General features: G+C 53.0%; 3 protein-coding genes across 8 annotated transcripts in view; 1 reads left to right on the forward strand and 2 right to left on the reverse strand.

Moving 5' to 3' along the window:
* Positions 1–231: 231 nt before the first annotated feature.
* On the reverse strand, positions 232–28,559 carry NDEL1 (nudE neurodevelopment protein 1 like 1). 5 transcript variants are annotated; one of them, XM_055723313.1, is made up of 10 exons: positions 28,459–28,559; positions 19,195–19,292; positions 17,597–17,750; positions 16,175–16,323; positions 14,996–15,132; positions 12,729–12,902; positions 11,824–11,915; positions 9,319–9,470; positions 6,175–6,209; positions 232–1,043 (listed from the first exon to the last, which is right to left on the reverse strand). In XM_055723313.1, exons 2-10 carry the CDS (start codon positions 19,278–19,280, stop codon positions 1,036–1,038), a joined length of 987 nt encoding a protein of 328 aa, XP_055579288.1. In that variant the 5' UTR covers positions 19,281–19,292; positions 28,459–28,559; the 3' UTR covers positions 232–1,035. The 5 variants fall into 5 exon arrangements, with proteins under 5 accessions (XP_055579288.1, XP_055579276.1, XP_055579266.1 ...); XM_055723293.1 differs by lacking the exon at positions 28,459–28,559 and adding an exon at positions 28,002–28,190 and having other exon boundaries at positions 900–1,043; XM_055723301.1 differs by lacking the exon at positions 6,175–6,209.
* Positions 28,560–40,155: 11,596 nt separating this feature from the next.
* RNF222 (ring finger protein 222) lies at positions 40,156–40,821 on the forward strand. The gene has a single exon (XM_005444686.2). It carries the CDS (start codon positions 40,156–40,158, stop codon positions 40,819–40,821), a length of 666 nt encoding a protein of 221 aa, XP_005444743.1.
* Positions 40,822–65,908: 25,087 nt separating this feature from the next.
* The window catches only part of PIRT (phosphoinositide interacting regulator of transient receptor potential channels), an 8,640-nt gene continuing 4,404 nt past the window's right edge, over positions 65,909–70,144 (reverse strand). For both annotated transcript variants that reach the window (XM_027813305.2, XM_027813306.2), the window contains exon 3: positions 65,909–68,721. In XM_027813305.2, the coding sequence (XP_027669106.1) occupies positions 68,299–68,721 (423 nt within the window). In that variant the 3' untranslated portion in view covers positions 65,909–68,298. The remainder of the gene's footprint in view (positions 68,722–70,144) is intronic.

The following is a 70,144-nucleotide window of genomic DNA, read 5'->3' on the forward strand; positions in this document are numbered from 1 at the left end:
GTGAAGGTGGGGTACAAGGGGCTGGGAAGCCGCGCGGCACCGTCAGCGCCTACAGCAGCTGGGCACCCTTCTGCCCCGCGGCCGGGTGGGTGCGGGAGCACCAAGGGAGAACGCTGCAGCAGCGCTCGGCTCCGCCAGCTTGCGCTAAGGCATTTGATGTTGCAGCTGGTGGGTGCAGGGCCTGCGACGGGCACCCCCAGTGCACTGCCCCCCCCAGCACCCCCAGTGCACTGCCCCCCCCAGCACCCCCGGCTGCCTCTCAGCTGCAGCCCCGCAGCAGCCCGGCTGCCTCTGCCGCACAGGCAGGATCACCGGGGCCACCAGGGCCACCCACACAGGCAGGGCCACCAGGGCCACCCGCCCTCCCCTGCCCACTCCAACCCAAGGCAGGAGTCAGGCACACACCAGCAGCGACGGCCGTGCGCCTGCCCAGCAGTAATGCATTCAGCCGCAGTAACCGAGTCACATACCTGGACCCGATTCCCAGGTGCAAGTGTCCAAAGTGCCATCGCAGAGCCTCACCCAGGGCCTCCTTCAAGAAGTCTGAGCCTTACTGGGAGGGCAGCAGCAGGATGCTGGAGCGGGCAGGGAGAGGGGGAGCCTTTAAGAGGAGCGGCCAATGTTTGTGTCATGCCAAACCTAAGTTATGGAAAAGATAAAGCGAGGGGCCGAGGACTGCCTGGCCGAGGTCTGGCCATCCCCTGAAACAGAGCACTGCGTGTCTCAGCTTGTGCGGCACAGGGTGTGGGGCCAAGTCAGAGAACATCTGCTACAGCAACAGGAGAAAATAAACTGCATTAACAGGACATGAAGGGCCGTGAGCACAGGGTCTCCTCTGGCAGCACGGTGCAGGTCGTGTTCCAGCGGCGTGGGAACGGGAACAATTCTGGGAGCAGTTCTTCTCTTGGTGGGCCGAGAAAAGCATCCGCAAGTCCGAACACGACCTCCCGCGGGCTCATACGCTCAGGGGGAGCATGCCAGGCGCTGAGGATGGTCGAGAGGCTCCCAGTCCAGGAGGACCTTGATCAAAGCCGTTTACTGCCCTGAGAAGCAACAAGAGACAGTGATGAGCAGCTCCAGGAGACGGCACCGCTCACCTCTCCCCATCACCAGCAACTGGAAGACAGACCCCTCGCCTCCCTCACTGCACCCATCACCCTGACTGTAGGGCCGCTCGGTGGTGCAGGAGCAGAGCCAACACAGGACAGCATCAGGGCTCCCACCTCTGGCTGCGAGGACCGGTGCTCACACGCAGCCAGGGATACACAGGTGGGTGCCCAACCCATCACCCGGAGCAGGTACATCACCAGCCCGGCAGGACGAGCGGCTCCTGCACAGACCCTGGGCCTGCTGGGGCTACACGATGGGGTGGACACAGCTGAAGGCACCAGGCACAACAGCGCTGGAGGCTCGGTCCCCGTGGCCAGCCCCCTTCCCTCTGAATAGCCGCCCGTTTGCCCAGGAGCAGGACAGAGGGGCACAGGCAGCAGCACCCTCACGCAGGGCGCGCAGCAGGGCTGGGGCCGCCCCCACCCACGTCCCCAGGCCCGTCACAGCTGGCTACACAAGCTCTGCCCCGTCACGGGGATGGGCACACGCACGGCGACGGGCTCTGTGAGGGCAGGCAGGCACGTGTTAAAGCACAGCAGAGTCGCCTCTACACTACACTACTCCGGCTGGGGTGCAGGGGGGGCTCCGGATGCCTCCACACCCCCAGGGTCCATGGGTTCTCCCCTCCGCCAGGCTGCTGGGAGTAAGGCAGGCAAGGAGAACCTGGCTTCCTGGTGGGCTGAGAGAGGAGCACTTGGGTCTGCCAGCTTCTCCATCTCTACTGGGTTACGGCTTTGACAGATTTTCCGTAATTAGGCTCAACACACAGCGTCTGCCCAGGCTCACCATCTGCTGATCACCACCACCACAGCCCTGACAGCCAGAAGCAATTCTGTCCCCGTCTCAGGACGGCACGTCCACCCCCACTGTTGCCCCAGAGCAGCACCCTGCCCTCACGGTCAGGTTTGTAACACCACAGGTGGGGGGAGAACCCCCCCACCCCCGCAAGGCAGGCCAGCCCCTGCCCCGATGTCCACCCGCTGCCAAGAAGAGGCCCTGCCAGCACCTCACCGGCTCTGCCCGAATCACCAGCACCACAGAAGGTGCCATTCGGATCTCCTGGCAGAGCTACACGTGTGAGGAGGGACACCGCACGAGCCAGCCTTTGCTGCTCAGATCAGCAAGCTGCAGCGAGCAAAGGGAAGAACGAGAGGCGTGAGGGCTCTACAGATGAAGAAAAAGCCACCCTGCGAGCTGGTGGCTCTGGGGTCCCCGGCTGGACCTGGCGTATGCGCTCTGAGGCACGTCCCCCTCGCTGCCATCGCTGCCTAAGGGACCAGTGTGCCAGCCCCTCACACGTGGGTGGCTCACGACAGCACCCCCAGACAGAGCAGTGCTCTTTCCGTGCTCCCTTTCGCGTGGCACACGGCTCCTGTGCGGCTCGCGTTCACTGCTGACCTCGCACCTCCCGCATCAGGGATGCGGAAACCCCGCCAGCAAACCCAGGAGGCTGCTGTCGTTGCACCGGGCAGTTACAAAACCCTTCCAGAAGAGCAGATGAAGAACTAAAAATCTCAACGCTTGCTAGCGAGGACAGATTCCCATGGTGACACGGCTCACCGCTAGAGCCAGGCCGTCTCCTTTCTGTCTCTTGCTCTTAAACATCCACACCAGCACAGCCTGAAGCACACCCCAGCAGCAGGGCCAGAGCAGGGAGAAACCGCCTTTCCCACCTCCGCCCCATTAAGCTGGAAACTTCCAACTCCCATTTGAGTGTTGCTTCACTACATTTCAAAAGGCAAGTGCCTCCCTGGCTGCACGCAATAAATAGCTGCTGGAAGAGGCTTAGGGGCAGATGTATTTCACTATTTGCCTTTGGATGAAGGGGCATGAAGCCAACCTGATCCCGACATGAGTCTGCAAATTAGTTATCAGCTAGAAAGTGCCTCTGCCAAGTAGGACAGGGAGAGGAAAAAAAAAAAAACCAAACAAACACCAAAAAAACCACACACAACAAAACCCCCAACGCCAAACAGGATTAAAATGGAGTAGTTTGCTGGCTTTGGGAAGGGTTAGAGAAAAGTGACATTCAACATCAGCAGCCTGGAAGTGCTTGTGTTTGATGAGTCGCATTAAAGCCAAGCTTTATGGATTTGTCACGTTTCCTGCACTAAATTGAGAGCCACTCTTTGCGACTGACAGACACCACGGGATGGTGCCCAGTCCCTGCTGCATGCAGGATGCGGCCCGGCCAACGCCAGCACCCTGGGCAGGCTGGCCAGGTCTGCAGCTCGGCTGAACGAGCACCAGTCCCCATCCCGGCTGTGCTGCCTCCAGCGTGGCACGGTGGGACAGGCAGGCTGGGGACAACTGACCCCTTTCAGGCCCATAGCAAGCGCCAACGCTCCCCACGCAGCCTGTCCTTGCAACCCAGCGATCCCCCAAAGCACTGCACCACGCCAGGCAGAAGGGTCCACATCCCTGCAGAGCTCAAACCTTGAAGCATTATCCCCCTCTGCACCAAGCCAGCCGCCCTCCCCACCACCAGGCGCCTCCCCACCGCTGCCCGTCAGCCTCCCTGACACGACATTGCTGAATCAAAACCCAATGTGTGGCATCAGCACATGGCGCTACACCAGGGACAGGCCGAAGGAAGCAGTACAAACCTTCGAATATTGCCGTTTCTGGGGCACCAACTGCTCCCAAAGCAGGTTTCCAGCACCCAAGCTGTGCCTGTGGGGAGAACGCCTCCCTGCAGCTGTCACCATCCAACGGACCTGCCTCTGCAGGCAGTTTCTCCTTTTAAACGAAACAACACGTCTCTCTAACCCTCCTCAGCCCCTGCTCAGAGTCATGTTTAGCAGCTTGGGTGCCCTCTTCCATCTCCCAGAGGTGCACAAATGAGGCCAGAAGCTAAGAAACCATCAGATGCTCAGCACAGATGCCACATGGACATGACGGGACTATGCCCAAACTACCTGCGTCAAAAATAATCCAGCAATGCCTGAAACAAGAAGGGAGACCAAGCCCTATTATCACAGAGCCAGGGCAGCAAGAGGACAAGTGCTACAAGCACTGTGTTACAAATGTTAACCCGCACATGTGAAGTGCTCACAGCACTGTGATGCACAAGGGAGACATGAGAAGGCTTTCTGCTGAAGATGGAGAAAGATAGAAACCTCATTTAGAACCCTTTTGAGGTTTCCCCATTGTTTGCTGATTTAAAAAAATACAGCAGGGAGGCAGCTTCTCCCCAGATCAGCTCCCGCAGACAGTTACCTGCACCGTTCACTGCGTCCTGCCCTCGGTGCAGAAACAGAGATAAAGCAGGGGCTTTGGTTTGCTGAAAGCCAGTGCAGTAAGGGGGGCACAGGAAAAGGCTTCAACTAGTAGCAGCAATTGGGGGGCAAACTGAAAGCTGGCATTATGGCTGAGCTTACTGAGGTCTTACCCAGTCATGGATTTCTGTTGGTAACGTGAAAATGCACAAAAAAAAAAAAAGGGAAAAAAAGATCAGCATTACTGCAGTTAGAAACAGGGTTAAAGGAAAAGAAAATATGTTTAACACAGCAATGGTAAAAAGTAACAAATAAAGTGGACTGGATGACCCCTGCCTAACCTCTCGGAAGGGAGCTGGGAAGACAAGTCCTTGTGCTCAGTCCCCAGGGTCTCAGCCAGCACCGCATCGCTCCTGCCCTTGGCTGCTCTGCCCAGGCCAGGCCTGGCACGTGTGCGGGGCTGCTGCACAGAGCCGAGCTGCCCAGCAGCCTGGGGACCCGCCTGCAGCGATTAATCCCAGCCAGATCACTTCCCTCCTGCTTCTGCCTCGTTTCACTGACCCTCAGACCCAACCGAACGCGCTCTGTGGAGCCTGTGCTGTGCCCTTGCTCCAGGCTTCCTGAGAAACCACGCTCTGGTGCTTCAAATGGCACCGAAAGCACCGATCCCTGCTGGAAATGCTCCCTGCAGGGTTTCTGACGGATGTTTCCAATTGCCTGTCTCTGCACTGGCGTGGATTTTCTGCCCATTTCCAACCGCGCTCTCTGCCCTGATTGCTAAAGATAGGTTTTTACTCATTAAACTGTATTTCAAGCTGTATTTTGTACTTAGCACCTTATTGCTAAGACTCCCCCAACTTTACGTATCCAACAACAACTCAGCAGAAAATTTTCCTGTAGCCGAATAGCCCAGCTTGAGGAGTAAATGGATGTGGTCAAAGCATACTTGGCGACTGGCCCCGAAAGAAAACCAGATGAAGAGTGAGTTTCCAGGCAGGTGAGTGCTTTAAAACACACCACTTACCGCAAGCAGCAGTAACAGCACAAGGAGACAGATGAACACCCAGCACAGAGAAATAAGGAGCACAGGGACAAGGCTGCGGCAGATGAGGCTGGTAAAGGACCTGCGCTTTTTGACAGCGTGGGGAGCCCTTCCCACTGCCCTGAGAGGCAGATAAACAAGGACCCTTCGCCATCGCTGCCGGTGGTGCACTGAGCCCCTGTGTGGCCGGATCCCCTCCCACAGAGCCCGTGGCCCCGCTGCCTGCACAGCCTTGGCACGACGGTGCCACCCGGGTGCGCCGGGCAGGGGTGGTGACACCGAGCAGGAGCACTGCTGTCTCCCTGCGCTTCAGACCGTGCTGTCCACTCTCCCTGCTCGGCAATTCTGGCTGGCTCCCAGCACATCTGTGCCTTTGTTTGCTTTCCCATTAGCCAGAACCACGGCAACCGGAGCATCGGCAAACCGACAGCCAACAAAACATTGGAGGCAAAACACGACCGAAGGGCAAACTAACTTTCTAAGTTAACAGCAGCAGTACTTCATTCTGTATCTCTGATGTGACTGATCCAATCAGAAACATGCGTATCTTTGAAGAAATATTAATCGGATCAAGAAAGCAAGCAGCACACAATCTTACAGGTTGCAACAGGTTACAGCACTAGAGAAGTTTATCTAAAGTAAGGAGAAAGACAGAGATTATAGCCTCAGGCTTTGATCATGAGCTATTAGTTTGCAATACTAAGAGAACTACTACCTCATGCAGTTAGCATAACCACCAACTCTGCACCTCCAAGCACCAAGTTAAAACGCATGCAGCTTATCATTGCAAATGAATTCATTTACCCATGACCAAGGTGGGGAATATGACCTTTTCACGCCTAGTGGAGAAAAATTGAAACAGTTTATGCACACAATAAAAGACATTCCTGGGGATAACCCTGGGTGCAAGAACTGGGGCAAAGCAAAGGTGTTCCACAAAACCTCACCAGACCTCTCCTGTTCCACCACTGCATAATGAGACTGCTCTGCACGGGCAGGCAAGGGGTCCTACTTCAGCAACAACCAGCACTCCCATCACACTCCACTACTGAAAAAGCACGACCCAGATAAAAGCCTGAACATTGCAAAGCACATTACAGGACACGGGATTACTCACCTGCACCCAAGTTATCTACAGCTCCCTCTTCTTCCTGGGAAACTTTTTAATAAGGTGGACTAAGCAACCGAAAGACGACCCTGATCTCACAGCTTGATGTATTACAGTCAGGCTTGTGGATAACAGTGTCCTCCATGTAAATATACCTACATGCTTCACAGGACTGCTTGAAGTGTGCAAGCAGACACACTTCTCACCAAAAAAAAATTGGCTTGTTTAATAAAACAAAACCCAACAGACTCACAAAAATAACCGAACATTATTTTTTTTTTTTTTTTTTTTTTTACATTCAAGAACACAGGAAGGGGAGCAGGCAAGCAGTGAACAAGGAACAAACACCCCATGTTGGCTCACATGCTGCCTCAGCTCTGATGTTCAAGTGCCAGGCCTCCGCCGAGCCCATCAAGGTCAGAGCCATTTTGTTCCCCAACTGGATCAAAGTTATTAACCAATTAAGAACAATTAAAACAGAAAAACACAAGTATCTATCTGAGAACATCCTCAAGGTGCTGTTTTGCCCTGTCCTGGCTTCTGAACAGAAACAGCATGTTCCTGAAGGAACAAGTCTGCAGGAAATTAATCTTACACCAGACTCTTTGGAGTTTTTAAAAATTACGTAAGTCCTAACTGTTCTGATTTCCCAGCAAAGCCTCAGTGCAAGCCCCGCCGTCCTCCAGGCCTCCCCTACAGCAACACTCCCCTGTGCCAGCTGCTGCCTGTCACTGCCTGCAGCTGCCTGCTCAGCTCCACTCAGCAAGCAAAGAGCAGGTGTTTGATGGGAGACAGAGACTCATCAAACATTTTAACCAACAAAATGGTAGAGGAAGGGAAGTAAATGGAACTGTAACCATGTGGCCAAGTTACCTCTGTCCTAATCCCACCACAACACAACCAGCTGTTCTTTGGGCAGTGGCTGCAGATTAGATTGGATCCACGATCACACGTGGCTGTTTCAGGCTCCAGCAACAACTAGGGGCAGAGAGGAGAGTACGGGGGCTGGAGAGAGAGGAGGAGAAGGGAGAAGACAGGGCATGCCTTGACTCAGCCCCCCATGCCCAGCCACCACAATGCACTCTGGATCTGATGTCTGCCAGCAACCGGTGCGGCTGGGAGCTCGGCCACTGCTGGCAGCGTGCGGGCATGATGGGGCTGACCTCATTTAGGTTACAGCTCAGTTTAGCTTACACGTGCAGACACAATTACACAGGTTTTACACAGCAGCCGTGGAGACGTGCACACGTCACAGACACCTCCAGCATGCACAGACCCTGACAGGGGCAGTAACGCAGAGCGGGAGCTGTTGCAAGGGGAGAGGGATGGGCCACCAGCCCCGCTGTGAACAGCGTATGGGGGTGCAGAGGAGAAGGACAGGACAGCAGGGCTGTGGAGGGATCTCTAACAACTTGCAGATAAGCACATCAGTGATTTCCACCCCCTTTTCTAGCCCACTAACATCCTCCAACTCTGCTGTAGAAGTTATCCTTCAGGAGTCTGGGTTTCCAAGCCTTTTTCAGCTACAACCTGCTCCTAACTCCAGGCAGCCAGCCCAGATAATAGGCGTGATGACAATCTGGATAATTTGAATTGACCCCCACACAGCAATCAGCTTGTTCCTCACACTACAACTCAATATAGCCATGCTGCCTCCTGAGAACATGATATAATCTCTCCCTACCAACTACCCTGACAGCTTGCACCTGAAACGTAGCCTGTGCACTGCAAGCATGAGCACTGCTGCAGTGGTGCACAGACCCCAGCCAGCCCTGCAGCACAGAACAACCCAGAAGTCTGATTTGCACGTGACATTGACTTTGATAGTCTCTGAACTCTTCCTTTCCAAAAGCAGCAAACAGCAGTGGCTCTAAAAACTCTGAATGCCAGTTTCTAAGATGCAACTTGCCCTGCTACCCACATAGCAACACAATTTAGCTCAAACGAGGGTGATTGTAGGAAGCTCAGCTTGTCTGCTCTGTATATGGCACTCTTCAGGTCGGTAACAGCTCATTTAATTCTCTAAAATAAATTCTGGATTGAGGATGTGCTGAATATTGGCATCAAATTGCACTGGCTTGAGGTTTAGCATGGAAGGCTACTACCATGCAGGGAGCACGGAGGGGGTTTTGCCCAGTGACACCAAGCACAGCTCACAATACCGCAGTGCTAACACTGGAGGAGCGCTGTGGTTTTTGCCTCGCTTCTCAGGCTCCTCACACAAGCACGAGGCCCTGCGCTATGAGGAGCTGTGGGAGAACCCTCCTGCTCAAGCACTTCCCAGTACCCCAGAGGAAGCTCTGACCACAGGCAAGTCACAGGAGACACGTGGGCTAGTTTTTCCTGTGAAAGCAGTTTCTGGCTTCATGGATGACACACAGCACAGCCAGAGAGGCAGTTGCCCCCTCAATCACCAGAATTACGCTGTTAATGACGTTTAATTTCCCCCTGATAGAGGGGGAAGTAGAGCAAAGAGGGCACCAGCCTCCCAGCGAACGTTTGCTGCCTACACTCAGCTGTTCTCACCAAGGGAATCTCCAGATTTGCAGTTAATGTACTTCCCCATGAGCACACCAGTAACTATAGCAACTCCACCACTACTTACTTCAGAACAGGCACTGACATCCTACCAGCTAGGAGACAGTCACATTGGCTTTTCTCTTTGCTTTACAGAAATCAGTACTGTCACCTTCCCCATCCCCTCGAGACTTTGGCTCCGCAAATTATTTTTCCTATAGGACAAAAGCTGTCATAGGCTAAAGACAAGCCAAGAAAAACTTCTGCTCAAAGTACATGCTGAAATGCACGCCCCTTTTGGGGAAAAATATATCCTTACTTACCCTTTGTCGAAGAAAGAAGTATGCCCCGGATGAGGGTACTTTGTGCCATTGCTGTTCATCATGCTGCTGTTAACGTTCCCTGAAATATAGGATTTCCGTGATGCCTGGTCCTTTGCAAAATTTCTGCAAGCAGCTAATTTGGATTCTAAGGCCTGTGAAAGTGGGGAGGGGAAAAAAAAGCATTGTCAAAACATTAATACCATTAAGAGAAAGTATTTTGCTGCTTGAGTTCATGCTTTGTCATGACCCCAAGATCACCACGATCAGGACCCCAGTGTGATCACCTTTGGCAAAAACTGAACTAAAAGGGAACAAAGCTATAATTTTCTCTATTACCCAACCCCAAAGGGAACACACACAACAAGATGCTGACGCAGACTGCTAGGCATGACTCAGTTCCATTAGGGTTCAGATTTTTGAACATATCCACTTTCAGTTAATTACTTAAAATAAGGAAGCCAACTCCTAGCAGAAGTTACCAAAACTTCTTGCTTCAGCAGCTGCAGTAAGACTGGCATAAGCTAATTGGAAGACTAAGACAGAGCCTAAAGCAGAATCCTCAGGTTTTGGGAGGAACCGCATATTTGGGAAGTTGAATTTTTTCCTCAGGACAATGCCTTCTAGCATTTCTTTCTTAATCTTGGCCTACAAAAAAACCAAAACAGTTTCCTAAGCCCCACTGATACACTTCAGAACAAACAGCGCTACAGCCACAGCATCAGAAGGAGGAATCTAAGGCAGCAGCTAAGCCTGTCTCTGTGGCCTGCACCTCATCTCTACTACTTCCAACCAAGCCTGGTGAGATCTTTTTCCCCCTATACAAGGTGACAGTCTCCGGATCACCCACTGACTCCTTGCAGGCAGGAGAACAAAAGCCTGATTTCCCTCTTCAGAACATCACCTGCCCTTTCTGCTGCCTGTCACAAACTGAGGCTTAACTCGAATGTCCATCTGGTCTAGCAGAAAGTCCTCTTAACTCTTTGGTACATCCACCCTGTGCAAGGAGGCATTCAGACACGTGCAAATGCATGCACTGGAGACAAAAGCTCATCTCCCCAAACACGTGGTTTGGTCCTGTTCCACATAGAAAAATATTCCATTAATAAGGCACCGACACGCTACCCCACATAAGTGAACACTACACGGTCTTCTAGAAATCCATGTAAGCTTACTAGCAACTATATGGGGAGATAGAGATAATTACCAATCTCTTGGTCTCAAAGCACCTATCAGCTGGAAACAGCCAGCATGATCTGTGCCAAGCGACTCCCGTCTCAGCTGCGAGCAAGAAAGCAGAGGGGAAATTTCCTGCAGAGGAAAGGAGTCTAAGGCTTGGGATGAGGCATCCTATGAACAGCCAAACCCAAAGAAATCCTGAACATCCTATAATTGTTACTAAACAAATGCACAAGCTGGAATTTTGTATCAGTGGCAGAGTGTGTGTCTAAGAGCAGGCTGGGAAGGCAGCATGCTTATTTGGCATTTCCTGTCCTTGCAGAGTAATCACACAGGATTGTGATTAAGCTCCCTAAATCCCCTGCAGACTCTTACTCACAATGATCCCATTTTAAACACGTCACTCCATAACCCAGAGTCATCCTGCCGCCCTTTCAAACCAACTACGAGCTCACTGGCTCCAAATGCAAGCAACGAGGTAATTTTCAATTTCAAACTTTGCTAAAACAACTGTCTCTACTGCATCTATTGCTGTTCTCAGTGTTAGCCACAAGAGACGGAGGAAAGCCAGCACCGGAGGCTAGACACCAAGGCTAACCATGCTTCCACTCAAAACACGAACCACCGAGGCATGTCAACGAGCTTCTCCTAACTCAGGAGTCATGTCTTCGTTCAACTGGAAAGCCTGGCATCCTAACCAACACTGTAACAGATGTTTAAACCACTTCTTCCCTGCTTACAGCAGTAATCCCTTTAACAGCTCACGCATTTCACTTCCCCATCAACTACATATGGGAACACTGGGCTTTCTCCTGATTTATTTTCTCACTTTCTTATCAAAGGTTTCTAGACATTATTTATTTCCCATTTTCAGCATCTGTTGCAGATCTCCCCAGGCACATGAGGAGACACTGGCAGCGTGATCTCGGCTCCTTGCTCATGTGCAGCAGGCACCCAGAGTCTGAGGCTCTGCATCTTAGCCTCATTACAGAGGAAGCTGCAAGGCCCAGTTTAAAGTAAGGAAAAGTAGCTGTTGCTGTCTAACTCCATATACCAAAGTGCTTGAGAAACTTCTACTCCAAATATGAATTTTGACACCAAAAATCTGCATCAGAACCTTAGTAACACACTTTACAAATCAAGATAATTAAAAAACACAAAACAGATTATCACATACTAAACAGTGAACACGGGTGATTTGGGAAGTACAGCACGTATTCAGCATGGGCTAAGGCCTTGCTCTAATTGTGCGCAAGGACGAAAGCACAACGACAGCAGCACAGAGCTAGTAAGAACTAGCAGCACAGAGCTTCAGTTCAGAGCACTCACCCCCACTTTCCGTAATAGATCTCCCACAATGTTGAGTGCAGATATTCTAGCTGAAGGAGTAAGGGGGCTGGTACCAAATCCATTTGGTATAGCTGCAAATACAGACACGCTTTATTATACGCCCTACAGTCAATTTTTCTTTTAAATGTAAATAAATCAACTTCTACATAAAAAGGTAAATCTAAAATCCTGCTGCAGACTCTTTATACAATTATCCCACAATAACACACAGACTACATGACCATTAGCCACGGAAAATGAAAAAGCTTAATTCCTGTCCACTGCCCTCTTTCCCATTAGACCTACATGCAGAGTTCATGCACTCTCCCATCTGCAAGGCTATTGCCTGCAATTCATCTAATCCAGCCAGAGCTTCCTCTGGAATCTACCCTTTCTAATTTGAAAAAATAATGTATTAATCCTTGTGATTGTCCAGAGCCTTCCAGATGGGGAAGGGGACTAGACTAACATCCTGATGTCTCACAGAGAAGAGATGACCCCTGAAAACTATGTGCGGTAACAGAGACCCCAGACCATTAGAATTACTGACTACCATTTACTCACCACTGCTACCCCACACTTAAGAAGAAATACCAGCTACTCCACTTCCCTGCAACCCCAGGTATCTTCAGTGCTCTGCTGCAGGCACCTAGTGCTGAGTACAACCCCTTCCCCCTCAAAAATCTTATCTAAGCTTCACTGCCCTTCTCTCCTGTGCTACTTACTCATTATACTCCTTGAATGCACCTGATGCTGCCCCAGGATTTAAACACACCTTATGCAACACACCTGTGGGATCCACCTGCATTTACTTCAAACTCACCAACAAGCACTTGGTCTGAAACTGTTAGCTAACAAGCTGAACATACTGCCGAACAACTAGACACAGTTTCTATGACTTATACCTTTTGGGGAAGGAAAACTATTTTCTGATCCTTTTCCAACAGGCGTAGCTGGCAAGGAGAGAGATGCCTGGACAGCTGAATCCATCTTTTCACAGTCTAGAGTCGGAGAACTGGGTGCTGACTTTCGGGTGACTTCTTGTTGTCTTTCCCGTACTGCCAGCTCTTGCCGTAAGTCTAAGGGTCAAGGGAAAAACAAACAAACCCCCCATATTAGCGACCGATTTCTCAAACACACACTCTCTCTTATTCATTTGGGAGGGAGGGAGGAGGAGACACTTTGTGACAACCCTGTATTAATTGCCTGCTGCTTGCTTTCCCCCACCTCAGAGCAGTCACAGCCCAGCACCATCATTTCCCATGACAGCTGGGAGCAGAGAGGCAGCAGACAGAGCCCTCGCTGGACCACAGCACTGTGTGGTCCCAGTGAGCACAGCTGGTGATTTAGCCTCGGTATTTTTGCCCACCTGTACCGTGAGTCCCATGGAAAGCGTGCTACAAAAACTGCAGCTGGCCACAAATGCCTGCCGAACTACACTCGGCTCCTGCCCAGAGGCTGGAAAAAGGGAAGAATAACCTATTCTTGTTTCCAGTTCCCCACATTATTCTTCCAGTTAATATACCACAGGACTCCACACTAGCCAGAGACAGTCAAAGGGTTGAACCCAGTTTCTTGATACCTCGACAAGTAGAAGAGTAGACTGGAGAGGCTGGGTAGTCCAAACCACAGGGAAAGAGACTAGAGATTAGGAAACACCATGTTTTATTCTCACCTCCTCTCCAGACTGCCGCTTACCCCTACCTTGTCCCCTCCCATTTCCACACACCTTTGCTACAAAGAGCATCCAGCACAGCTCAGCATTGAATCTATAAAATCCTTAGAAGGGACTAGACACAAATAAACGATAGATTACAAGGGGGTTGTTTCTTTTTGGGTACAGCAACTTAATCTTCCACAGACTTCTTATTCCTTGCCTCAATCTGGTATAACATGCAAGAGCAAAATTAGTTGTACATTGTGGCTTTTAAGTTCTCACAAATATTTAGACCTGATTTTAAGTAAAACAGCACAGCTGAAATGAAAAACTACTTAGGCTCCTAGCAGAGGATTTGTGGCTGTTCAATCAGAAATATTTGACTTTGACACTGTATCAGCTCTTTTAGTGGTTAGTGTTCCTGCTTGCTGTCAAGGGGCTGTTGTCAGGGGGAATAACATGTAGCTTTGTTACCCTAACAAACACTAAAAGTTTCCAAATGACTCATCCAAGAAACAAGATGTCTTTTCTGCATATCATTCCAGTGTTCTAGAAAACAGTCCCCTAGGTTTTTTTGTTTTTTCCAGTATTATTACCCTAACCCCAAACTACAACACATGTATTTCCCTTTTCATATTTGTTATAAAATTCCTGTGCTTCCAATAAAAGCTTTCAATTTGTGGGGAACGAGCATGGTCCAAAGAACTTCACAAAGGAGAACAACAACAAAAAAATCCCAGCCTGTTGTCAAGTGTGCTGTCTCACACTCAGGTCTAGGCCTTAACTGAGGAATTATTTTAGAAAAGCTTCACTTGGGAAACAAAGTTGAAAACCACTAAACTACATTAAAGGCAGGCACAGGCTGAGGAGCAGATCATCGCCACTGTTAGAGAAATTAGTTTCCATCAACCATTAAAAAAAAATAAAAAAATGCATCTCCAGCATCCTCAGTGCCTAATCCACTGGGGAATCCTCAGCTCCTGATGACATCCCAGAACACTATCCCAAACATCTCGGATCACACCAGTCTTATCACAGTCTTCACTGGAATATCTTAAATAAACCAGGCAATTTCCAAGAGGTTTAGAAGGAACACAGGAGACAGGATTTTTAAAGAAAGTTATTTAACCATTTATGATGTATTTCCCTGTCATTTCCTATGCTTTCCCTTCCTATACAAGACATAAAACCACAGCGAGTTGGAACTTTTGCAGCACACTTCCCCATATTCTGTTACATCTAAGAAACATACTACTTTTGTACTTCCCTGTGTTAAAACATCCTGAATGAATCTGATATTAACTTTGCCCTACATGAGGAAATTTTTCCTCTTAGCTACACTGGACATACAAAGAAGAGAGAACATACTGTTAGTAATACCCAATGCTTACATTACGCATCCAGTGCAAGTCTCATTATGTGAGGCTTTCTGTAAACATGAGCTTTGGTTGCTACATGTCTCTCTTACCAAGCCAACAATGTACCAAGACACAGAACTAATCAAGCAAGCCATACCTCTCGCTTCATCCTTTAATCTCTGTACAGAAACTAGCAACGATTCCTTGTCATCCAGCTCACTTTCTAAAAACGCATTTCTCTCAATAGCTTGGTTCAGCCTTTGTTCAAAGTCTTCCAGTGAAACTATTGTTGCCCTAGAAACAAAATCCAGAATATTAGTTTCTTCAGCTCAGCCAACATAAAAGAGTATTCAAAAACATAATAGAAGAAAAATGTTAGCAGGGCCTACATTCAAGTTAGTAATTCGAAAGCTATGGAAATGCTTCTTAGAAAGGACTAAACTCCAAAGCAGCAGGGAAATCAGATGAAAAGAACATGATAGCATCTGGCTCTCAGAGATGTACCAAAGAGCTGGGAAAGAGCCAGTCCAGTGCACCCATCTCCACTTTTCCCATGCTCCTAAGCACTGGCTCAGGTGGTGCTGTACTCTCCAGAGCTCTGGACAGGCAACAGCCCAGCGAATGCAAAAAGCAGGGCACTGGGACATTAGCTAAGACCCAATTTGCTCAAAAGTTAGTGTCAAAAGTTAGTCAGGAGGTTAAGAGCCTTGTGGAAACAGGGCCTCAGCTTTCAGATCTTTTTGCCAGATAGCCAGAGGCTCATTCCTGGTCCCACTGAATCAATGGCAAAATTCCCATTCAGCAAAACGGAAGCATGACCTGCTCCAAAACTGGGCGTTGCTAAGAGCAGCCTGTTCATTTTATGCATTTATAAAGGGCACGTTTGTTCCCTATAGTCATTAAGCTGTTATGCAAGGGAAGAGGAGACTCCTTTGGCCTGCTTTATTTAAAAGGGACTATGTAAAGCATTAGCTTCTTACTTCAAAGGGGCTTTGAGCTACAAGGATCACAAATGTATTATAAAGTTACCTAGCTGGTAGTACTAAAAGCAGCGCACTGGCCTGGCTTGCTCTGAGCCTGCTCGCACTGCCTGTTTCTCACAGAAACACGAAGCACTTCGGTCCCCTGCCTTTCTTGCTGTAATGTAACACTACCAGCTGATGGAGGTGAACTCCAAAGGTAAACAGCACTGTTCAAGAATCAAATGTCTCTGGGTTTGTTTGGGTTTTTTTGAATGCATGTTATTTTCCCCTTTAAGGAATAATACGATGATCAGGGTAGCAAAGAAAAGATCTAGTGAAAACTTTAAAGCAAAGAAGAGGTTTGCAGTCTTCACCTCTTTGCACGTTCCAAGTCATCGTTGGCCTGCTCCAGCTCCCTCACATACTTATGCAGCTGATCTTTAATGGCCCGTGTCTGGCTCAGGTCATCCTCTAACAACGACACTTGCTTGTAACTTTGCGCATACTGGTGCTCCAGTTTCTCCTGAAAGAAAGAAGCAGTGAGATAAATATCAGTTGCGTACACTCTCCAAGTCATCAGTAGTAAAATGGGACAAAGAAAGTAACATACTCGCTGCAGTTTGCCGATTTGGGATTGCTGGTAATACAGAGCAAATTGGAGAAGTAGAAAGAACAGGCTGCTCTGAACGTCAGAGCTGGACACAGCATAAAATCACAAATGCTGCACTGTGCACAGACATCCTGCCACGACACAGCTGGCTGCTCAGAAATGCATCCCTGCATCTGTTCCCAACAGCCTGCACTGACAGCTGCTCTGAAGTCTCAAATATCTAGGAAGCCAGAGAGAAATCTAACTACATAGCCTCCCCTTCAGTGCCTCTCCCCTGACAATAGCCACACTGTTACCAGAAATTGTCTGACACCTCCATTAGCAAAAATGAGATCTACTGAAATCTGTTGCAAAACCTCCAGGTCCACAAGCTCATCTTTGAAAGACTGGTGGAACTCACTCCCAAACACTCTCACCAGCTCTGAGGGTACAGACAGGGGCTTATGGAAAAACTGCTGACATTATAAAACACTTATTGACCTTACAGATAAAGCCAGGAGTGGATATGCAAACAAGTAACCCCATAAACTTTTAATTCCACTGGGTAAGTTTCCAACCCTTGCCTTCAATAAAATAACTCAAGACTACAACAAATGATGCTTTTCCAAGATTCCAAAAGAGGCGAGAACTTGTTAACATACAGGCATCAAATAAAAGTTACCTTCTGCACATGCAGATCTTTACACAATTCCTGTCTCCACAGATATGGCTGTTAAGAATTAATTAGTTTCTCTCTGAAAGATGTGCACAAATCACCAATCTTCAGCTTTCTTTAAGGTCTCAAAACCAAGGAGACCTCTGGGCAAAAACCCCTTAGTTTGCAAAGGAAGATGACAATGCAGTGGTGTGACAAAAACATACTTGTGTTGTCCACACTGTTGCTATGCTGATGTTGCCTGTGTAACTACTAAAGCTACTACTTGGCAAAGCCTAGAGAATTCAAACAAACAAGCACAAACTCCATGACAAGAGTTTCATGATGTGAACAAGAAAAATTCCACCAGAAATTTCCCTGGTAAGTTGCTGGCCTTATTTGGAGTACATGTCATACTTTGGTCTGGATCTTGAACAGACAACTCCTTTACTTCATTGGGATACTCAGTGACCACAAACAGACCAGACAATCTAAAATGAGATCGAAAACATATCTTTAAGAAGCAGCAGTGCTATTACAGAAAAGACCTACCTTTAATGTTTCCACTTCATACTTCAGTCTTTGGTTATCTGCTTGCAAATCTCTATTCCTCTGCTCAGCTTGGACTAGCTGTGCCTCCAACTCAGCTTCTAATTCTCTGCTTCCCTCCTGAAACTCAGCCAGCTCTTCGCGAGCTTCCTGGAAGCTGTAAGGAGAGGATTTCATCAGTTGACAAGCCAGTATCTCCCAAATTAAAAGAAAATCCACAGCTCTTCTAAAATATTAAATACTTTAAAACTCCTGTTTTTTCAGCTTAAGTGTCACCTACAGACCTCTAAGGGGAAAAAGAAAAATGGGGAAACTGAGAAATCACATTAAGCTTAGCTATAAAAGGAAATTAATTCTCTTGCATCAAAACGAACAGCTACATTAAACGCATGTGTGAACAGAAACCTGTATCAAGGCTATTTACAGGATTCATGGAAGTCTGAAACCCACTTTGTACTCCATTAGCTTTCACTGCTAGCAGACTTGATAAAGTCAATTAATTAAGCAAACATTTAACCCAATTTTGGTCAAAAACTATAAGAGAGAAAAGCAGATTCTGTATCTCTGCAGTACCTGGAAATTTAAGGTTCTTGAAAAGGATGAAAACTTGAATCTTAGGGTTACTGAGCACCTGGGCAGGAAGCCAGCACATACCTACCTTGTACCACTGCAAGTTATTAAATACTAGAAGTAGCTACTCCACATACTTTGCTTATTAAATTTGCATCTTTGCCATACATAATAGTTCAGCTCTTAGCAAGCAACACAGAAAACTAACAAGGCTTCAGGAAACACAGAATTTTCTGACACCCAAGAAAAGCTTAGGGTTCTCCACATGCCCTCCACCTTCCCCTTTAAAAAACCCCGAAATCAAACAAACAAACAAAAAAACCAACAACTTGAAGCTTGGGCTCTTGGGGCTTGACAGAGGTTTAACTGGCTTCACCTCACTGCACCTGAGTAACACTGAATGCAAAGAAAGCTTTCCAAAGAAAAACTGGGAGCCTCCAGTGCCCCCCACTCTATAAAGAAAACCCCAAAACAGCCAGACAAATCACACCCCTCTCCCACAAGAAGCACAGTGTTACTCAAGACAGCAACCCCTCCTGTCACTTCTGGTAACCAAAAAGCCCTGTGCCCCCTAAAAGACACAAACCACTGGTACAAGCTGGACTATGAGGTACAATACACTTCAATAAACTGCAGCAGACACCAAGTCAGCCACTTTTCATACCAATAATTCCACTACAAGAAGCTCAAGGGAACAGTAACGATACAAGGTAAGCCCAAAGGCCCCTTCCTGTGATTAAACGTCAAGATACTACTTAAGGTAGCACTTTAATTATACAAAGATGCACATGATCGCAAAAGGGCTCTGCTCTTGCTCAAACATGCTCAAAACATAGCCTGGAGTTCCTGGCGTGGTAGCGCTGTGCAAGAAATACTTAGCTCCCACAAGGCTGGAAATTTTAAAGCTGGATATGCAAGAAATTCTTTCTAAAATATTTAATACCCATCTTGGTGTAGCCTTGCAGAGAAATAGATTAAACAGTGTTCTGGCCATTAGGAACCTAATCCAGCCTGCAAGTGTACAACCGTACCTCTGTTTGTACTTCAAGGAAAGCTCTTTCCAATATGCAGTTTCCTCCTTTGGACTCGAAAAGGTCGGGATTTCTTCACTGTCCATGATCAATACAACCTGCAGGATACAAACATAATGCACTCGGGATAAATAGACAGGCAGACCACTCCCAAAACTGCTGCTAAATACTGGGCTTTCATTGCCACAGCCTTTCTGACAGTGGCATTCAGACTTGGCACCCACAAGTGGGATGTTAACGATCCCTAACAAGCCTCATTCAGCAGAGACCTGCTACAACAAGCAATGTAATTTTACCCAGCTTCTGGAAACGCTCATGCAGCAGCCTGAAACAAGACCAGAAATTCTGGCTGTATTTTGTACCTGCCACTGAAACAGCAGTTAATGCCACAAGCTCACTCAGGACCGCAGTTGGTAAGGATACCAAAATTTACAGCTGCTACAGCTTCCACTTCTGTTCATAAAATGTTGTTAAAAGAGATTTTGCCTCCTGTCACCAACACTGTGATGCACACTACAACTCTATTAGAGCTGCAAAGGCATGTAATGAATGAGGACAAACACCCTGAGGTCAACCGCTAACACACTGTGCTATGAAGATTAATTTTCAGTTTACTCTTCCTACGTGGGTCCTAGCCGATTCCTGCCTTCACGTAAAACATGCAGGCGACAGAAGTTATCCGCACAGTTTTTCTCCCTCCGCCCTCGCAGACACAAGAAAGATCAGCCTCATAAAATTACAGTCACGTCATACAACAGTGCTTCGAGCCTGGAGGTGTTTAGAGGAGCAGCTTCCCATGCCAAGGCAGGGGGACCACACTGTCTGGATGAGGAATGAGGACCTCTTTTCTTCAGCTGCTTGGACCACTGGATGCCATTTGCATTGCTGCTTGGCTACTAGCCAGCAAGCGAAACACAACTTAACACATACTTTCTATACTGCTGCTCAGCATCCTTGACACACACCCGGTCTCAGGAGCTGGCGAAGCGGTGGTCACCATCCTGCCATGCACACCAGGACCAAGAGGAGTGTTCAGACAGCCACAGTTCCCGACCACAGCCAGATGCACCACACCACGTACCATTTCTGAGCTCTCCCCACGCAATCCCACAACAACTTTTACAAGTAGGCATTTTACCCCCAAAAGCAAAGACTCAAATTCTGTTATTAACACCCAGCAAAGATAAGCTGAAACAAACCTCTTCTCTGTTTAATGCAGAGGCTTTAAACAATGCTTGCATCAAGCTCATCTATCAGTAATAGTTGACCTAGAAAACCTGACTTTCATAGTAACAGGCATCAATAGCCAACACTGTCCCTTCAGGCCTAAAATTGTCACACTAATATGTTCTGCATCTCAGTGACCCACATTTTAGACACCTAAAAGTGGGACAAAACAATCCCATGCTTTCATCAGAGGGCAGACAGGCTCATTTCAGAGACGGGCACTTAGCTCACAGATAAAGTGAGGCAAAACTAGCACATTTGCTCTTCACCTGAGACTGCAGCTGCCACAATCCAAGGGCACAAGATCAAATTTACCCAGAGGGTGCTAAGAACCTCAAAAACACCCCAACTCTCCCACTGTGTTTATTTAAACTTTACAGCTTTATTGCAGAAGTGAGTTTGTCACAATCGGGTCTCCATGCTGCCCAAGAGAACTGACAGTGCTTCCTTTTCTGCATTGCCCTGTACCAAGAAAATAAAAAATACATACGGAGCCATTATAATTCCCTCAGCACATATACTGTCAGTCCTGCCGTACCTTTTCAGATAAAAATTTATTTGGGTGTACTTGCTTCAGCAGTTGCACCTGTTACCAAGGCAGCTTAATCACGGCACAGGGACAGATCCCAAGTCCTATGCAAAAGACTGTTTACAGCGGAGGCAGAGCCCATGAATCACCTCCCAAACTGTTGCGGTTTCGCAGCCGGGTGCATTAAGGCAAGCAGTCATATGCCAGAGCCACAGCAGGTGTCAGGCAGCTCCTGAACTGCAATTCAGATTGCCTGGAAGAGGTGAACAGCTCAGCTCAGCTAGTGCTGCGTGCTGTCCATAACATCAGTCCTGCACTGTTCTCACTGAAACTGCCTCAGTAAAAAAGCCTTCTGACCTTTTCCTCTAAGGCACTCTGCTCTGAACTGGCACAGTCTGAGAGGCTTCACTCTGAGAAGCACATTCACCCCAAAATAAATGAGACACAGCATAAAACGGGGTCAGCTCCCACAGTTCAGGAGGAGCTGATCTCAAAAGGTAAACAGCCAGGAAGCCACCCATCAGCAAAATTCAAGATGTGTTTAGAAAAAAAGTTTGTACACAGAAACATCTCACACCATTTCCTAGAAATAGCCGAGATAAAGTACATCTGGGCCCAAGACTCCTTCCTGTCTGCTCACACGGGGTACGCCCTTGGAAATAAACAGCCGAGGAATCCCTGCAAAGCCGCAGTCTGTGTCAGAAGGGCTGCTGGGACCCACAAGTACTCACAGTCATCAACTGCTGATGCAGGAGACTCAGCCCCTCGCCCTTGGTCAAAAGACCCTTTCCTTTTAGATACCGGAGGGAGGAGATTCAGCTCTATGGTAGGTACTTCATGCCCCTCAGCAGCAACTTTTCCTCCCTAAATCCACTCAGCAGGAGCAAGATGACCTTTTCCAAGTCACCCATCCCTCGCCCGCCTTGGCTAAGCAGGTGATAGCTCACAATTACCCATGCCTCTTCTATCACCATGCCTAATGCTACCAGCATGGATTTTTGATCTGTTGACTGCACTGCATAAACACCTACATCGGATGCTCATGCCAGCATGCAATACTAAGCTCCAACACCCATATCCCAGTTTTTGTACATGGTTACATCGCTTGTCTTCCCTCGCAAACATGAGGGACAAGAGGAAGAGGCAAGAGCACACAGACACACTCAGCAAACAGGGCAGTTCATAGCCAAAACACTACTCCGAGTTGGGAGATGCAGCCACCTTCCAAACCTGCCACCAGCACACATGTGCCCATAAGTAAATGACTTCACTTTTGCCAGACCTTTGCCCATTCCCTCTATTTAAGGTATAGAAACACGGGCCTATCTAAGCACATGCACATGAGGTATAGAAACACGGGCCTACCTAAGCACATGCACATGCCTGGCAGAAAGTGACTCCTAGGCATTATCAAAACATAACCAGACATTTTAAACATCTCATGTGTGGGAGAGCGGATGCCCACAGAATACCAAAAGTTTAACAAAAACGGCTTTGCTTCAGCCTGTTGCCAGTTGTCCGGGCTCTGGGCATTATGTGAGGAGCTGAGAACCAGCACGGCAAGTCCTTCCTATTCATGGGCTTCTTTGCATACGTGGCACTCGCAGAATCAAGCCTTTGACAAACAACACTGAGGCTTTCAGGATACAAACAAGACAATGCAGCAGCGTCTTCCAGGGAAAATGAGAGCAGGCTTATGCTGCTGCTCACTTCAATTCATTACAACACAGCTTAGCATTCACGCAGTGCCCTGGGAAAACTCAGCTACGTGGGCATAACTCCAGGATCCAAAGCAGCTCTCAAACAAGAACTATGCTCAAAACGTGGTAGCTCCTTTCAAGCCCCCACTTACACAGTCAGCGGGGCAGAGTAACTCTCTGCTGTTAAAATGGAACAGCTTTTCCACACCATGATCACCGTAAAAAAAAATGCAGCTTGTAGGTTAAGAACTTCTCTAAATCCAGGGGGGTTTGTATGGGACAAATCTTGTTTCCCACCTCCAAAAGCGTCTTTATAAGTGAGATGCTCAGTGTCCTCTGGATATTACAAGAGCCAAAGACTGAATCCAACATGTAGCAGAAGTAAGTAAACCAACATGCAGACGGTATTTTTCAAGTAGCTCAAGGAATCTTGCATTGGAGGCCAAACCAAACTCTTTACCGACCCACCCTTCAGCTAAGTCACCAAAGCACAAACACAGTTGAAGTGTAACACAGTAACTTAAAAAAAGCTTCCCCGGCTCTCCATGTGACTGGAGGCTGCTGCTAGAGTTTGGATCAAGTATCAGACCAAAACACTAAGTTTGAAATGTAACACCATGTTTCAACTTCTACCCACCCCTTCCCACAGTTGGGAATCCACTCCTCCCCATTCTCAAAGTCAAGTCAATTCACTGACGCATCGCATTAAGGCTGAGCTACAGAAGCGTGTCCAAAACAATTCTGAGTACTGCTTGGAGGCAGCTGCAATTCACCCAGGATGTACCTGCAGCATCTCAAGTGGCTGGATAAACCATTCTTCCTCATTTTATTCACACAAATAATTAAGCAGAGGCAGTGCAAGGCCACTCAAATGCGACAATAGTGCTTAAACTCCCGCATCTACGCTTTGCTGCCCCACCACCGAAGGGAAGGCAAACATCCACTGAGCTTTGGATTAAACAAGTAACTACCTAAAATAGGACTTGATAAAGAAATTCTGCCAAGCTCGCCTGTGGCTTTCAGTTATTGAGATGATAACCCATTCTGGCTACCCAAGTCCCCAAAATTGCCAGGTGCCATGTTAATTGCCGCAGTCATCCCCTTCTCGCAGGGAATGACTCTGCCGCTGAGTGCTGGCACCATCCAGAGCTGCTGTGGAGAGCAGAAAGGACTGTCAGCAACCAGGTCTTCCTCCTCTTCCCATTTTATGCTGATTCACAGACATAAAAGCAGAAGAAATCTTGTTTCCACCGTTCTCCACCTTCTCAAACCACAAGAACCAACAGGTAACCTCCCCAAAACCCTGAAGCTCTGGATTTTTTCCCAAAACCCAATCAGGACTCAAAGCAAAGGAACTGAACATTCTAGCCAAAAATCAAAGCAAATCTGCGTTGCCTTTCATTTATTAGAATATGGAAAACAAAAAACAAACAAATGGCATGGATTAGATTTCACCAATCAATTTGTGCTTGTTTTTCTCATCCTGAAATAGGAGCTGGAGGCATTTTCATACACGTTTTGGAAGGCTGCCCACATCCATCGCTGCTTCAGAAAGTGAACCTCTGTCTTTTCCTGCAATACTATTTTTGAACTGAATGTTCTCGGGTGAACCGCAACAAATGCCTCCTTGCCTCTTACAACAGCAGCATATGAGCTTTCAGGAAAAAAAGAAAGTCACAGGGCACAGCGTCAGCACAAGACTCTGTCCTCTGCTGTAATAATAAATACTGCATTTCCAATTTGGACAGCACAGGAGGCAAAAGATAACCAAATGCTACCTGCAAGAACTTTGTGCCAGGTTCAGACAAAAAGCCTTTAAGATAAGCAAATACCATACAGTAAAGCCTTGTTATCTCAACAGCCTCTGGTGGGATTGGCCTTATTAATCAAATAGAACAGGTATGCTTTACACCACACAGCCAAGACTCGCACACCTCATGAATGTATGATATCCAGTGGGGCAAAAAACACCTGCGATGAGTTAGCCAGCACTAGGATGAAAGCCTTGAAACCAGAGGAAAGGTACTGATGCAAGAAGCCTCTTTTCAGAAATCAAGCTACAACTACTGAAAACATTTCTCCCTTTCACTAACGTAGGAAGTTTAAGACGTCTGACTATTTGCTCCCACGTAACACTACTGAAGCACCTTAAAAAAGGAAAATCTGAAGAGGCAGGTGCTCCTGATGCATGTTCAGTATCTCCAGAGATGAAGGAAAGGCCCTGGAGATGAGCATGTCCCAGAACAATCTGGGCCTGACCATGAGAACAATTTGCTCCAAGCTCCATACCCGGGAACCTGAACTCCAGCGGGATGAATCCACATAGAGCAGGGTGTGGAGTAAATAGCAAACAGAGAAGGAAATTAAGGCTGTAAAAAGGATATGCTTCCCCTGGCTCAGACTCTGCTCTCTGGAAAATCACCTCTTAGGAAAATTCGTGGGACATGATGAACACCAGGACCACTGATCCTGACAGCTGGCACAAGGTGCCACATGCCAGCACACCCCAACACCACCTCTAGATATTATCCACTCAGCCTGCATCTACTCGAACTCACAGCTGCCTGTTTTTTCTTTAAATCCTGAAAAATTACAGAGCACCCTACCTAGGAGCAATGAATTTATGTGAGTTTATGACATGCACAGCAAAGAGCTTGTGACAAATGACAGCACACAGATCGCCTAGGCCTCCCTATTGTCTCAGCAATTAATATCATACTGATGACTACATTCCCTGGAAAGGTGATGGCCAGAGGGCTAAGATGCTTCCGGACACTGCAGAATGACAAGTGACCAAGAAACTTAAAGGGAAAAGCACTTAGCACAGGTTTCTTCCCAGAGGATTGAATTCTGTTGATTTTACATCTCTGAAGTTCAGCCAGCGCCAGGGAGAGGGAAATGAAAAATGCTACCCAAAAGCTAGTGACAGTCCAGCCATGAACAGAGAGGGCCTTAGGTCTCTTCAGTAAGCACTTAACAAGATGAGAGTTAAAAATAAATCCCCAAACTCTACGCTGATCAGGAGAGGTAAACAGCACAATCTGCTGCTGAGCTGAATTGACAGAACAGCTCTAGAGGGATACAATCATATCAAGAAAAATTTGCTTTGATTAGTATGTCTCATTTTGCCCATGGACGAGTGCAGTACAGTAGTGAAAGACTGTTTTCTTGAATGCACTTCATGGTTTGTCTCGATTATGTTTGTGGTGTCACAGATGTCGAGAAGGACTGTAAAAAGACCATTTTCTTTCTGTAGTCTGACTTTCCCTGCTTCTCAAAAATAACTGTAATAGACTGAGGGAACAAATAGTACTTTGTTGCCATACTTTTTGGTAGTCTACTCCCAGACATGCCTCCAGAGACACGACTCCTTGAGGCACCAAGGTCACAGACACCATCAGTCTTGTATTTCCGCACCACTTTCTTATTTTCCTTTCTTTTTTCTTTCCTTCTCCACCAAATGAGGAACTAGCTCACATGTCTGCAACCTCCATGGATGGGGAGGGCTTTACCCCAAAGAGGGGGAGGGGAATTAAATCACTATGCCTCTAAACACGTATCTTTACCTCTGTAACTCCCAATGACATGCAAGATCAAATTTTCACACGTGTAAACCAACAGGAGAATGCCTGGGCTCTGCCTCCATATGTACAACAGAAATACACAGCCCAGCCAGGTCTGCGTCTATAAGGCAGACGATCTCTTAGAGGGCAGACCTGACACTATTAATCTAAAACCCGCACTGCTTACCCACACCTATCATACCCCACTGAACCGCAGTTAACTGGCACCATCAGCCAGCATGCCTGTGCAGTCACACTGCTGACACATCAAATTTAAATACAAAACAATAAAAATAAAAGCTGCCTGGTCACTTTTTTTGCCCTGGGACAGCTCCCTTCCTCTTAAGAGTTATTAATATCTCTAACAAAACACTGACCTTGACAAGGCCATGTACCCTCTGCGGTGTCCAGGAATTGTTGGGGGTGCAGGGGAAGAGTGGTGGAGGAGAATTTGATTTACTTATCCAAGTAACTCTTCTACAGTGATGTGGTGGTTTCACATATTTAACCACCTCTCAGGGCAATAAACGCCACAGGCATCCAAAAATGCCCTCTGCCACATGAGTGTCATGCGCACTCATGATGAAGTCAAGATAGTTTCAGAGAGAACAGAGAAGCCCTGAGTCACTAAATACTCCCAGCACAAGCTGGTTGAGCACAATGCAGCTGGGCTGCAAGTGGGTGAGGACAGCTCTCCTCCTCCCTAGGAAGGAGGGAGATGCGTTTATGGGAAGTGTCTTAACTGAAGTGTAACTCTAGTAATGTATTTCCTCTTGCATCAGACGGGTTCACCCTTTACGGCATGTCTGCTGCAATTCGGGCCAAACTCAAACTGAGAGTATGAGGCAGGGACTGCGAGTGCAGTCACTCATATGCGAAATACAACAGGATTCACTAAGCTGAGAGGGAAGTGACAAAAACGTCAGAGAAAAACCCTCACAGAATTACTGAAAAGCATTCGATAGAGATGTACCCTAGACATCTGATCTACCAAGCACATTATGAGAACGGAAGCAAGTCATATGTCCAGTTTCCCATCAGCGACTGGGGACGCAGGACTGAAAAATTAACACCTTCTGGGCCAGAGCTGGCTGCAAAGGGGGGGCACAACGGCCGCAAACGGGGGGGGGGGGGGGTCTCCCTCCCCGTAAGGGCCAGGCGAGTCACGAACTCACTCACTGCCGCACGGGGGTTACGTCCCTTCGCTTTCGGACACGGCAGGGAGGAAGGAGCGAAGTCCGAAGCAATTCGCCACCGTGAGCGCCGTCCCAGACACCCCCCCCCGCCGCCCCCCGTGGGGCTGCGGGGCCGGCCGGGGCGCCGAGCTCCAGCGGGAGCACCCGCGCCCCCACGCCGGGGGCTGCCACTGCCCCGCGGAAGGCGACCCCCTCAGGGGCTGGGCGGGCTCCCTCGGGCGGGCAATGTCGCCTTCGGCACCCGAATTCTGTCGCCCCGCTCTGACCGGCACGGACGCGCACCGCCGGGCGGCCACAGCCGCCCCCTCCCCGCCCGCCGCCGGAGACCCCGGCCCGGGCTGGCCGCTGCCCGCCGCGCCCACAGGCCCTGCGGCCTGACGGAGCCAAGCGTGACGCGACGGTGCCACAAGCAGCCGCGTTCCCGCCCCCCGGGCCCAGCAGCGGGAGCCCACGGCCGCGGCCGGCACCCACGGGCGAGCGGGCAGCCGGGCCCGAACCGCCGAGCTGTACGGCGAACCCCGCGCCCCGTCCGCCCGCGGGGGGCAGCGCCGCGCCAGCCACGGCCCCGTCCCTCACGCTCAACTGGAAATACCTTTAAAAAGAGGGGCTTCTCCCGCAGGCCGCTGCCACCGGGCGAGCACGGCCGGCTCCGGCGGGAAGGGGTGCCCGGACACCGCGCACCCCCACCCCGCGCTGCCGCGGGCCCCGGCCGCCCCTCAGGAGCCGACCGAGGCGGGGGGGGGAACCGGCTCACGCAGGGCGGTGGCCGCGCAGGCAGGGCCGGGCCGGGCAGGCCAGTTACAGGCATCCGCTTCCGCCAATAGGAGGCGGCGGAGCGGCGCCGCCAACCAACGGCGGGTGGGGGGGGCGGGACCTGCCCCGTTGTCAGTTTGCAGCCAATCGGCGCAGGGGCGCGGGGCCCGCAGCCCCCGGCACCGTGAGGGGCGCCCACCCCCCCCCGCCGCGGCCGCGGCCACCTCTCGCCACCCCCCGTGCCCTGCCCCTGCACCGGGCCGCCGCGGAGACCCCCTGCCCCCGCCGCCACTCACCGGGGCGCATCCCCTGTCAGAGCCGCGGCATCGCCCGCCGCAGCCGGGGCTGCCTCATCCGGGTACTCCGGCGGCGGGGCCGCCCCGTGATTGCATCACAGCAGGGCGGGGGAGCGACGTCACGGAGCGGGGGGCGGGGCCTCCCCCACGTGGGGCGGGGGGGCCCGGGCTGGTGCGGGGGGGGGGCCGGGCTGGTGCGGGCCCGATTGCCCCGGCTGGCCCGGCCGCGGCTCCCGGTTGCCGACCCCTCCCGGGAAACACCGACCCCCTCCGACAGCCCGCCCCGGCACGGCCCGGGGACCCCCGGCCGCTCGCCCCGTCCCTCCCTTCTCCCTTCCGACCCACCCGGGCGCTGCCCCCTCCCTGCCCTCCGCTGCTCGGGGCCCCGGGGCGGGCAGGCCCGGGGCATCCGGCCCTAAGGGCGAGCGATGGAGGGGAGCGGGCGGGCACCGGGGCACGGCCCGAGCCGCTGAGCCGCCCTCGTCCCCTGTGTCCCCTGCACGGCTTTCCTGTCCCGAAAGAGCCCCCCCGAGCGGGCAACTCGCAGTGCACTGAGGCCCTTTGAACCCCCCCAGGGACCCCACTGGCCCTGAGCCGAGCTTAGGCCACCCAACCGCCTCCCAGGACTGTCTCTTCCATCCCGGCTTTCCCATTCCCTGCTCCCCCGGCTGTCCCGATGACCACGCAGCCCCCAGGGCCATAGGCAGGTGCCTGCCCCGCAGCCGCAGCCGGGCTCCCTTGCGCTGACCTAATACTTAGGCTTCGTTTGCATGCCTGATTTCCTACCCTCTGTAATTAGCTGGCCGGCCTGCGATTAGAGCAGGCAGTGCTGTAGGGATGCCCTCCTGCTTCGCTCCCTGTGGGCCAGGGTGGCGTGGCAGTGGCCGAGACCACAGCTGTACTAGCTGCCCTCATCGGGACAGCCTGTCCCCTCCATGGGCACGGTGCCACCAAGGCCACCTCTGCCCCCGCATCTGTCCCCACAGCCTCTCTGCCATGTCCCATCCACCCATATATGGGGTTATCCAGGTCTGATGCTCTGGTGCTTTTCCACATTTTCCTGTGGCAGATGGGAGAGGTGGCTGTGGATAACCTGTGGATGGAGAGCATGCATCACTCCCTCCTCAGCCAGGCGTCCAGCCAGTGCCATGGATGTCCCCCGACACCTGCACAGGGCTTTCCAGGTCACCCTGCGTGACCTGGGTATTGCACAAGGCCACAAATGCTGCTCGGCAGCGTCAGTGCCGGGTCTGGGACGTGCGGCAGAGCACGGCTTTGAGCCACACACTGCACCTGAATTAGAGACTGCGAGAGGTAGGGAAGCCACAGCGTTCTGTCAGAAGTCATCCTGGTGGCAAGCTGCCCTTGGAGCTGCCCCATCCCTCTTGGAAACAGCCTTATTCCCAGTTCGTGCACCTTCCACGGTATTCCCTGTGCCCAGCCACATCTGGCTGATGCTGGTGATGCTCACAACCCTGGTCCACACCACCCACCTCCACCTTCTTGCTTCAGCTGGCCCTCTCCATGGCTCTCTGGAGGGCAGACAGGGCGATCAAGGTGGCTGTGCAGAGGCTGGATGCCTGACTGGGAGAACATCTCCTTTTGCAGCTTCCAGCCCTGTGCTGCAGGAGCAGCCACAGCTGGTGATGCTGGGTGGGTGCACAGCCCAGCTCTGGGGCAGGTTGGGTGCCACTGTCATGCTCTGGAGCAGGCTGGGCACCCATTCCTGTGCTCTGAAGCAGGCTGGGTGCCCATCGCTGCAATCTAGAGCAGGCTGGGTGCCTGGTTTTCTCTCTGCACTTCAGAAGCCATGAGGAAATGGCGTGCACCGTTTGCATTGTACATCCCACGTGGTCTTGGTGCAGTTTTTCCACGCTCTTCAATCACAGAGCAGCCCCTGCCCCGAGGGGACAGAGATGCAGTACAGTCATCTGCAAGGAAATGAGCCGAGCTCTCACCAGGGAGCTGTGGGCAGGGGTCAGTGCTGCACGCCAACAGCCTCGCTGCGCTGGGTAGCCATCCATGCTGCATGCGCATGGATCTGCGACCTCGCTACGAACATCACAGAGATCCTGACTTGTGAGGCAGCTGGAAATGAGCTGTGTGGGTGTGAGGGGGTCTCCTTTATGAAAGTGCCAAGGGTGTGACCTATGCAACCCTACATTGATTTCTCAAGGGGCATCCACGGAGTGGCAAACCCCTGGTTTCTTTTCTCTCCAGTGGGATACTTTGAACCCCAGCCCAAGCTCCTCAGTCCCTCTTTCCCAGATTGAGGGTTTAGGTTAACAAAATACCCTTTGCCTTTCCCTGCGCCTGGTGGCACCGCTGTCCCAGTCAGCTGCTGATGTCAATGCAGCATCTCTGGGACCAGGGATGGCTGCCACCAGCTCCATCAAAGCAGCCTTTACCAAGCGCCTCTGTCCCAGCCCAGCAGGGTTTTGCTTCTGGCAACAAAGGCGTAGTGCTGGCGGGGGCTGTATTTCCCAAGAGGTCCGGTGTGCCTGCCTGGTTAACACTGATTTTTAAGTCAATGTTTGCTTTGAGGTTGCTCCCGGCTGCACCCCATTGTAAACTGGAGCTGTTCCCATGCATTCGCCAAGGGCTCGGCGCTTCCAGCCGCACAAAGGAGCAGTCACTTAGCATTAGCGGCTGCACAATGCGGCTGTGTCTCCCTCCAGCCGAGCCAGGTCTGTGTTTCACCAGCAAAAGCCCCTCTGCTGAAAGGCTGGGGAGAGACAAAGCAGCCGTAATGGATTCGAGCGAAGGGGGGTCTTTCACAGAGGCAGGGGGACCCGGCGTGGGCAGGAGCCGGGGCTGTCCCACGGTCCAGGCGTGGGTCTCCCAGAGGTTATTCCGATGCGGGGTGAGCAGGGGGCCATGGGGGCAGGTGGGTTATATATTTGCAAGGGCTGTGCCATGGCACAGGGAGACCTGTGGGGCAGACAGCTCCAAAGGGTGGGATACAGGGTTGATGTGGGTCCCCGGAGGAGCAGTTATGGGCTGGGAATTATTGGCCCCGATGTGGGGCCCTGCAACGTGCAGGTACTCATGGGTATCACCTCAAAGAGATGCTGGCAAAGGTTCAAGAGGGAGAAATAGTTGCCGGGACTGGCTTTTGAAGGGCAGAGATTTTCTCACTAATCCCTGCCTTGGAGGGGTGTCTGGAACCAGCAGCTCTCACCGTCTCCAGGAGCATCTCAGCTGGGTGGACAGAGCTGGGAACATCCCAGCCAGAGAGGGGAGACACATGGGGCTGCCAGCATCTCCCCCCATTTCCCCTGCTCCAGCTGCACTAACCCTGTCTGCCCATACTCCTTAACCAGGTGAAGCAGCCGAAGGAGGGCTGAGTGATGTGCAGTGCCTCTCAGCTGCCTGGCAAAGGATTTGCTCATCGGCGAGGTGAAGTGGTGCCTGAGCTGCCCCAGCCATGGCAGGGGGACCTGGCAGGGCTTCAAGGCTGGCAGCAGTCCCCAGGACAGGCAGCTGTAGGGGAAAGGAGCATCTGGGTGAAGGAGAAGCTGGGATGGGGTGGGATACAGCCCATGAAGCAGGGCACTGCTCTGTGCTAGGCAGCAGCATCCATATCTGCTTGTGGCTCTGGAGCTGTGAGTGCTGCCCCTGCGGATGTGGTCTGAGAACTGTCAACTCATTGAACCTCAAGAGCTTTATGGGGCTCAAACTGGCCAAGCCTGGCTGCTCCAGGGCTTGGGAAAGGTGACGTCTGATCCAGTGGCTTTCTGACCACTGCAAAAAGCCCAGCCAGCCTTTGGCCTTGCACGTCTCCCACCAAGGACTCATGTCATGAGTCTGCTGGCCTCAGCGCTGGCAGGTGCTGGGGAATATCGGCTTCCCTGCCCAGACTGGTGTTTGCCCCCAGACAGCCCCGATCCTGCAGCCCTGCCCCGCTGCCTCCTTCCCCAGCTGGCCAAGGGCAGCCTTCAGGGCAGGACCTGTCGTCTGCACGTGAGCTCTGCTGCTCACACCTACCCATGGTCCCCATCCAAGTGCCACGCTGACAACAGCAGCAGCAGTATTTCATCCTTGCAACCCAATGGGTTGAATCATGGCTATTTGGAGCCCATGAGAAGTGGCTCCCGTGAGGCTCTGTGTGCCTCCCAGCAAGGAGCAGGGAAGGGATGGGACTTGGGGGGATGCAGGGAGGGATGGGACTGGCAGAGATGTAGGAAGGAATGGGTTTGGGGAGGTTACAGGGCTGGGGATATGAGAAACCCTGCAGGGAAGGATGAGGCTGGGAGGAATTTGGGAAGGGATGGGACTGGGAAGGATGGGATTGGAAAGGGGGTGAGAGTGAGGGCAATGCAGGGAGTGCAGGTCTGTGAAAGATGTGGCAAGGCTGTGGTGTGGGAGGTATATGGAGAGGCAGGGGTCTAGGAGGACTTTGGAGTGGGGGTCCATGGGCAATGGCTGTGGGGGGGATGACTGGCCCAGGCAGAGCCCCTCGGTGCTCCCTTCACGGCCCCCCCATAGAGGCTTTGCTGATGGGGATCCCCCTGGCTCTGCCCTGGGCTGGGCGCCCTGACGGCTCTGTGCTCAGCAGTGGGGCTGGCTAAGACTCCGCTTGCCTGGCGCGTGTCCCGGTAGCCTGCTGGAATGATGCGGTGGCCAGGAACACAAAGCCACTTGGTGCCATGCCGCTGCTCTGCGGCATGGCTGGGGGGACTCCCCCCCCCCCAGGATGAAGTGGATCGGGATGAGGCTGAGTGCAGCAAACACCCATGGCTCCTGCTCTTGCCATGCCTGCAGCAGCCTGGGGCTCATTTTTGGGAGGGGGGAGGCTGGGGGCTCGCCGCTCAACCTACAGCCATGTGTCACCAATACCCAGTGCTCTCCTGGGATGTGCCCAGATGGCTTAGTGGGATTGTTACCCAGACAGCCCAGGTGAAGGCAGGTCAGGGGAAAGCTTCAGGACAAGGAGCATCATTAGGGCAGCGGTTGCCGCCAGCCGGCAGTCACATCCCACTACCTGCCAGGGGATGAGGGACTCTCATCCTCCATGGGTCAGCCTAGGGCAACAGCTCGGTGTGGGGACCCACCAGCCTGGACAGAGCGATGGCTGGATCCAGGCCCAGGGGAGGGCTGACACTTAACAGAGTATTTCTTTAAGCACAAAGGCAGCAAATCCTCTGTTGCACTTAGCCATGGGGTCACCTCTTTTATTCTCCCTCTTGCACCCAAAGTCCCCCTCTGAGATGGCTGTATCCATCCATACAGAGACTTTTTTTGATAAATGCTATTTTTATTGACTACTCTGAGCGCTGTCTTTGGTGCCTGGGCAATATTTGCCAAATCACTTCCTTCAACAGACTTTGATAGCAATTCCTAAGAATACTTGTTTGCAGCTCAGCTTGCCTGTCAAAAGTAGAGACATCCTGAAATGCTGATTTTCTTCATTATTCCATGCTGCTCCAGGGCATGCATTATTGCAGGGCTTGAAGCTGACCTGCACTTGCTCCCATTAAAGGCAGCAACCCCTCTGCAATCTCAGCTCTCAACTCTCCCCTCCCTCCTGCCATTAACCAGCATCCTGGAGAGGCTGGGGTGGAATATGAGGTGGGACCAGGGCCAGGGAGATGAGGAGGCATGTGGGGAAGCAGCCCTGGGCCTGGGGACAGGGACATGGGCCAGCTCTTGCCACCACATCCGGGGGGGTCGTGCAGCTCTGGTCTTGCTCACCACCTCTGGTTATTGCATTTGAGCTGCCCCCAGACTCGCTCGAGGCAGCTCCTGCAGTGAGCTGCTTGGTGGAGGGCACCTTTGGGGGGGAAATAAATGTTGAAGGAGCCCCTGGAGACTGCAGTTGCCCTCCCAGGCATGGAAAAAAACCATGCACCATTGATCTGTGTGGCTCTGCATGGACTAGATGGGACAGATCCCTGATATTTGGTATGAGGATAAGGTTCCAAGGGCTCACACCAGACTCAGGGTCATCATTCCCAGGAGGGTTTGTTGCCAGCATCAGGGAGGCAGGGGCAGGTCAGAGCAGTGATGCCCAGGCACTGTGCAGGTCCCTTTGCAAAGCCCGCAGCATCTGGCAGGAAAAGATCAGCAAAGGGTTTGGGGACTTTCCCAGCTGTTCCTTCATCCCGTCAAATGGCTGGACCTAAATTTCTGATTGGCAGAAGGATGAGCAGATCCCATCCATGCCGGTGAGGAAAAGGCAGCATCCCAGCTGGTGGGGATCACCAGCTCCAGACCTTGGCACCCCTGGAAAGGCAGGCTCAGGGTTTTACCGGTGCATTCTGGACTTTTTTCTTTTTTTTGAGGGTAGCCAAAGCACATCCGAGAGCACCACCTCCTGGGCACAGCAAAAACCACCGAGGAGAGAGCTGAAGGAAGAGCTCTTGCTCATTTTGGGCCACCGTCTTAGCTCAGTTGGCATCCTGGTGGTGGGACTCCATCCTGCCAGGTGTCCGATGGGCAGAGACACCCAGAAGGAACAGACACTGATTTTTCCACTCTGAATTCAAGTAAAGCAAGCGTGGGAAAAGATGGATGAGCTCGGGGACACGTAAGACCCTTTAAGGAGTTTGGGTGCCCTTGAGCTTCTCCATCTTTTCAGCTATTTGAATTTATTTTGACACCATGGAACTGGATATAACTCAGACAGGGTCTAGGACCCTTGGACCCTCCACCAGCACGGTGCAGCCCTAGGGAAGTAATTTTGCTTCAATAAGCTTCTTCCCCAGCTGGAATATCTCCCTGGGCTGGGATCAAAAATTTACTTTTTCCCATCCCTCCCCTTTACCTTGCTCCCATCAATGCCAACAACTTGCTGTGTGTGAGCTGGGGCTGGGAAGAAGTGGGAGGAGAATGGGTCAAGCAGAAACTGCTACAGAGCCTCAGATCTGCAGGCTGAGCATTGCTAAGGGAAAACCTGGGGGAGGTTGGGAGGACTGGCTGTGACCTGGGTGGGATGGGGCAGAGCACACTGGGCCCACCCAGGGTGATGGGGAAAAGGTGAAAATGAGTAATGTAATGAGTCTAATGAGCCCAGCATGGAAAGGAGCTGAGGAGAAGCAGGAGGGGCAGCATCCCCACCACACTGCCCTGCAGCTTCACTGGGGACATGTCAAGGCCACTGGGCAGGGACACTCGCCATCACAGCCATTCATGGCACTGAGAGAGGACAACACAGAGATGGGCACAGTGATTCCTCCTGCAGCTTTTGGCCATCACTCGTTCACAGACTGCCCAAGCCAGAGACTTCACCCAGTCCAGCCTTTCCAGCAGCCACCAGCACGCAGACGGGTTGTGGCTGCATGGCAAAGCTCTCTGCATGCATCTTGCCACCAAGAATAAATCCAAGATTTTCCCACCAGGATCTTAGCCCCGGCTGAGTGAAGGGATGTAGGATATGTCTTTGCTCATTGGAAATGTCCCTGCTTCATCAGTTAGGATCTGAGGAAGCGCAATATGGATTTGATATGGAAATATTGTGACCTATGGTGATTATTTGCATGGCACCAGACTCACAGATAGATCAATCTTCTGGTTTTAAATGTGCTTTGAAAATAAGCACTTTCACATAACTGTATGTAATAGCATTTCCCCTCCTCCACGTCTGGTTGCTGAGAATGGAAATTTTGGGTGATGCTGTGGAAGACAAGGGCTGTCTCTGCAGTAACCTCTTGTCCTTGCGAAAGGCTGCAAAGCTCTGTCCAAATGCCGCTGTGGTTGCAGGGAAGGGACACTGCAGCGAGGTCTGTGTCCTTCTTGGGGTCAGAGATGTCCCTTATTCACTGGAAGCCACCAACCTGAGAACAGAGGTGGCCTCAGCTGTGGCCTCTGGAGAGGAGCTGAGCCTGGTGCCACCTTCTTGCTTGGATAAAAGGATCCTGGAGCCCTTGGCCCTGCATCGGGTTCGAAGTGGGGCTGAAATACTGGCCATGAGCTGCACTTTTTAAAGCCTGAGTGACAAATACAGGCAGCGTTTAGGGACTTGCTTTGCCCTTGAACCTGATTTTTGTCCTTCAGGCACTGGCAGACTCAATCCTGTCACTCAGGAAAGCTGTAGCTGCACTGGAAGTGGGGCAAAGGTATGGAGAAAAGCCATGCCCGGGAAAGGACGAAACTGCTGACAGAGCTGGGGCCGTGATATGCCAAAATCCCTTTGATTTTGGCGTGGTCAAAGCAGCAAAGGGAGGCAGACTCGTTTTTCCAGTGCCTATGTATAGAACCATGAGGTCATAGTTTCCAAATGTGGAGAGCATTTAAAGTATGGGAAACAGGAATTTCCACCCCGCCTCAGTGCCAACAGAGACTAAACAGAAGCCGAGATGTTCGGCTGCCCCAAATCTGCTCCCGCTGGCCCAGATCACTTGTTCCACACTGGAGATCTCGATGGGTGCAAGCAGCCCTGGCAACTCCAGCAGTTTGAAGGAGGGGCCAGGGGATGGGGACGCTTACCCCAGGGGTGACCGTGCAACCTCAGCCCTGGCACGATCTGTCTAGAGAGGTTTCAGCCTCAATTTCTGACCATCCCAAGAAAACTGGGATAACAAATGGAATGGCTTGGCCCTCGATCCTAAGCAGAGGTGTGGAAGGTGTTGACATTCTCTTGGTCTCTGTCTGGTGAGGGACGGGTCCTCATGGCTCAAGAGGTGCCCCCTGGGGCACAAGCCTCCCACCATGGGTGCTCTCTGCAGAGGGCAGATGCAGTTTGGCAGCTGTCCCAGTGCACGGGCTGTTCTGGTGGGGTCGCACCCACCCTTCTCCTTCCAGAAACCAGCCCTGTGTTGTAACCACTGCAACCGCTGCACCCACAAGCGACTGATACTGCTGCCCACGCCTGCAGCCCTGTGCCCTGCTGCAGTACCCAGCCACGTGCAACCACCCATCCTACCCATGGAGGGACTCCAGGGCTTATCTCTTTGGATTTTGGGTGCCAGGGGGTGCACCTCCTCTTCCGCCTGCCCCATAGACCCTGCACAGCCCTGGGCACCTTCCTGAAGCTGGAGGAGCACAGGGCTGGGAATGTTTCCGCAGAGCACTTCCCTGCCCCAAGGCAAGACCTCCCAGTATGTCCAGGTTTCTCCTGAAGGTTTATCATGATGGAGACCCCAGGTCCTCTGGGGCATTCAGACCCCTTGATGGTGCAAATCCAGGTCACGTGGGTGCACCACCACAGCCAGAGCCAGGGAAGGCATGCAGGCAGGTGCCTTGGGGTCACCACGCCTGCGCTGGGGACCTCTTCTGGATGAAGCAAGCAGCACCCAGATCCCCGTGGAGCTGCTTGGCAAGGATTGCGCGTGGGCTGACAGTCCTGTGGCCGCTCACTGGGCTGAGGGGTGGCAGGGGTGGTTGGAAAGAGTTGAGATTGAGGCAGGAGCAATCCGCCCTGCTGGCAGTTTTTGCAGAGAAGATGCCTCTCGGCTTCTTGCCTGGGGCTCAGGTGAGGGACGGGCAGCACCCCGGGACACGGGTAAGGCCACAGGGAACCTTCTCTCTGTGGGTTTCCAGCTTGCATGTGGCCAAACAGTGACTCACAAACCACCAGTGGCTGCTGAGATGACCAAGAATGGGGCTCCTGCCTGCCCTGAGCCTACAGGGATCCTGCTGCTGCCCAGCCCAGGTTCCCAGAGATGCTGGAACCCTTTCCCAGGGCAGGTGTGAGGTAGTGACGGTCCCCATGCCTACTCAAGTGTATTTTTGGGTCATGTACTGCCACACCAGGGCTCTGACCTGATGATGTAGGACAGGGAGTGCAGGGCTGGGGGGATAAACATTTGGGGCATGAGGAGGTGAGGGCATGTGGGGACGAAGATGTGGCCAGGGCAAGGGATGGGGAGTGGTGGAGGGTGGAGGTGAGAAGTGTTTGACAGGAGCCCAGCCACAGGGCAGGATGCTGCAGCTCACCCTGCTTTGCAGCAACAGAGGGGTTTGGGGTCCCAGCATCCCCTTTAGTGCCTGTTTCATTGGGGTTTGACCCAGGGATGAGCCCAGCCACAGCTTCCCATTACATGAGGGAAAGCAGGCAGGACCATGACTCCTGTCCCTGCCCTCTGACGCCTGACGCTGGCTCCTCGCCCACTCCCTGGCCAACCAGGCAAATATCAGACCTTTAAAACCCGAACGAGTTCCTCCACATTCACTCCCCAGGAGCTGTCGCTGTCCCTGCTCCAGCTTTTGCGCAATGCACCCGCATGAAATGCGCAGCCAACACCTCTGTGTTATATAGGCGTCCCAGTCCTCTTGGCTGGTGCTCAGTGCTGGGGCTGGGGCACGGCCAGCCCTGCTGCTGGGGACCGTGGTGGAGTGCATGGAGGGGCCCCTGCCCTGGTGCTCTGCAGCAGGTAAGGGGACTTCGGGGCATAGAGGAGCCAGTGCACAGGGTTAGGGTCTCCTTCTGCAGCGCTTTGGGGTATCAGTGAGTCCCAAATCCCTCCTAAGCCAGAGCAGGAGCCTGGATCTTTCTTCTTTTGCGTGGGGAAGGGGTGGCTTGTTGTGTTCTTGCAGCCATCCTGGTGCAGGGGGTGGCTCCTGTGCAAGAAAAGGGCTGATGAGGAGGGGATGACAAGACCTCCAGAACTGGCTGTGACGATGTCCTTGGGTGCAGTCATCTAATGAGAAAAGGGCTGCAGTTTTGGTCAGGTCTGAAAATGCTGTGTCTGGAAAAACCTGCAGGTTCTATGATGTTCTAGTCCCTGAACTGCCGTAAGAGAAGGGAGCTGAGCTGCACATCCCTCCTCCCCTCACCCCTTACCCCTTTCCCCTCTCCTTTATTCCTTCTCCCTTCTTCAATCTCCCTTCTTCCTTTCCCTCTCTCCCTTCCCTGAAGCTGCCATGTGCATGCTCTCTGCCCTGGGAGTCACACGGGAGAGCTTCAGACCCAGCCCAGACCCAGGTCTGGGGATCACAGCATCCCCCCGCTCCCACTCACACCCCGGGCCAGGGCGGGGGCTGGCTGAGCTGGCTGGGCTCTGCCAAGCTCCCTCTGACTAACAGGAGACGCTGGTCTCTGAGGCTGCACTGTGCTCCAGTGTGAGCGGGGAGCATTGCCCAGTGATGGCAGTGGCCTGACCACCAGCCTGGGACATCCTCCAGCAGCCTGGCAGGAGCCTGGCGTGGGTCCTTGCTGCCTGCCCCGGTGATGGCATGCTCCCTCTCCATCTCCGTGGTGTCCTGTGCTCCCAACTGCCCTGCTGACCTGGCCTCCCCCTGCTCCTCTTGGCCCCTCTGTGTCCTCTGGGATGGGAGCATCTCCCTTTCTGCAGCAGGTTTCTTTGTGGGATGGGGCTTCCCACCCACCCCTGTCTACCGGGAGCTGGCAGTAGTGACAGAGGCACTCGTGACACAAGCTGAACTTGCTTCACCTGTATGAGGCACGGAGCAGGCAGACACAGCTCCACCCAGGGGGTCATACCTTTTCCCATGTGATTTTGCAGCCAGAGCTTATTGCCCCTGGTGGCTCTGGAGCTTCGGTCCTCCCATCATCTCTCTCTTGCCCCAAGGGCCACACTGAGAAGCTTAATGCTCCTGAAAATGTCCTGCCTTGTTGAGACCATGCCTAGTAGCCATCGACTGCATCTGTTAGGGCAAGAGGGCAAAGACAAGAGAGCAGGGAGGAGGAGGAGAGATGAAGAGATGGATCATGTTAGCCATTGCATCCGAGACCCTTATTAACCCATCTCATCTCTTCCTTGCAGCTGGGGAGCGCCCATGGCTGACAGAGCAGGGATGTCTGAGACCTCGTCCAGCAAGGAGGGTCCCCCGGCTGAGTGCCCAGTGTGCTACGAGAAGTTTCACCCGCTGGAGGCCATGCACCGCAAGCTCAGCTGCGGGCACACCTTCTGCCACGACTGCCTGGTGAAGTGCCTGCTCTCCACCAAGCTCGACGGCCAGGTCCAGAGCAGCATCATCTGCCCCGTCTGCCGCTACGTGACTTTCCTTAGCAAGAAGGCGGCTCTATGGCCACCCAAGGCAGGCACCAATCCCCGGACACTGGAGATGCCTCTGTCACCTTCCTCCTTGTCCCATCTGACCAAAGCAGAAGCCAGCAACACCTTGGTGGTGCCCAGCCACTTTGTGATGCCGGTACAGAGCTTTGATCGGTGCTGCAGCACAGGGAACAGCCCCATGGACTCACAGGGGGTCCCAGGAGAGCTGGCGCGGGAAGCCCACATCTTTGTCATCAGCGACCACGGGATGCCACTGGTGGACACGGACTGTGGCTCTCTGGGGGGGAGAAGCAGAGTGGACACACAGAGCTCGCTGTCATCCAGCTCGGCCCTGGGGGTGAAGTGCTGCCAGTCACCCATTGCCCTCGCCGTCCTCCTCATCTTGACTGTGGCCATGCTGGCGGCTGTGCTCCCTTGGCTACTGCTGGTGAAGAGGGACTCGTAGAAGGGATGGGATCAGCTCAGATACTAGAGTGGTGTCACTGATGCTGGGACAGAGCTAGGGCTGGAACCTCTCTTCAAAGACCCCTGGAGAAAGCCCAGAAGCAGCTTCAGGTGAAGCTCTCTCATCTGACATGGGACCAAATGGACTTTCAGACCTTTCTGCAGCTCTCCAGGTGCTCGCAGTGTCACTGCTGGAGTTTTCTGCCTCTTTTGGTTAAAATATGGTGGGTCAGACCCTGCTAGTGGGTTCCTCCAGTGTCTTAGCAGAGAGTGTGGTTGTTCCACCTGCACCCTGGGACAGCATGTGTGTGTGGGGGGGGGTGCTGAGAGGGCCACGCTGGTCCCTCCCCTCCATCCCAGCTGCTGGGGGGCTGTGACTATGGCACCCAGGTACCCAGAGCCCAGGGACAGCCAAGGGCTCTGTCCATTGGAGGATCAGGGCTGCCAGGTTGGAGGTCCCCAGGCTCCCCAGGCTGTTGGGGTCAAGGGGTTACGTGATGCAGCCACCCTGGCACAGAAATTCATGGCTTTCTATCCCAAAGATGTAAAGGTGAGTCAGAGCCTCTAGCTACCTGGCAACAACAGCAGTGAAACCGGAGGATGGACAGAGTGATCCTGACCCCTGTGAGCTCACCTTCCCCTCTGCCAGCCAGTGCTCCCCTTCCTGCAGAGCCATCAGGTGGGAAGGGATGCCAGCCCATCCCCCAGGCAGTCCCAGCCTTGCCCTCCCTCACGTCCCTCTCTGAGCTCCCCAGGATTGTGGCCTTCCTCCCGGTGCCACAAGCACCCCTCCTGCCCTGGGGATGCAGGCGCAGGCAGAGGGGTGTGGGCAGGGAGCTAAACCAGAGGTCTGGACTGTATAAGGAGGCAGATTTGGGATTGCACCCTGCTCTCTCTGCCAGAGCCCTGTGTCTTGGCAGAGCGGTATTTCCTCATCCCTATATTCAGCTCCCAGGAGTTAATACCCAACGGCACATTTTCACCTATGCAAGCAGGTTAGGCGTGCTCAGCCCACGTGCCTCCCAGCTCTGCCGTTTGGGACGGGTCCCACTTAGGGGAGTCTCAGCCCTTCACCCCAGGATCCCTGGTTTGGGAGGGGAGCAGGCTTCTGAGATGCACAGCTAAGATTTGGGACCTTCCATGCCTGCTCCCAGGGGAAGTGGGGGCTGCTGGTCACCCCCATGCTGGAGCTGCCCACTGATGCTGGGGTCCTTCATTGTGTTTTTCCCAGCTGTGCACCCCAACACAGCTTCTGCATCCTCATTGCCACCTTTGTCCTCCTGACCCAGTCCCTGGCCCCGTGGGTGCTGCTCTCAGCCCCATCATTCAGGAATGTGACCCTTTCACGAGCACCCCAACGTGCCTAGGAGGACCAGGACATCCCTCATCATCGCCCGTGGGAGCTGGTGGCAGGGTGGAAGGCTGGCACATGATTCCCATGCTCCCGAAGAGAGGTTCCCATTGCATGGCTGAGCATGAAGGACAGGCATGGGCAGCAGTGCCACTGAGGAGCTTTGGGATCAGCCAGAACATTTCAGGGGAACAGATAAGAATCACTTGGGGCTGGAAAGGGGTGAGAGGCGTGGGGCAGAGGAGTTGATGGTATCCCAGCCCTTTTCCTGGGGTTACAATCAGGACACGGTGCCCTGCCTGGGCTGCTGGCTGCCCAGCTTCTCCCTGTGATGCTGTTACTGCACTTCCCCACCCCGTGCCTCAGTTTCCCCACCCACACCCAGGGCACAACAACACTGACCCCTGCACAAAGCACTGGGAGATCGCCTGGGGAAAAGTGTTGAGACACTGCACTGGAATGGGAATCCTATTTCATAAGAAATTATTACCTGATAATGACGCGTCCAGGACTCATTATTTAATAACAAACCTTATTATTAGTCTGTCTGGGGAGTTAATACAGAGTACCAGGGAACCAGCCCCTTGGCAGAGTGCTGCTAGGAGGTAGGAATGCTCCCCCCACCCCCCACCCCACCCCCCCCCGCCATCTGCATCCCGAGGGGCTCCCCAGGGGCTGGGCTGCAGCAACCCACTGCTGCTAGAGCCCTGGAGATATTTGGGCAGGGCAGCAGGGAGAGGAAAGGGCTTCAGTGGCAGCAGGGGGATGAGATGGGATGTCTTGTGCTGTCTCGGGGCCACACGCTGGACCAGAGGAGAGGGGCTCAGTGGGGTGTTTTCATCAGGGGCAGCCCGTGCCAGGGACCAAGAGGCCTGGGGTGGGGGCCCAGGGGCATCACCCACCCCCTTTGGAAGCACGGAGGGCATTTGCCACAGGGTGGCACTGCTTGGCCAGGGACGGCTGGCAGGGCTGGCAGGGGCAGGCACGCTGGACCCCCAGCCCCCTGCCTGGGGTGGGTGAGGGCCAGGCAGCAAGAGGCTGGAGATGCCCTGGGAAATCCTGTGCTGAGCATCCACTAGCTCTGCTAGGGGTGGCACGCTCCTGTGCCCGCGGGCACGAGTCAGGGCACGTTCACACCAAGACCCGCTGCATCAGCCCGCATCATGCCTGCTGCTCAGGGCCAGCTGATCACCCACCATCGCCATGTCCCCACCATCGCCACCTCATCTCCAGGCAGCAGGGCCAGTGTTTGGTGCTCCCAGAGGCATGGGTGTCTGTTGTTTTAGGTTGGAGTCTGCCTGCATTCGGGACACATGCTCCCAGGCCCTTCCTGTGCAGATGGAAAAGCTGCCATCACCCTGCGTTGTTATTAAAGCTGATGGCCGGTGACAGACCTTCCTGAGCCCTTTTCTGCTGATGGTCCCTGGGGGAGGTGTTTGGATCTCCAGCAAACAAGAGCCCCCAGGTGCTGTACAACTTGTCCCCCCACCAGGCACGTGTCTATTAGAGGATACTGGGGCCATTTCCAGTTCAGTCCGGAGTAACTCAGTGCTGTGGTTTATCATGGTGTCCTAGTGTCCCAAGGATAACGTGCCTGCAGCTCTGGGACACGTATTGGATGGTAGCGTTCTCTGCAGATGTCCACCCTGCACACCACCCGTGGCAGGGACACACGCATAGTCTGCTTTGGCCTCGCCATGTCTGTCAGCAGATACACCAGCATGGGGCTGTGGGCAGCTGGTTGCTCACTTATGGCCAAATTCGCTGATGAAGAGCCCCACACAGCACCTTGCACCTCACCTTAGCTGTGGGCTCCCGGCACACAGCCAGCGCTTGTGATTTAAGCTGAGAGCTGCCAGCAGCTCCTGATGGTGCCCTGGGTGCCCTGGCTCCATCATGTCTGTGTGTCACTGGTATTGCATCCCAAATGCCCCCCCTCCCCAACACACAGCTCACCCCGTGGCTCCCATCAGAGACCCCTCCACACTGACCTACCTGGTCCAGCCCTGCTCATCCTGTACTCTATCCAGCATTGGAGAGGGTTGGGGTCTCCCATCCCAAGTCCACAGGAGGCCCCAGTGATGCTGGAGCCACATCCCCTGCCCACAGGTAGGAGCCCAGAGGCCAGGCTCTGCTCATCAGCAGTGGAGGCCACCCAAGGCAGTAACCTGGAATGCATGGGCCAGGCAACTGGTGGAGCCCATTAGGGTGATTACTCCCTAATGCGCATGTGCAGATGAAGCTAATGGCTCTCTCCTGCAGATAAGGAAGACCAGCCTGCATGCACACAAAATCAAGGGTCACCTCATGGTGTTAGCATAGCTAAAGGCCCAGGGACATGTCCTCTAGGCAGCTCTGGAGGAGAGGACAGGTTGCTGGTGGATAGGGACTTTGTATGCCTCGGTGATGAGGACAAAGGGCTCTCAGGCATGGGGCAAGATGCTGGAATCCCTGGTGTCAGTTTGGGACTGCCCTGCAAGCACACGGCAAGAACTAAAGCCCAGCCTGGGCTGGGGGTGGGTATTTGTGGGCAGGGGGAGAGCATGTGTGTGTGTATTTGCGTGTGTGTCCGTGTGTCCCTACGTCCAGCAAGCAGCTGCCTGTGTGCATGGGGGGATGTGTGTGACTGTTGGTCCGCGTGTTTCCATGCATGTTGTCATGCCCGTGTGTTTTATTTCCAGCAGCTGCCTATGCATGTGTGCCTCAGCGAGCATTTTCCAAAGAGGTACTGGAGCTGAAGTGAGAGACTGGGCATCTTCCATGCCACTGGCATGGCCCTAGGACTGTGGCACCAGTTGTCCCCATGGAGGGAACTGGTGGACTGATCTCTTGATGGCCAGCACAGCCATGCTGTGGACCCTGTTTGTGACCTGATTTTAAAGCAAATTAAGTCCCCCTTGTCTTTTAGTTTAGGTTAGTTTAGGCATGTCCCATCCCTCTGAACTGTGTAGTGCTCATCTCCTCCACCGTGGTGGGGCTGGAGCTCTCCGTCACCCTAGCTGTGCTCAGTGGGGACAACCCAGTCCTGGGCAGGGTCATTAGGGTCCCAGGGTGTGAGAGGTGTTTTCTCTTTTGCTGTAGTAGGAGAGGTCTCCAGGCCATGTTTCTTCCCAGGAGCCCTGCAGTGTGGCCACAGGCTAGATGATCACAGACACATGGCTCTAACTCAGTGGCAGGATGGGCAGGTCACAGCTCTCAGGGTACTGACTCCAGCCCTCAGCCCACTTGCAGTGGGCACCATCTCATGCCATGGATGCATGGCCCCGTCTGTGCTTGGGGGGACATCATGGGACATCCCCAAAACCAGCCTTTCCCACTCGCCCCTGGGCAGGTGTCAGGGCTCCTGGGCAATGAGATCCACCAGGCTACGTGATCCCAAATGAGCATCCAGCCTCTGTGCTCTTGGGCACTGCACGCTGCAGGCAGGGCACGTTGGCATGTATTGCCAGGCATTGCCACTGCTCATCCAGGCAGGCTGGCTTGGGGACCTTCCCTGGGTGCCAGTTGGCTGGAGAAGGGGTCAGGATGTCTTTGCTAGTGATGCGATTTTATAAACATGGCTATGTGGATGAAGCTCCTATCTCCTGCTACAGGTTTGGGGACCCTGTTGAGGGATGACTCGGGCCCATGCAGGGCCTTCTGAGGATGCTTCTCCTCTCATGAGAAGGATGGGGGTACAGATCCATCCCATCGACATGTCTTCTGCCCTCTGGAAAGAGATATCTCCTGCCCTCGTGTAGCCCCTACAGGAACACCAGTCCACACCACGACCACAAGGGTTTAATGCTCTTCTTTTAGGACAGGGCACCAAAACCGCCCCAGGTTTGAGCCATTTCTCCCAAGTACTCAGAGATGAGTATTCACTGGGTGGAGCACTGGTTTGAGCTAGAAGAGTATTTGTGTGATGAGTTCATGGGGATGAATAGATGGATGGATGGATGAAGTGTCAGGTCAGTATGAGAATGGGTATTAGGCGGAGGTATGCCTGCCTGTGTGAGGATAAGGGGCTGCGGGTGGACCTCCCCAGCTCCCTTTGTGGGATGGACAGTAGGTAAAGCGGGCACAGGGGTGATAGGACTATTCAAGGTGATATAAGCCTTGCCATGATACTGTGGCCCTCATGACCCCCCTCTCTGGTTATGTGGCACCTTGAGTTGTGCATACACCAAGGTCATGTTTCTAGTTCTACCCAGCTGGTGTGGGATGTCCATGTGGATAGGAGAGGGTCCCAGGAAACCCTGGCCAGTGTTGCAAAGGGACAGAGCCAGGACAGCTGAGGAGCTGGCAGGCATTCCTGATGCAGCATTTAACGTGTTCTCCTGCACAATGTCCAATCATTAACTCTGCCATTCCTGAGTCATCTCCCACCACTGCCTCCACCCATCACCCATGGCATCCTTTAACTCTGCAGGTGGAGTTGTACTGCAGGCAATCAGCACATCATGCTAGCTGGTCTGCAGCAGCTCGGGTGCCAGCTGATGTGGCTCCAAGTGTTCTCTGTCATCTCCTTCCCTTCCTCTGCCTGAAAGAGTTGGGGTGGGGTGTCTGCAGGCCACGCTGTGTTCTAGCTATGCCTGTTGGTACCTTTTCTCCTCCCTGTGCAAGCTGATGTCAGATGGCCTGTCATCCGTCCTTCACCCTGCAGTGCGGGCAGGATTCCTGCAGATTCCAGCATGTGTGATTTTCCCTGGCTGGAGAGCCCACACTGCCCTTCCCACACTAACAGCTCCAGATCTTTGCATGATGGCAGCAGGGCTATGAACCCTGAATAATGGCTGCATAATGCATCATTAGCAGGAGAAGGTGGCATTTTTATGGCATGGAGATGGGAGAAGTGGGAATTGTGCAGGGCCCAGGAGTGCTTACCGACCAGACACGTCAGCAGGCTCCATTAGGAGCCAGCCTCTGAAAGCCCCAGCTCCATCAGCTGAGATCTCACCATGAATAATTGAGAAGGTGGCTCCTCCGAGCTCCCTCCCCTCCCCTGCACCGAGCCAGGGCCATGGAGAGCAGTGTCATCCAGAGCCTGGAGTGGGGCTGGCCCGGTGTGTCCAACGTGGCTGGTGTGGGACATGGACAGGAGGTGACACTGACCTAGCTGGCTGTCCCTATGCCTGGGTCTCTCCAGCCAAGATCCTTTTGGCTCCATCTCCAGCACATGGCAGACACCTTTTTACATTGTCCACCTGTGCCAGCGTATGGGGCATGGTGCTGGGCTGGACTCTTCTTCTTGGGCTTTGCAGAAGAGTGGGGTTTTCCAAGCCTGCAAGGGGACTAGGTGTTTGGCAGTGCATGAGGGACTTGGCTAGTGTCCTCACTAGCCCATGGCAGGGGTAGCTCACAGGGCTGAGATCCCCAAGCCCTCGGCTGGGGGATCACGGGGACAGGAGCTGGGCTGGAGCCACTCCCTTGGTGAGGGTCTGATTTATTCTCCCCTGATGGCTGTTTGCAGCACGGCGCAGCAGAGCCAGAGGAGCATGTAGCCAGCCCTGCACCCCTCTGCATTGCCTGGCAGCAGCACCCTGGGACACGTTCTGCGCTACTGGCTGGGGAGGTTTTATGCTTCCCTGTGTCATTCTTACAGATCTTTTTGTCAAAAAATCAGCAATCTACCATGAAAAAAGCCCTGGAATATCATCAAAGGTCTGCACTTTCTTTCCAGCCACTGCTGAAAAATACCTGTAAATATGTTTTCTACGAGGAGCTTCTTTTCATCAAGTTTTGCTTTATGTGATGTCCTGTTTCACAACAGCAAATTGAGCCGGGAAAACCACTCTCCTGGTCTCAGGTGTTACTGCTCTGCTGATGGATGGGCAGTGCTCCCCGTGGTCACTTGCAGCAGACCTGTGTCTGATGCTACCGGTTCTGGGTGCTGGCAGGGATCAGTGATGCTGTGGTGGGGTGTGCCCAGGGGTGCTGCATCACCAGTGCTGGGCACCCAGCTCACCCTCTATGGGCAGGTCCTGGCACGTGTACAGGAACCCTTAGGGATCCTTTCTGCAGCAGAGCTGAAGACAAGCAGGGTTTGTAATCCACCATGGGGTGCCTGAGTGCAGGGAAGTCAGGGGGTGAGTAAGAAGCTACATGCTAAGACACATTTGTGTGTGATAGCAAAGCCCAAGGCTGCTTTACTTAACAGTAAGGTGCCTCCTAGAAAACCCATCCTGCCTAGTCAGATGCCTCAGGGCTTGGAGCAGCCAGGCACTGGTACAATCCAGGATTCCAGGTGGTTGCTGTGACATCAGGGACCTCCAGGGACCCAGAGGGGAGCACATCCCTGGGGAGAGCTGATGACTGCACCTGCTGGAGCGATCTTGGCCAGCCCTGGCCCCTGACCTGGTGGAAGGGTTTGGTCCCAAGGTTTTCATTCCCTGGGAACTGGCTGTATCAAGAGTGGGTGGAGAGCAGTCATGAAGCACTGCTGAGCATCAGTAGCGGCAGTTGTGATTTAGCTTGGTGGCCGCTCAGGGAAAGCGCTAGCCACCAGGCCCACCTGGACAGCCGAGCCACCCAGCCATCGCTGGTGCTTTGGTGGCTGGTTTCCTCCCAGCCAGGCTCTGGAGCAGCAGCCGGCCCTGGAGATGCACGGGGATGTGGTTGCTGCCAGGGGCCCGCGTGTCACCAGGAGCTGCTCTTCAGCTTTGCATCCAGCGGCTACAGCGAAACCCCTGGACCAGCACCTTTGGCTGCTGTGACATCAGCACCTCCTGCCACCCCTCTTGCTAAGGACTGTGGGGCTTGCAGTTACCTTTCAAATGAGCAGCAATTAGCTTCTGGCTAACACTCCTGGGCTGATGCATTTGGCATGTGGCCAGGGCTAAGGCAGGCATCAACAGAGCCCCGTTCGTTAATGGAGGCTGGGAAAAGCAGCGGGGCTGGGCTGGGGGATGGAAGGGGTAGCAAGGTAGCAAGATGCCGGGGAACTGCCCATCCCTTCCCTTCCCTGGCAGCCCCCGAGGCTGCAGGGATGTGTCTCTGCTTCTGCTGGCAGCCCCGAGGCAGATGCCCCTGTACTTCCTCATAAAAAACAAGCAGGATCATGCTTTTCCTCCTCTAAGTACTGCCACAAACAGCTCCGTGGGGTGAATGACGCTTCTGAGTGCATTGTCACAACAGGCAGCTCAGGGACAAGGTTCTGCCTCTGCCTGAGAGAGGACAAGAGCTCTGGGCTCAGCGCAGCCACACGCTGTCTCTGGCTCCTGGTGAGGGTGTGACGGTAGCTGGAGATTAGAAAAAAATCATACTCTTGTCTTCCCTTTTGCCCTGAATCTGAGAATAGGTCTCTATGGACTCAGCTTCAGCCATAAATCTGATCTGGAGGCCCTTCAACAGATCAGTCTTTTTCAGAGACCCTGCATGGGTCACAGCGCGGTCTCGCCCACCCTAACAGTCCTTGAGGTCTATGGAGTTCCAGTCACTTGGAGGAGGGCTGTGGAGGACATGGATGAGGTCTCCATCCATGCTGTGGGTAGGAGGGACCGCAGGCAGCCGAGTTATTAGAAGTGAGGAGAATGGGAGGCAGAACCTCCTGGAACATCTTCCCGGTCTGATTGCTGCATAGCAAAGCCAGACCAGGATTCTCTGTATCATTCCCTGTGTCTTGAGAATTTCCAAGCTGTTCTTTATGCTGAGGACATGGGACACTGGACCGGGCCTGCCACTTAGGACACTGGAGGACTTGTGGGGTTGAGAGAGACCTTGCTGGAGTGGCTGGTGTGCTGCAGAAATTTCTGCACTTACATGGCTTTCAAAAGTGTTAAGTTTAACATACAGCCTAACGTGGTTTAGGAGGGTCTCTGAAGGTATCTGGTCCAGCCTCTGCTAAAAGCAGGGTCAACTTCATAGTTAGGTGAGTTTGCTCAGAACCTTGACCAGTAAAGTCTGGAAATGCTCTAAGGTTGGAGATCCTCCCTGCCCCCAGCTCTCTACAATCCTGTCCTAGTCTGTGACCACTCTCACTGTAGTTTTTTAAAATTTAAATCCCGTTGAAATTTCCCTCAGTGGATCTCATGCCCATTGCATCACTTTTTATCTGCACCTCTCCGGAATTTGTCTCTGCCTTTTCTCTACCCTATTGGTAAGTCCTGCTGCATCATTGAGATTGGGATATTTGTAGTTGCCCCTGACTTCCCAGAGCACTGGGAAAGCAAGGAGAAGCACAAAGGGTCTCATCTGCCCTTAGGGGCTGTATGTCACTTCCAGGGGTCTGCAACTCAGATCCAGCAGTGGCTGTTTCAGCCCAGCCAGAATACTGGGGCCTCCACGGCCAAGCTCCCCAGCAAAGCCAGACCTTGGTTTGCCTCAACACAGGCAGAAGATGCATGGAGAGACCAGCCTCCAGCTGCGGATGCTGCTGCCTCTGTAGCAGGCAGGGATGCACATTGCAAAGCACCCTGCCGTGGTCCTTCACCCTGGGGACCTGTCAGACAGGCCCCCCCCTGCCACCCAGCGACAGCAGGGAACAAGCAGGCGGGCTCCTGCTGCAGCAGACCCTGGAGCCTGTCCCTCCAGGATTCCCTACTGGGATTGCATTGAGCTCCATCACTCCAAGCTGATTCCTCTGGCTGGTGCAGGACCGGTCATGCCCCCGCTGCTTGAACGTGTGTTGCTTTGCTGGAAGAGCAGGAAGATGGGGCAGGCACCGGGATCCTTTGACGGTGCTGTGTCTGCAGGTGCTGCACGCCTTGAGTATGACTGATACCAGCAACTGAACAGCAGTACCACTGGGTGGGGACAGAAAAGTGAGCCCACAAGTAGCAAGGCCCTGGAGGGTGTAAGGAAATGGTCTGAGGGTGAAGTCAGCCCTGGCCCAGGGTGCAGAGGGTGGAGGAGCTGCTCATCCTGCTGCATCCCACCCCATCCATCAGCCCCAGAGAAGGTCAGCTCCTGCCTGGGGCAGAGGGCAGTCGTTTGCAGAGACAGTGCTGTTGCTTACCTTGGGGTTATGGTCAGCAATCTCCTGACAACTGCTGTTTCCTAAAAGTCCCTGCTTCTAGAGTCATCAGAATTTGCAAAAATCTCAGAGATCCTCTTAACATGATTTTATCTTTGAACAAAAAAGAATTAGTTAATGACCCACTGCCACACTGACTGCAAATACAGAAGAGCCAGCAGTGCCTGTGCTTTTAAAAGATTTTTTTTTAAAAAAAAAGCTTACTTGCAGGGGATCTTTCCATATTGCCAGAGAAGGATTAATGTTGCTGATGTTTGCCACTGATGTTCTGCCTCTGCAGTTTTTCCCATGCATATTACCACATTTTCTAGCTCTCATTCTCTCTTGTGTAAGAGCTACTTTTCAAGAGAGTTGATGCAACTACAGGTTTCCACTCTCCCCCACCACCTACTGCCAGTAGACAAACAGCTGTGAAAAGGAATGTAGCAACTTTAATTAAAAAAGTCCCAGAAAGGTGACACTAAAATGGTTCCCCCAGAACATAACGGAACAGAACACTGCAAAACACCCTGGCACGGGCTCTGCTCTGCTTTGCATCCCTGGAAGACAGCCTCACACCCTGCTCCATGTGCTTGATGGCATCCCTTAGTGGGACAACTCTGGGAACTGGGAGGTGGTCCCTGTTCTACCCGGGACAGGGTTAGGGCCCAAATACACCTAGGTTTCAAATATAAGTTATTTCAGTGCTTTGAGGTTGTAGTGTTTGTACACAACGCATCTGTGGGACTGAGCAGGGAGCCTCCCTTCACAGGCTGGGGAGACAGGATGGTTAGATGTCTACAGGGGACACCAGCTGCCTCCTCATGGCAGGGGCTGAGGTGCCAGCCCTGTCACCAGTCTCATGCCCTAGGGACAGAGAAGAGCTGCTAGTTTCCCCTACAACCAGTAGTTCCCCTATTGAACAACTTGCCTGAAAACCCCACTGCCACTTTGATTGGTGCAAGGTGCTAAAAGTAAAGACTGCAAGGACACCAAAGGCCTGATATCACCCACAAAGTGTTACATGGTCCATGCTGTTGTCTAGGCAGCAGTGAAGGTGAGCATCCTCGGCCCTCCCTCTGGAGACCCAAGTGTTTTGTTCTCTGCATGCTGTTCCTGAGGCCTCCGTAACTCAGCATGAAACGGCTGATGGAGCTGGGCTGAATGCCAGCAGCATGTGCACATGGGGACCAAACCACACCTCCATCACCACAAGGAAGTGTGTGGAGATCTTTCTGATATGGTGGGGACATCTCTCCCACATCAGATCAACACATCTCCCTGTTGAGCCCGGCCAGCAGACTGTGTCTTGCCTTACAGAGAAGTCCCTGAGGGCCAGCGCTGTCCTGTCAGCCGGTCTGCAGGGTGAAGGGCTGAGGAGAACCCCAAACTTCATTTCAGAGGTGATTCTCCAGGATGGGAAATCTCAAAGAAATAAATTTTGGCAAAGTTTTAAACAACTGAAAAGAGGCGTCTGTAATGGGAAGTGCTGAACAACCTAGTTGAGAGGTGTTACATATGCTTCCATCCTACACAAGTGTCTTTATGGTCAGTTGAATACTGGATCAGGAACACAGGAGGATGGAGATATGGGTCTCTTGGTGTCCTCTCCTCTCACCTGAGATTTGTATTTTGAGTCAGCCGGGAAGCTGGTTTGACAGCTGAAGCACTAAATCCTTTCCTGGCCTTTGCAACTGTCCACAGCTGCAGCAGTTCTTTGAACCAAGATCTTCTGAGTGTTTCATTAAATACCACATAGAAAGTGCCTAAGACCTTGGTGACATTAGGTAAAATGTACCTAAGACCTCTATCCACCCAGCAGCTGGATCTTGCTTAGGAAATCCTCTGTCCCGTTCTGTTTTGCTGCCTCCTTCTCCTGCTGACTGCATCAATGTACAGAGAAGGTCCCTGAGCCTGGAGTCAGCTGCACCTCAGGCAGCCTCTCCAGCTGGGAGCCCTGTTGAACCAGTTCTTCACATCCCTTTAGTGAGGTTCGAAGAACTGGTCCAGCTGGTCAGCCAGATCCTGCTGATCTGCATAAGCCCACAGCCAGGGCAGCTTGCAGTGGCTCTGCTGCTTCCAGGTTGCTTGCGTTGGGCTCTCTGAGACAACAGCAGCGTGTAAGTGTGAGTGCGATGTTCTTAGAGAGGATGCGAAAAAGGTATCCATCATTCGAGGGGTGCCTGGAGCACTTGTGCCCAGCGTGGTAACGGTGTGCCCAGCAGATCAGCATAGCACAGCTCTCTGTATTTTGAGTGAAGGCTTTGCAAGAGCAGCACAACACTCTGTGTTTGGTGCTACTCCTCTTCATCGGCTTGCTCCTTATGGTCACACGGGTCCTTTTCTGTTTCCCTATAAATAGACAGTGAAAAGAAATGTGAATACTTTGACAGACCCTGGTGATATCTAAGAAATTCAAGATCTCTCAATTAAGACATGTAAAGTCAAAACACTGGGGCTCAGGGGACCATTGACCACCAGACAGATCTAAGACAGAAGCACCAGCAGACTCCTGGGTGACAAACAGCATGTCCGTGATGTCCACGATGCCTGTGTGTGCAGCCATGTCAGCTTCTGAGCTGGACATTGTGGGCTGCCCAGTGATATTCAGGATCAGCCCAGGTCAGGGCATGAGGAAAGCCACTAATATTTGGTCACAAAAAGAGGATTTTTTTCCCCCTTGAAGATCTAGACACATGAGCAAACACTTGGCGTCGTTTGGGTTGGTATTCCCCCTGGTGCCCCCCTGGTGCAGAATGGGGGTGCTGTGGCTGTGATGCCATGCAGAGGAGGTGTGGGGGGGCCCAGACCCCTGACAGCAGCATGAGTCATGGAAAAGGACTCCTGGCATGCACTTCTGCAGCATTTTGGGGTTAAAGTATCAGGGCAGGAAGAGCTTGAGGGTGCTTTTTTTCAGTGATGGGCTGCTAGGGTCAGTGGGGTGACTTGGGGAGCACAGACCGGTCAGGGAGCGGAGGAGGGCTGCTGGTTCCCAGTGCCCTGCACTCATGGGCACCGTGCCATACCCACTGGGCTATGCCGTGCCCATGGCTGTAAAACACCCCACAGCAGCCTGGAGCAAACAGACCAAGTACAAAACCACAAAAACCCAATGGTGAAAGATAAGCTCTTGGGTCAATAACGTGCTGGGCTTGGGCCAGCTCTCCCAGTGCGACGCAGGACTGAGCCTCTGAGCGACAGGGACTCACAGATGCTTCACTCGTGTTATCCTGCCATTGGTGAGGCTGGCTCTGGCAGGCATGGGCTCTGCTCCAGCCACTGTGGTTTGGGGACAGCAGAAGAAGGAAGGACCTATGTCCCTGGGATGGAAAGCGACATTGGAGGCCGTCGGAGCTGGTATTCTGGAGGTGCTGAGGCGTGCCCACCGTGGGAGAAGATGGGGCAGGGAAGAGAAATCCCATGGTCCCCTGCCATGGGCACACACCACAAGTGGGAGGTTTTTGCTCCAGTAGCTGGGCCTGGCTGATTGCTTCTGCCTGTGCACAGGGGAAACTGAAGCCACCGTGTCTCCTGCCTGTGCCCGTGCCTCTCCATGCCGGCTGCCTGGAGGAGGTGAGGGATGCTGAAGGCAGCTTGTGCACACACTCAAATACAGAGAGATGTTTGGATTTGACCTGTGCACCACTCCTGCACATGCATCCTGCTGGGGAATGGTGCTTGCCCTGCCTGGAGCCGTGTGAGCTGGGTGACTATCAGAGACCACAGATGGACCAGAGAGGGGACAATGTGCAAGCAGGAATACCCTATTGGGAATGTGGGATCCTGGGATCTGCAGGACCCTTGGCCAGTGTGTGGTGGGGTGCATTGGAGGCCTCTGCTCCTCCCTGGAGCTGGTTACAGCCTCATCAGTGCATGTCAGGAGGTCTGGGCACAGGGCTGACAACACTTTCCTGGGTGGGTGAGCGTTACCCTCCACTACTCATCACCCCAAAGCTTTCCCCAGGCCATGTGCTGGTGAGGGGCACTGGCTCATCCAACGTCAGGTGCTGGCAGAGACTTTGCTCCCCAACAAGCACCATTCAGGAGTGGTCTGCCTCACCAGCCCGGGAAGCAGGAGGAACAAGTGGTGAGGGGGACCTCGCACCCCTCTCCCACTGGGTTCCCTGGGCGATGCCACCAGCTCCCTGGGTGTTGTCCCTGAGCAACACACCCAGGCATGCACCCAACAAGGGACAGACAATGAATGGTGACAAAGCCCTCAGCCAAGCTTTACAGGCTGGATTGAACAGACTTAGCATTAGCAATAAAAAATCCCAAAGCAAATAAAGGAGGGTGTTGGTTACTACTGCTCTTCCTTATATATAGCTGCAGTATCCAACTAATGCTTGCTACAGGCTCTTATCTGGAGGTGCATCAAGGAAATTATTGAAGGAGGTATTCCCAAGGGCACATGGGTGGAAAAGCACATTGAGACCTGGTGGTGGAGGGTAACGCTGAACTCCTGGTCTGGATATCCTGGTAAGCGTAGGGCTGTAAAACACCGTGACTCAACACCACAGCTTCCACGCTCCCAGGTCAGTCAAGAAAATGTCCTGGCTGCCTCTTGCAGTCACTGCCAACACGACAAGAAATAAAGTAAAATCAGAGAGAGGCTTAGTGAGAAAAACTGTGCAAGGAAATCTCTCAAGCAACTTGCATTTGTCAAGCAATCATGCCATTTGGTACTTTCCTGTGGTATGCACCGGCAGATGTATGCCTGGGGGCACTGGCCTGGCTGAGATGCCAAAACTGAAGAAAGGGGAGTCTGGTCTCAGCTCTAATACTCACCTGTGTGTCAGTGGGGACATCTCCCCCATCTCTGCCTTCTCTTGGTCTCATGTACAGTTATCAAACCATTAGCTCCTTGGGGCGAGGGTCAGCTCTTGGCACATGGGGGCACGGTGGGCTCCTGGCTGGGGCACCTCCAACTGTCATCATCCTTTTATCATGTACTGTACAGCTCTGAGCACTGTGGGGCTGCTCATTAATTACCTCAGGCTAATCGGCTCCAGCAGCCTTGCCAGCACAGTGATGGGAAATAACAAGCCCTTGGGATGCTGGGAAGGAGGCAGGATGCTGGGGAGGAGGCAGGATGCTGGGGAGGAGGCAGGATGCTATCCGTGCAGCAGTGCTTTCCTGACACACGGACATTTCCACCTCTGTTAAGCTTTGTGATGGTGCTGCTGCTCATAGGTGAGGCCAAAACTGAGCCCTTTGACAGCTCTTGGCTGACCTGGATGTTTCCATGTCACCACCAGCCCCTCCATGCAATGAAAGCGCTGATGCTCAGTGTGTGGGTCCCTCCTGCCCGTGCGCTGTAGGACCAGGCTGCAGAACCAAGCCAAGGTCCATGCTGCCTGATCTTTCTGCCCGTTGGGCAACTGCCAAACAAACCAGGCACGTTATAGACCAGCCCAAGATTAAGAAAGCACAGTCTCAAAACCAGTGCTCAAACATGGCACTTTGTACCTAGTTTCCCTGTATTCAGCATTCCTCACTGGGTTGTGTACAGGACATCATATCGGTGCCTTGCTGACACAACCTTCACTTGGATTTTCACTTTACCCATTACTTTGCTGGAAAAAAGCTCCCCCCTAGCAAAATCTTCCCAACCTGGGCAGCCCAGTAGTGCACACTGGTGTGATGGGGGTATGCCAGTGAGCAGTCCAGTTTGCTCACTGACAGGCCATTTACACAGACATTTCAGTGCTAAGCAACGGCCTGGATCTGGGTAGTCCTTATTGACTTTCTCTATTTGCCCAGGCTGTATCGCTGGGAGATGGCTCGGCCCTCCCTGTCCCTCTGCTACCAAAAGCTGTCACGAAAGAGCAGCAGCTCTCCAGGACCCTCAACTCACAGCATCGTCTGATGGGAAAAACTGAGGAAATAAACTCCAGATGCTAGCCACCTCCAATTTCCACCAAAATCCCCTCCCCAGATTCATTCAGACAGGCTCATCTCATCAAAACCAAGTTCCTCTCCATCATTAATCCATTCCAGAGCATTTTAAAATCTAACGTTACTCCTGAAGAGTGGCTGTCACCAGCAGGAAGGTCTGGCTGCTCTGCCAAGACCTTGGCACTCCCCAACCCTAGCAAAGGATCCCTGTGCATGCTGAGCTGTAGGTACCTTTCCCCTGAGAGTCCATCTGGCTGATTGATGCTGTGGGGACCAGCAGGGCCTTTCCTTTAGTCTTTTTGGATGCTTTTCACCAACTGGAAGATGCTTTGGAGCTTCCCAGCATGTAATGTTGCTCCTCCAAATGCAAGTTTCCATTTCGGCTTTGCTGGAGCTGTGGGTTAGTTAAACCCCAGCTCTCTAAAGGGGACCTCAATGTTGAACGTGTACCAGAAGATCCAGAAGACGAGGCTGAAGGCGAGCAGCAGAGCTCCCAAGTAGACGAAGAAGTCCCAGGAGCTTAGTGGAGCAAAAATTCCTATGAAGAGGATGATCAGCCCTACCACATCGCACAGCACAGCCAGGAGGAGTATCAGAGCACATCGGGGGCCGATGAGCTTGAGGAGGGCCATGGTGGGGCCCGCAGCAGAGACCCTCAGGGCGGGAGTGGAGGGGCTGGCAGCATCCCGCAGTCTCTCCTTGGCTGCCTCAGCTCGCAGGCTGCCAGGAGGAAGTACAAATGTCACAACACACCTTGCAGAACAATCGGGAGGGAGCGCACGATACTGCTTTAACCATTTCATGGCCCTGCCATCGCCCTGCCTCTGCTTGTCCTGCAGCGGATCCCAAGGGTGTGTTTCTCTGCGTGGTGTGGGTGAGCCCTCCTGGGAAGGGACCCGCCACTGGGATACCCTGTGATCGGTCCGGCTGTAGGTGCATCACACCCAATATGCCTAAAAGATGCAAGTCTGTTCCTGGCCCAGCCCGCAGACGGGCTATGCTTCTTCAGTTTGAGAACTGGGGCATCTTGTGTAGCTTTTGGGCAGCATCTGCCATGCAAGGATCCCAGCAAAGTCTGCAGGACACTGGCCTTGACATCCCAGTGACAGGCTGGAAACATTGTACTGTTTCCCTCTCTTTGTAGGTAAACTGAGGCACAGACTGTCAAAAATACATCAGCCTTGCCACACCTCCAAAAAAGCAGATCTTGCTGGAAAGCCACAAATCAGACAACCTGTCTCACCACCCATCCCAAAACTTGGAACCAAGTGGTGAATCAACAAATAAGGCAAGAATTCCCAGAGCTCCTGGCTTGTCTCTGAGCAGCCAGAACCACTTTGTGGGATCCAGGGCTGCCGCTTTCTGCTCCCAGGTTGCTGTGTAACACTGGGCACATCTCTCCTTTCTGGCCTCTCTGGTCTGCGTACGCTTTGCAAACAGGGAAATCTGGGGGAGGTGGAGCATCCAGGGAGCCCTTGGCTCTGGGAAAGCCATCCCGAGACAGAAGCACTGCACGATCTGTGGGCTGGCAGCTGCCTGCCCCATCTCGTGACCATGCAGAGGATGCCAAAGCTTGAGACAGGACCCACTGGGCACGAGGCTGGCATTGGGGATGGGAGCAGTGCCCAGCTGCAGGAGATAAAGGGGATGCCAGGGGTCATGCCAGGGGTGTCCTCCCCAATGCCCTTGCCAAACCCAGGGCACCCAGGGCCTGTCCGCTGCCTGGGCAGCCCCACCACGGCTCTGCCATGAGTGAGGTGAGGGCTGGAGGGAATGGAGGACACTACCCACCTTGCCCAAGTATTTCCTCTACTGCCCAGGGAAGCCCAGATGCTGAAAGTCACCATGATCCTGCCTGCCACCCACAGTGTGCATCTCACAAACAGCAAGCACATGGCATGGGGGGCTGCCCAGCATGGCGCTGGGGTCCTCTCCTCACCTCACCCACCTTGCTGCTCGCAAACCCAGGCAGACAGCACTGTGCAAACCCTCTATTCCAGTGCGTGCTGTTCCCTTCCCATGGCAAGGGTCTGCCTGTTCCAGGAGATCATTTCCCCCCCTTGACTAAACAATGAAGGCTTTTAAATACACAAACAAATAACCGATCTTTTCTTTGTGCATTAACACCCTCTGGGGCCTGGGGGAGAATCTGCTCTTTGCCAGCCCAGGATCAGCCCTGGATTAATTACCAGAGGGCTTGAGCAAAGTGCTGGGGCACAGCTGCTTTCAGGGTCTGATCACCTTGTTTGTAGGAACAGGCGCTGAAACCTGTCTTCCTGGGTGCTCAGCCAAAAGCACCCCTCGCTCTCAAAGCCAGCCACCAGTGCCTAGTGGCCTTCTCAGCACCTTCAGCCTCCTGGGGACTGGAGCCAGGGAGGCAGCTGGAGTTCAGTGGCCGGAGCTCCCCCAGCCCCTCAGCCCTGGGTTCAGGCTGGGCTCGCCTGTACGCCGGTGGTCTTCCCCCACCCCTGCCCTGCCCCAGGTGGCAGGATGCTCAGAGCCGTGCCCAGTGCCTGGCTCGCTGCCGGGCAGCCTGCTGGCTGGGTGCCTTCTCTGTAACCTTCTTCCAATGGACTGCAGTGATCGTGGAGGTGGACAGAGGATGGAAAAAGAAGTTTGCAGCTCTTTGCTCTCCAGTTCACCCACATTTTTATGAACACAGCCACAGTTTAGCATTGACGATGACGCAGCTGCTCCAACCAGGTTTCTGATGAGCCTGAGCCCCATCACCCTCTGGAAGGAAGGACCTTTCCTGTGTCCCCTGTTGCTCCCACAGCTGTATCCAGCTCCTGTCTCCTTTGCCTCTTCTGAGTCTTTATCCTCTGTTCAGTGAATTTCAGGGAGTCCTTCCAGGTGATTAGACAGTCAGTTTTTATTGTAGTGGGAGAACCCCAGAGATGCCTCAAAGCTTTTCTGTCCTTTCCAGCCTGATCTCTGAGGCTGACAGACATTAGCCACATGGGGCAGAGTGGACATCACCCCAGGAATCCCCCTCAGACCAGTGGCACCCTCTGAAAGCAAACAGTTTGAAAGAAGATGGTTCTGATGCAAGGACCTCAGGTCAATCTAGGCCTGTCCAGTCCCACACTGCAAAAGGCTTGTGCCAGCTTGATCTCACCAGACCAGATGAAGAAGTCTTCTCCTGGGCACCCCACCCAAGGGGACAGTCCAGGAATGAAAAAGAGAGCAAGAAAGCTTGTGGAGGTAGTTGCAATTCAGAAACTGGGAACTGCTGACCCTGCTCTGGAGGGTGGAATAGCTGTGGCAACTCCTGTCCCTCTAGAGAGGACACTGTGATGAGGTGGCCTGTCCCATACATCTGGTGTCCCTCCAGGAGAGCTCTGGGACCAGGGCAGTAGCTGCCACTGCAGACAAGACTTCAGGCTTCCTTAAGGCTTCCGTCCACCGCAGCCTCCGGCTTCCGTGAGCCAAATGGTGCAAACCGAGCACCCTGTGTTGCCCTTCAGGAGGGTATCAGCAGCCCAGTTGGGATTTGCTCTGTAGGAGGCAGGTTTTTCATCTGGATGCATTTCAGTGATGCTGAGCCCTGCCAAGCAGTGCATGACAGCAGCGATTTGCCCATGATAGCACAAAAGGAAATGTGACAGAGTAAATAAAGTTGCTCCCTGGATTGGAAAGGAATCAAAAGGTTTCCAGAAGTTCATTCAATTAATGGCCCAGAAAACTGCAGAGAGCTGCATTTTGCTCTGAAGATACTTTAAAAAGAGCAGAAAACCCTGCCTACCTCTTCTGCCTTTTTCTAGCCCAGCTCTGCCATAGCTGGGAAGATGTTCTTAGCAGAAAACACTTGTTCCTGGAGCTGGCGCAGAACAGGTTTGCAGAAGTATGCGGCAAGAGAGAACCAGTTCTTCACAGGGAACAATGAACGTTGCTTCCCGGAGTTACATATTAGTTGGGAGCAGCAAGAATTTGAGCAGGTGAATGGAAGTGGTCTGACAATATCTTTGGCTAGCGGGAATCAGTCAATATTTATTTAACTGCAGCATGTAGAGACAAACCCAAGAAGAGGTTTTTCAGAAAGTTTTTCCTGTAGTGCAGCCTGGGTAACTCCTTGTAGCATGGGCTGAGCTGTTATGAAATAGATGCCTGAGGATGAGGAGAAAATGGAGCAGCACAGTGCTGCTTGACCGAGGAGGCGAGGGATGGTTCATGCACGGTTATCTCCAGCCACAGCTCCAGGGCTCAATGCTGGCTGTGCCTGTGGTGGTGAACAACCCAAGCTGCCATAAATGCAGGGACTGCAGGTTAGCTCAGCTTTGGCAGGGGTGGGCAAACTCCCTCCTGCAGCACAAGAGGACTGGCTTCCTTAGAGGGACAGCAGCTCCGTGCAGGGTTAGAGCGTTTTGGGATTGGGTTGCAGCTGCAGGACTCATGGCTGCAGGAGCAAGGCTGCTCTCTGAGCGCTCTCCTCCCAGGGTGGGTGTAGGAAGAGCTTCCTTGGTCGAATGAAAGCTCCGAGCAGTTTATATGGAACACTCAGGTCATCTCCCTGGGGAGGAATGGTAAAACCAGCACCCGTGTCCTGAAAGACACCAATAGACGCTGAGTGATTGTGTCTGGGATCTGGGAAAGGAGCCCAGACATCACGGCTGGACAGGAATAGCACTGGATTAGGAAAGGCTCCTTCCCCCAGTGTACCTTCCTTGCTGAGCCCTGGCTGGTGATGCTGAACCCCTGGAAAGCATCCCACAGAGGACAACGCTTCAAAGCATCCCAGCCTGTGGCAGTTTAGCCTATGCCCCCCTCTACTGAAAGAAACTCCCACACTTCGCAGGGCCCTTCACATCTCCGAGCAGGGGCAGCTCAGCCCACCCAGACCGTGGTGCAGGGGAGGGTCTGGCATCCCCTGCCCAACTTTGTACTGTGAACTTCATCAAGCTTTGGCTGGCCTACAGCTTTGGAGGGTACGTGGCAGTTTAAAGCTTTTCTCCAAGATCTGCAAATGCTCCCCAGCAGCAGGCAGCAGCTGGAGATGCTCCTGTGCGGTCCCATCCGTGAGGGCTGTGCGGCAGGCACGGGGAGCAGCAGCGCTGGGGTCTGACCTGCACAGCAGCAGCTGCCAGTGCTGGCTCGCACCGCTGTAAAACCATTGCAACAGGTTTAGCAAGCGAGAGCTGGCTTAGACTCGCACTTGCACCGAAGGGAAGCTGAAGGGCTCCCAGCAGCGGTGCCCCGGGGACAGCTTATCTGTCTGCTCCTCCACCGACCTGACCTGATGCAGTCGCTGCGCTGCCTGCCTTGCGCAGCAGCTCCTTCCCCGGCACGAGCGGGTGGCAAAGACGAGTTGAGCTGAGGTTGGTACAGCTGAGGAATACGCTGGCTAGGACTGGTCAGGTATAAAAAATTACACAAACCAAAACAAATAACTATTTATGAGAGCTGCCCAGGAGATTCTGGGTGATGGTGCAGCACCATGGGGCAGTGAGGAGCAGCAGTCCACTCCAAGGGTGCCACGGTACTGGCACCCACAGTCCATATTTCATCTGAAGAGGGACACGAGGTACCAAGGCTTGGCTGGGCAGACCAGCAGAAGCCACCTCATCCCGCAGACCCTCTCCAGGGCTCTGCCTCTTTTATCTGGCGACCAGCTGTCACCAGGAGAGACACACCAGAGCATCACTGCCAGGCAGCCTGGGAGAGACTGAGCCTTACTAGCTTGTGTGCACTCAGGGTGCTGTAATACACACACTCAGCTCAAGGGCCGTGCAATGCGGTTGGAAGGGTCTTTCCTTGCACTGACAGACACAGACACACCAGTACGTATTTGGGTTCCCTCTTCCCAGGTGAGCACAGGCTCCAGCCGGGGCTGCTGAGCCATGGCGTGGCTGCAAATAACGCAGCAACCCCTTGCAAGAGTCCATGAGGGCAAGAGGGGTGTGGAGGAGCCAAATTTCTCTACCTGCCTTCATGGAGCCTTGCAGATGCAGACTGGCACGTGCTGGAAAGGCCATTGTTGGACCAGAGAGGGGTCCTCCCGGCTTCTTCTCCTGCACCCCCAGAGCGCTCCAGCATGGAAAGGGATGGAAAGTTTTGTAACCCCTAACAGGCCCCAAGCAGGTTTTGAAACCAAGAAAAACAAGGTGGGGAGGACATTTTCAGCTGCTTCTTGCTGGTGTCCTGGGAATCCCTCTACCCTGGTGGTTCAGGGGTTCGTGCCAGGACTTGGGGGTTCAGGCTGGGTTAAAACCAGGCTGTAGCAGCCAGCTTGGGAGCAGGTTGGGATTCAAGGTATTTCCTTCATGCTGACAGGGGAGGCTGGGATGGGGACTGATGACTCTGAAGCCCCTGAGCCTTCAGTGTTCATGGTGGCCCAGACGCTGCAAACCCTGCAATGCAGGGAGCAGGGGCTTTGCCATCCCCGATGCTGCTGCATGCAGAGCAGCAGAGCTTGAACTATCCTGTGTCAGAGCACCGTAAGTAAACAGTTCCTTTTTGGTGCTGACTTCTGTTGCTACCTGCTATTCCGGTTGAATGAAGAAAAAAAAAAAAAGAAGAAAAAACACAACTACTTCTGTTGCTGCAACACTGGGCTCCAGCCAGGGAACTCCCAGCCCTGGGACTGCACACACGTGCCCGGGCAGCTCTGAGCGGCTGCACAGCTGGAGCCGTTTCCTCCCCTGGAAACACCAAGGTCACAGCAGAACCACATCTGAGTGAGAAATAACCAGTTTTACCATCTCTGGCATGGTTTGGGTGAAAGCCCTTTCAGCATTCCCTCTCGGCGAAGGGGCAAAGCTGCAGCGCGTTTGCTCATGTCTGCTTCTTGCAGCTTTCCTGCGCCCTCCTCAGCAGTGTAAAGCTGAGCTGCTTCAATAGTATCCATGTGCCTAATACCTACTGTGAAAATAGGAAGGTTTGGGGCTTTTTGTATGGTTTCAAACTCACTGTGAGCAGTGAGAGTCCTCAGACAGTTATTAGTCTCCTTACTGCTCATTAAGGACAGGGAAGTGCTGCTGCTGGCTTTGAGCGAGGGATGGGCAATGGCAGTTTGTCCCAGTGGGATGTCATTTGCTCCTCATGGTGCAAGGAAGCACCAGAAGCATCTCAGGGTACGCGCTGAACTGGTGGCCTGGCTAATATCCAGATGCAGGCACGAAGCTGACATCCCCGTGGGAACCTGGGGTATCAGCCCCTGTGGCCCATAAGCCCTCAGCCATGTTTCCAGGAAGGCATGGTGGAAGTTCACAGGGGAACAGATATGTGTGCTTGCAGACACCAGTGGTCACCTGCTTCCTTCCACAGCTCAATCATTTATACCCCAGAGGAGGGGGGGTAGTGTTAGCGCAATTCCCAGCAGCTGCTGCGCAAACCTGCAGATTGCACCAAGGATGATTGCAGTTAATGTGAAGTGAGATACGACACAATTTAACATCCTCAGGGAGAGGTATGCAACACGGGTGTGCAGTACTTGGGCAGTTTTAACTTCTGTTGAAGCCCAGGAATGAAGAAAGTGTTGCAGATGCCCTGTGGCAGGGTGCCTGGCAGCAGAGCCTGCTGGGCGGGTTTGCTGGGGGGTGCTGACCTTTGAAATGCAGGAGAAACATTTCCTCTTTGAACTGCTCTGCAGAGATAATGAATTTTGTAATGGATTTCCTGTTCTTTTTATAGAACAGGGGAAGCTGGCAGATCTAGTCTAAGCTTGCTTTAGCCAGAGTTGGACATAAGTATGTTTGCTGCATAACCTGACACAGAAAACTGATGGTTTTCTTCGGTTTGATTCAAAGCGTCACACCGGGATTCAAACAGGCTGCAGTGGTAGCAGAGAGGAATATTGGGGAGCAGTCAAGCGGTGCTTTGCAGGTGCGTGGGAATGATCCAAAGGCAAGAACTGCCCTATGATAAGATCAAAGGTCCCTCTAGCCCAGCTGGTGCTGACTCCAGCAGTGGCAGGACGAGCCCAGCCCTTTCTGCCATCTGCTCCCCACAGTCTTCTCCAGCACCCACCACTGTTACGTTACAGAAGTTAGAGGACAAATCCCTCTCTGGCTTCTGCTGTCTCTTTTTTGATCTGTTGTCCATGAACCTGTTTTGAACCCATGGATACCCCCTGCCTCCGCAGCCTCCCACATCAGCGGGACATAGAAGTTCACCGGTCCCACAGCACAGAGGCAGGGGTGCTCTTTTCGCCAGCCCTGTGGGGTTTTGCTGGGCCACACTAGGGCATGCATGTCATGTCAGCTCCTCATGAAACCCTTGTGAACAACCTCCAGGATACTCTGCATCTCTGTCGCCCTAAATTGCTCCAGCTCAGTCTCTCTCACTTCAAGAGAATGATGCATTTCCCAGTGCTGGGAGCTCTGCATTACACACACAAATGCAAAGTCCACCCATGTTCCCAGCAGCAATCAGGCATTTATACCCTGTGCAACAAAGTGGAGAGCTCCCACTCTGTTGCAGGACTTCCATCTGCATGTTGATCTTCAAGCTGTTAATCCAGCTTTCCCTTCGCTTAACATTTCTCTCCCTTTACCTCACTATACCCCTACAGATCTGTGCAGCAATTGATAAGATCCCCCTGATGAATCCCCTCTCCTCAGCCAGCTTTGCTGATCCCTGGGCTGTTTGTTGCCTTTCCCCTCACTGGGGCAGGCTCCATCCTCTTGCCAGGCACTTTCCTGTGCCACCTACGTGCTCCTTACACCTCATCAGAGGTGCCCACAGAGCACAGCCGCAGACCAGAGACCCTCACCCAGGGCACATGGCCAGCACCAAACCTGCAGCACTAGCCACACTCCTCCTCCTCCCGATGTCCTGAGGGAGCGTCCCTGCATGGTGGCCCCAGGATGCCACACCAACCCCCATCCCAAACACTTGCAGCACAGCCTCCCTTCTCCACCAGCAGGCATAAAAAACCCAGACATAAGACCAGAGCAGCGATGTGAAAGTTCCTGGGGAAATGTTTGCTTTAATTAAACCTAATATTCTTGTTATAAATGAGCAGTCTGGAATCCCATTAGATTCTTGGTCTTAGCGACTTCTTACCACATTAACATTTCACTGACTGTCTCCTTTCCCTGGTTGTGAGTCATGGAGAGCAGGACCCCTGCTCGCTCTCTCTGGGCCATTTGGTACTTCTAGTCCTTCCTTCACATCCCTCTGGGCTGAGCAGCCTTTGCCATAGCAGAGCTGTTTGCAGCAGGGTCCGTTTCCAGGTGCCTCCTCCAGACCGTGCAGCTTCAGGACCCCTGTCTGTGACCGGTTCTGCAGGCTGCCGCCAGCTGGGACCTGGTGATGCTCTTCACGTTGCTCGGTGATTTCCCCTGCGTGAGTGCTGATGTTTGCTCTTCTGACTGCAGCTGCCTCCTGAGCAGAAGTTTTGGGTGAGCACCCTCTGCCCACGGCAGCTAAATCAACAGAGACTGCTGCCTGGTGCCAAGTCAAGGTTGCAAGAACAAGCAAAGCATTGCATGGCTTGATGAATGGCTGAGGAACAAACAGAGGTTTACTGGGTCCAGTGCCAGATCATACACCTTGCACACTCCATTCACAAACCTGGCACCGCCTGGCTGGGGACATACGTGTCTGCACCACCCAGGAAACACAACTCAGGGCCAGGCTGGGCTCAGGGCAAAGGGACCTGTGTTTCTCGAATGCTTGTGATCCCGCTGTGCCAGCTGCCAGGCTGGGAGCTGCCTCCTCAAGCTCTCCCAGCACTGGTGGAGGGGATGTCCAGGCAGATGGCACTGGCCAGCCTTTGTCACATACTGGCAGGAGCCTGGCAGCAGATGTGGGATACTGGGTTAAAGAAAGCTGGGGGCTTACATGAGCTTCCTCTCACCAGCAGGTGATGCAGGTTATCATATTGCAAATTCTCTCACCGCAGCTCCTGCTGGCTTCCCCGCCTCCCACGGCATTTGGAGAGCAGTAGGGCTGCCACAGCTTCCCTATGGAGGTGCAGACTACAAAGAGGAGCTTGGTGGGGTCTCCTCTTCTGTATTCCTCTTCTCCTTCTGATCAGCACCGACCACATCCTCATCCTGCAGTGGGTCTTTGAGCAGCAAAGCCTCTGAGCCAGTGCTCACTGTGCTGGGGGGTCTCAGCCGCTGCCGAAGGGCTGCTGTGGGATCCAGGCTGGATCAGCACTTCGGAAAAACCAGACTCTCACCAGTACCTGAACCCAGAGCTGGGAGCTGGACATCACAGGCCTATTCATATCAACTCAGATCTTGCTGTCCAGGCTGAGACTGGTTCTTCAGACTGAGAACCTGCATTTCAGATTTGTCTTTTAAAGTAAATCAGGCCTGCTGAAAACATAAAACTAAAGCAAAAGCCATGCAGAAAGGATCAGTGTTTTCCTTGGTGAATTGCCTCAGGGCACACACTTATTAAAGGCAGAAGCAGAGTGGTGGAGGTAATGAACCTGTCTCTCTTGCCTGTGGTCCAGCTCTGGTTGCGTAAGGAGGCTGATGGCTGGGGTGGGTTGATGGGTGCTGCTGGCAGACAGCGCTAGTGCAAATGAGCAGATGCTGCAAACCAGCTTTGCCCCTGCAGACCTAGAGGAACAGCCCTTCTTAAACACCCTCTGCCAGAGGGAACAAAAAAGTGCTGCTTGTGATGCTGCTCGTGATGCTGCTCCTTGCCTCGATGCTCTGGAACAATAAATAAAGCCTGCAGACACCCTGCACTGAGCAAGGAGTGAGCTCTGGTTTGCAGCCATGTCTCAGCCAGCCGCTGTAACAGGCCAGTGGCAGGGAAGTCCTGGCCATGAGCATCACGTCTGGTCCTCCTAAGCGCTGGTGATGTGTGCTGCCCATTCTGGTGGCTCCTCGGATACAAAGTGGTCTGGAACTATGTTGTCCTGCTCCTGCTCTCCACTAACTCCAGACGAGCCATCTCTGGCCTCCGAATTTCTACATCTGAACTGGTTTTCAGTTGGCAGTGCTCACACCAGCCTTCACTCACACTCTGTAGTCGGTTGGCTCCTCTCTGCTGATGTATCTTGTAGAAGCTGCAGGATGGAGCCACTTAGGAGCTTTGCTTTTCCCAATATGTGATGTTGGGTTACTCACTGGACAGGAGAGTGATGCAGAGAGCTCGGACCTACCTCGCTGGGCTCAGCTGCAAAATCCTACTTGCCTTTTATTCTGGGACTGCTTGGATGAAATAAAAAGTTCTTTTTCACATTGAAGACTGGTACAGTATGTTTCACCTGTAGGGAAGAGACTTACTGGAATTAAATCCTCTAGGAGAATAGAAGAATGTGTTCCTTTTTATGGCTAACCAACACAGGTGGGTAGAAGTGAGTGGAGCCTTCCTGGGAAGGTCCTGGGCTGCCCTCAGCGGTTAAAGAAGAAGGACTTGAGGGTCTGCAGAAACTGTGACTTCTGCCTCTGCTTCTGCTTCTTCCGGATGATGGGGATCCAGACAAGGCCACAAACGAGGAGCATCAGTCCCAAGGACAGTAAAGCTGGGCCACACATTTTGTAGATGTGTTTGTTCTTGATTTGGATGCACGACAGGCTGGTGATGACCATCCCGAAGAGGAAGATAGCTGCTCCGACAGACACGACAATGACAGGCTTGTGGTATATGTCCCACTTGCTTCTGGATGCACTGGTCCAGACGGACTCACTCCGGGAGCTGATGCAGAGGGTGCTGGCCGTGTTACTGATCGGCAGCTCCTTGGACTGAGGTGACTTCTCACTCCCGTCTGGGCTCTTGGGGGGAATTTCCATGGTGACGGGATCTGAGACAGAGACCTGAGATGGACAAAAGAGAAAGAGCAGAGCAAGGCTAATGATGGAGGATGGATTGGCTGCTTTCTGTTTGGTCATTAATCGGTGCCAAGTCAAATGAAGGTGGAGAAGGCTTTGTGGGTCACTGCAGGGAGAGAAGAGCATCAGCTCACCAGCTTCCAGCTCCCACAGGGATTCAGTGGTGGGATGAGTAGATTTCCATTGGAAACCACTACCCTGAACCTCCCAGGGCTCCCAGCTGCTTGCAGGGGAGTAGCAGGGTACTGCAAGCAGGGCTGGTGATGCTGGCTGATTCCCCAGACCCGCTTTCCCTCCCAGATGCAAATTACACCCCCGTTACACCTTGTAGCAAGGTCATGTCTCCCTCTTGCAGGTGTGGAAACTGAGGCACAGGTGTTCTGTGTCAGGGCCACTCAGTAAGAGAGCAGAAATCCCCCTCCCATGGGCTGAGTGCTTTCTTTGTGTCCCTGGGGCTGGATTTTTCTTATTGCCACGTCCAGCCTAGATATGCCAGCCTTGTAGTAGCCACAATGCAGGAGCTTCTTGTTCCCTTCTTAAATGCATAGATGGGAGATGGGGAAATGCTCATCACAGAGGGGAAGTTTTCCAGCTGTAAGTTGGGGCAGGCTGCTGTGGGAGGGCTCTTGAGCTCGGTAGCAGGAGCATGCTGAAATACTCTGCCTTGTGACAGCTGGGTTGGCAGTGTGGCTTTTTGGTGCATTATTTTTTCACTAACTCGAGGAGGAAATATGCTTTCCCAGAAGCAAAGTGCCTTTAGCATGGAGAAAACATTATGGTAAGTAGGAAGGGCTGAGCATTATGTTAACCGCTATTTCCTCAGGGCTCTGCTGAGGAGACAAGGCAGGAGGCTGGATCAGGGAGTGCTCCTGATGCCCTGCTGCTGGGAAGCCCAGCAGAGATGAACCTGTGCAGGTACCAGGGCTGAGGAGGGCAGGAGAGGCTGGGGATGCTTCACACCCAGGAATCAGTTGGGGTTTTTTTTGCAAAGCTAACTCCTGTTTTATCCCCCAGGTTTTCCTCCAGGGGCTCAGTGGTGTCAGAAGGGCTGGGACTGACCTGTCCTCTGCGGGTGGTTGGGGCTGTCCCCACCCTCAGGGCATGCAGCAGGACTACAGCAACGATGCCAGCCTGGAGCAGCCCAGGGCCCCTCATTGCCCTTCTGCCAGCACCACAAAGCAGAGCCCCTGGTGATTGCTGCCAGCCCCACAGCTGTCCTCGTGGAGCTCCCCCATGCAGGAGTCAAGTTCAAGCCACAGCCGTGCTGGCCTGGGCACAAGATCCCCGTGATGCTCAGATGTATGGGCAGTGCCACCAGGGCTCTGTGCCCGCTCCACTGTCAAGCACAGCTCTTAAGTACCACGCAAGCTTTGAGCCTAAGTTGGCTTAGATCCAGAGCAAGTAATTT

The sequence above is a fragment of the Falco cherrug genome, chromosome 1 (assembly GCF_023634085.1).
Source record: "Falco cherrug isolate bFalChe1 chromosome 1, bFalChe1.pri, whole genome shotgun sequence".
Classification (NCBI taxonomy): Eukaryota; Metazoa; Chordata; class Aves; order Falconiformes; family Falconidae; genus Falco; species Falco cherrug.

What these genes read in the sequence shown, in the direction of transcription:
- NDEL1 (XM_055723301.1), bottom strand. Translation starts at nt 19,280, where the DNA reads ATGGACAGTGAAGAAATCCCGACCTTTTCGAGTCCAAAGGAGGAAACT. An exon ending in ATCTATTACGGAAAGTGGGG is followed by an intron (nt 9,471 to 11,823) that starts GTGAGTGCTCTG and finishes CCACTTTCACAG; the next exon opens with GCCTTAGAATCCAAATTAGC. An exon ending in ACTTCTTTCTTCGACAAAGG is followed by an intron (nt 1,044 to 9,318) that starts GTAAGTAAGGAT and finishes GTTGCTTCTCAG; the next exon opens with GGCAGTAAACGGCTTTGATC.
- RNF222 (XM_005444686.2), top strand. Translation starts at nt 40,156, where the DNA reads ATGTCTGAGACCTCGTCCAGCAAGGAGGGTCCCCCGGCTGAGTGCCCA.